Genomic DNA, 72,089 nt, shown 5'->3' on the forward strand with positions numbered 1-72,089 from the left:
GATGCGATTCAAAAGATGGAAGACGATAAAATATTGGATGGGGCACTTGTCTCTAACCCGCTGGTTTGTGACAAGTTGGTGACATGTTTTGATTCAAGCTAGTCCCATCAATTTTGCCAATTTTTTAGTCATGTGTTTTTTATTGTGTATATACAGTTTTGTATTCATGATTGCTCTATATTAATTAGGGTATATCTAATACATGCTCTTATTGTATTGTATGTACCTTTTTGGGTTGTTCTCATTTTCCTAGTGACAGGTGTAACATATATTTTATATAGGACAATTCTGCTACATGTATATTGTTTTTACTTACATTGGCGTTTGTAATAAATGCTCCTTTTCAATTCAAAGTATGTTGATATTATCTATTGGCCAAAAAAAAAAAAAAAACAGAGCAGAGTAGACTCTGGTAGAAAGATTTGAAGGAAAAACAGTCTATGGTATAAAACATAGACCATGGTATAGGTTGTTATTGTATCTATGTTTAATGCTATAAGTTAGCCCTGCATGTGACACATCCGTAGGAAGTTCTACGATATCTCACAAGGTCGCAGTACCTTTTCATATCATGTATATGACCGATATGCGATTTATAGCTCAGAATTTTATTTAATTTTCGAGGCACAAGGTGTTGTATTTTGATGCATGTTTTAGTTTTGTTAAAAATTGTGAAAAACATCTTTACGCCCTGCTTAAATTCTGTATTTGTTTGCATTATTGCAAACTGCAAAATACCGGTTTTTTTCTATTATTACAGTTAAGCATGTTCAACTTTTGAGATGTAGACCGAATGTTTCGTGTAAACAATAACCGATCATAGACTTCTCATAGAGCTTATTTCTGTTAAAGTTACGAGGAAGTATAATAAACCATTAACTACATTGCATATTTTAGTATTGTTTTATTTTAGTATATCATATGCACTCGAATCATAGTCATCAAAATAAGGAAACTTAGCACTGCACTAGTTGAGGGGGTTGATTTCTTCCATATTGAGATCAATCATAAGCGATCTCCGCAAGTTTCTGTACGATGTTATGCCTTCTCCTACATCCACGGGATATTGCCACCCATTTTCTTCCATGTAAATGCAACATAGTTCACTTATCTGCTCGTCACATGTAACATCTTTGCGAAACGAACATTCTTCAGCACATACATTAATCTTTTGCTCAGATGTTAATTGAAGATAGTTGCTTGTGTTGAAGAGAGATGGAACGTTGTACATCACCATTGGTCGTCCATGAGGGCAGTTTTGATTTCTGGTGGGTCTAGTGTGATGTGAATTCCATGACTTGGAAAATTCATCAAGGTCAGCCTGAAAAATCAATGATGTTCATACATTCAGTTCAGAGCCGTTATTTGAAGATGAAATTAAAACATAGTCCCAGTGTGCACACTTCGGTGCGAAAAGTATATGAAACGCCGTTGTAACATAAATTCAATTATTTGAAGACATCTTGAATTCAACTATGAATTATTATATCTTTAAATACGTTTCAGCATTTAAAGATATCTTTAATTAATTAAATGCATCTTCCAATATTTCATATCTTCAAATAATTGAATTTATGTTAAAACGGCGTTCTATAAAAGTGTTAGCTGCAGAACTGTAGCTCTCTGAAAAAATATTTTGACAAAATATTTTTTCAGAGAGCTACAGTTCTGCAGCTATAAAAGTGTTTGGATATAACAACGGGGAATCATAGAACTATGTGCACCTATCAATGTAAAGAACACTAACAGAACAAGGGATTAATAAATTGAAAGTAGAGATAATAAATGAAGGGTGATAGTGTGAACAGATCACGAAAAGACATCATGACGTTTTTATTCCTTCAACAATTGTCAATTGAAACATTTCCAATCGATACGATTGCTACTATCCTCAAAATGCATCAGAATCCACCAAATGCGTTAAAAAATCAGACATTTTTTGTTTAGGAACACCCACTCAGACCTCCGTTTATTACAAAATGTTTCATCCTCACGCACAATTCATGGTCTTTTAAGGCATATCCATGCAAATTGTCGATGACTTTCTTACCCCCCCCCCCCCAACTCCTCCACTACCCGTTTTCAAAGTTTCCCCGTATCCGCCCCTGATGCACACACATGCATACATACATACATGTACGTATATACAAACATAAACTATTTTGGGTGTCATAGTGACATGAATAAGTATGCAACACGTACTGTACTGGTTAACCGAGTCATGGTATTTAGCATTTTTATGGAAATATATAATGTAATCACTGATGAAACATTTAAACACAGTTTGCAAATGATTATATTCCCCTTTGTTATTTAGCCATCACCTCTGTGTGTCAATGTCATTAATTCGTAAATCAGTAAAAAAGACTATGATATGCTACCGCAAAACGAGATTTATAAAATATTGTTTGTCATGCAGTGCATTTTGCAATATCTACACTTTTAATATAACATGAATATATATATATATATATATATATATATATATATATATATATATATATATATATAATAATAATAATAATAGTGTTTTGATGCTTGGATGCAATACCTGATATCTCTCCGATACATGGAACTAGGAATGTCCCTGACGTAACTCTCCGAAACAATGCGTGTATTCAACTGTAGAACTATTAAAATATCGTTTATTCGACAAAGCTATGTCGTTTATTCGACATATTAAGTCGTTTATTCGACAAAGTTATGTCGTTTATTCGACATAGTTATGTCGTTTATTCGACATATTAAGTCGTTTATTCGACAAAGTTATGTCGTTTATTCGACACATTAAGTCGTTTATTCGACATAGTTATGTCGTTTATTCGACATATAATTTTCATTAATTTGACCCTTATAGGCTTCCGTATCTTTCAAAAGCTGTCAGATAATAACCATTATAATCGTGTACAGAGCAATGTTGCAGTTGTTTCAACTTTGATTATGTGCAATTTTTAGAAGAGACAATGGAAACGTTCTGCCTATCGATGCACAATTCTTCGATTTAGCTTTGAGTTAAATCTTGTTCATTTAAGGAAAAGGAAACTTTAAAAAAAAAGTTTATAATCTTAATTAATATCTATTCATTTTCTATGTATGGTCTATGGTATTTTGTGTTCTAGGAAGATTTCTGCAGAACAACACGGACTTCAGAGTGAAATAAGTCATCTGTAGTTTATGGCAATACAGAGCAGTGGCGGATTTAAAGGGGGCGCAACCCCCCCCCCCCTTTAAAAGGTAAATCGTGGTATCTTGTTTAGAAAAATGTACTAGACGATAAAACAAGCAATAATTTCTTCCACTCCCGGAGAAATAAATGACAAAATCTTTTGATTCCTTGAATTACCTTATTGGGAGAACTTAATTTTTTTTCCAAAAACCCTTAAAATTTGCGTCACTTTATAGTCTGGCGCATGCCTGACCCAATTTCCGCTACGCTACATAATGTAGCGTAGCGGAAATTGGGTCAGGCATGCGCCAGACTAGTCACTTAATTAATTTCACCTTATTAAAAATGATAGAAAATAGTACAAATGACTAAATAGCAGACATATTTCAAGCCCTATTAATTCGGTAAAATCCAGGAGCTTCCGGGAGCTCCGCCCCTTGGATCCCCACCAGGGCTTAGCCCTGGACCCACTGGGGGCCTCAAGGCGGCCTCCAGACCCCTTGCCTCATAAAGTGCCCCCCACCCCCGTAACCGCAATTCCTGGATCCGCCCCTGCAGAGTAATAGTCGGTTATAGTTTAATAGTTTATAGTTTATTCACCAATCAAGGGCCCTCGGGAGGCATGTACATGTTAACAGGCAATTAATTATAAGAATCAGAGACTTATTTTCTCCCTCAGTGCCTTCGTCCGAAAATAAATATTTTCTTGACTATTTGATAATAAAACAAAACAGAAAAGGTGAATAGGTTGGTTGCGTTCGTTACAAGATCGCTTTTTTAAAATAAGTAAACATCAAATCGACAACGCTGAAAAATCAACAATGAAAACAGATGAATTCAAAACTGAAAATGGACTGCGTGGGAGGGAAGGCTAAGGCACAGAAATACAAAAGCGACCTTTGTTGCTTGAAACGAACCTCGCACTGCCCGAACACTGACCAGTAGTAGTATATATACTAAGCGCAAAAGCGCTCGTGCATGAGCTCAAAAACCCGCGAAATGTATTTACGGAAAATAACGAAAAATGACGAAATGTAAAACGTAAAGAAATGAATATATATAACACTTTTATCACACATTTACCTTTTTATCTAGTGGATATCAATCATCAATCTCTACCCAGAGTTGTCGTTCCTTATATGAGTGTAAGGAACGATAACTCTGGGTAGAGATTGATCACTCATAAGATCTATCTCACAGTATATGTATTCCTACGCCGCGTGAAGCAATGTGCATTGGAACTGAGTGACAAAATTCCCTAAAAATTGTAAAAATTGATGGAAGTGGCACAGGTTTTGTTCAATTCTTATGCAATTAGACCAATACAAGCTGTACATAACTGGCGGTATTTTTTCAACTATCCAATTACGCATCAATGAACTTCTGAACTTCTATCGGTATAACTAATATAACTCCCAAGATCTGGAAAAAAAATCAGCAAAATAAACAAGGGAATATTGTTTGAGAGTATACAGTGTAACCGCCGTTGCGCCGTATATCCACAGACATGGTCCCAACGATGATTGCCGAACATAATCGGGTTGCTGAGACTGAGATCATATTCAAAGATGGAAACTAACGCGAGTAACTACACGTTCCGTTTATTTAAAATATTACATCGTTTCATCAATGACAAGAAGTACTATACGTATAAGAAAGTAATATTTGCGCAATTTTGCGCAATATTTTCTCACGTCAGTTTCCATCTTTGTATAAATTTGCGCAATTATTACTTTCTTATACGTATAGTACTTCTTGTTACTCACGTCAGTTTCCATCTTTATATATGATGTGCCACTCAAATGAAATTTTGATAGTGAATTTTCTATAAAATTGGCATGTTAAATTGTTTACAAATCTGACATGTGCTCATGATCAGTGCCTCTCTTTCGCTCTTTCCCGAACTGGTGACCTCCGACGTCAGTGCAAATCGGAGATGACGAGCAGGAATTACTGACAGGATGACAATGATTCATGAATCGACATTTTCTGTTGATTTGACAGGTTTATTGCTTCAGATTCACTCTGATATTAAATTATATGTATTCAATCACAAATATGTTATATATTTGTTCATTTATTTTTCAATTTATTTACCGTCATTTACAGCTTGTATTGTGATCGGGAAACAGGCCTGTCATTTTCATTATCTAGCCTAGTTAATTAATGTAAGAAATCGGACGATTTTCTGATCTTAGTTTAAAAGTATGTTATTTCTAACAAAGACAGATCTAAAAATAAAAAAAAAATAAAAAAAGTACGGAGAAGATAGGATAGCATATCATCTCAGCATTTGACAATTCTAGGTTCTAGGGTACCTGTAAAGTGCGAAACGAAATCTACTGAAACGAAACGAAACCCACCGAAACGAAACGAAACAGTTTGTATAACCGAACTCTTTTAATCCTAATGATTAAAAATGGTATCTTGGGCCCTGTGAAAGTTACCACATAAAAGATAAAATTCGCCTCCCCTTTGATGTAGGCTTTCGACTTGACTGATACAAAGTTTTGAAAGTTGGAGGGGGGGGGGGGGGGTAAGCACAAAGTACATATCCGAAGTTCATTAAATACCATGTGCAATTAGTTTCGGATACACAAATTTCAGGACCATTAGTCTTCCGCAATACATCCCTCACATATGAAACTGCTAAATAACGCTCTCTAGGGAGTACCAGGACATAGGCATCCGCAATACACCAAGTGATCGCAGGCAAGCGTACGGCAAGTATTCCAGAATCAAAATATATGGAACCAAATATACAGTTTTTGTTCTGACCGTGAATGAATATATCTCGAGTGTCTCTAAACAAAAGCAAGTCTTTTACATGAACCTTATAATAAAAAAAGATCTTGATCGAACAGCATGGGCAAATAACCCGACAAAAGGCCAGTTTGGTATGATCAGTGTACTTTGCATTTTAGTCAATCTAATTAAAATCAGACTTCTTAGATCCGCGCCGTATACTCTGCGTAAGCGATTGTGAGCGTATTCTGGGAACTTATTTTAATTGGATTGCATTCTAGGAAATGTTTTACGGTAGATACTATCAAATGAACGGGAGGAACCAACCTGTCATTTTCACATACCCAACCTTTTGTAAAACAATCCACTGATTCCATGTTGAATTGTCTAACAAGTTTACGATTGTTAGAATTAGCAAATATATCAACGTAGAAAGGGCCAAACATAGAATTTACAAATTCCAAAAATTCTATAGTAATCTCCCAATCACCATGAATAAATTTGCTAATATAATCTGCTTTATCATTTTTCGTTCAAAGAAACCATCCCATTGAACATCATAAGAAATTTTGTCTTTGACACACATTCTGAAAATACTGTATGCCAAAACTTTTAAGTCATGTTTCATGCTACCGAATGTACTATCTTTGTGCAAATTTGATTGTCTGTATGTAAACCACTTCACTGTCATATTTTGCTATTCTTTCTGAAAAGAAGCTAATGTCAACTCTATGACCTTCAATTCTCTCCAAGTCGAACTCCTATTTTTCTCACGTTCTTTCCACATCTACAGGAACACCTTAGAATTATACTTCAACCGTGTATATCCACGTGACGCAAGATATGGTGGCCCGTTGGAGTCAGACCTCAGATGTGACGGTACCAGTATGGTGATATCCGGGAGCACGGCACCATGTCTGACACTTTACCGGTTCTACTGTGTGTGCCATCTGTTTGTGAACGTCAACCCCATGCTGGGTGTTGTCATGTAATGTTCATTCTTATTCAATGTCGTCCAAGTTCATGTTCGTGGGATCTAGAGATGGACTGATTCCCACGTAAAGATGGCAGAAAACTGAACACTTTGTATTGTAAACTGTTCAATTTCCTAATATAAATATGCTTGAATCAATTATAAATATATGACATTGAATTGTGTATTACTGTCTTTATTCCTTCAGAAGTGACATGTATCATATAGTTCACACGTCTCACATTTATATGTGTTCCGATAGCTAAATTATTCCTCTACAAGTTTGGAGCAATCGCAAGGCTTTTTCAATATCTTGTTCAAAGTTTAAAACATGTACTATTTTTAGGTCAAGACTGCTATGGTAGATTCGTTTTAACTTTACGAGGACTGTTCGATATGTAAAGTGTATTGTGCCAAAGCGCGATAACACCTTGCACGATTTCGTGGATGATGGTACTTTTGAATAGCTCTATTCAATACCTTTCCAACGTTATAAACACGAGCCTTCAGCTCCACATAGTTTTAAACTTATAGTCATTTCAGTAGAGCCAGTCGTTGACCACTGTTGTAAAAATGGTTGGGAAACGGGTTGAGAATATTGAAGAAATTAGAGCTTATATAAAAGTTCGCACAAAACTCGGTCATTCGGTAATGCAGGTTTTTACTGAAATGGGGGAAGTTTATGGGTCTGATAAGGTATTTTATGAGAAAGTTCGTAGGCGGATAAAGAAATTTCTGACTGGCACAGAGTCCGTCAAAGATGCAGCAAAATCTGGCCGACCTGTGACTGTAAATGGCAAGGCAAATGTCTCAAAAGTCAGGGAAATAATTGAAATTGATGGCAGATACATGATTCATGATATTGCCAAAGCTGTTGGCATATCGCTATCGCGGGTGCATTTCATTTTGAAGCGTATTTTGAAAGTACGAAAGATTTCTGCCAGATGGATACCTCATATATTGACATATGACCAAAAACGGATACGAGTATAAACCGCTAAGCAATTGCTCAAAATGTTTCCCAAATTCAATCAAAGACAATTTGCAAACATTGTTACTGATGATGAAACATGGTTTCACCATTTCGAACCAGTAAGAAAAACTGGAAACAAAATATGGCTAACTAAACACGGTAGAAGGCCTGTAGTTGCCGATTGATCACTGTTCGTTATCTTCACCTTACATAAGCACAAAGAAGGTTCTTTATCGCATATTCTTCTCATGTGATGGTATAACCGTACAAATTCCTGTGCCGAAGGGCAAAGGTGTTACAGGTCGGTATTACCCAAATGTTATACCAAAACAGCTCAAGAAACATTATCATAAACGACGCTCTGTGTCAGGATTTAGGCATGCTCGTCTACTTCATGATAATGCTACATCACATACATCTGAGCTTGTGAAACAATTTTTGAAGTCAGAGAAGGTTACTGTCTTGCCACACCTACCATACTCTCCAGATCTAGCGCCATGCGACTTTTTCCTTTTTCCAAAACTTAAACAGTTCTTATCTGGTCGTCGTTACAATTCTTGACAAGCCCTTGGCTCTGCGATCAGTCAGTGCCTCAGAGGTCTACCTAAATCACCGTACCGTGACGCATTTCAGAAATGGATTCAGAGATTGAAATTATGTATTTCAAACCGCGGAGAATACTTTGAAGGGATGTAATGTTCATTTCACTATTTGAGTCGAATGCTTTTGAGATATCGTACAATACACATTACATATCAAACAGTCCTCTCCCCCCACCCTTAATTTCGATATTCACCCGTTAATGTATTTTACTACGCCCACTTTATATTTCAGCCAATAACTTTAATGACAGTTTCTATTGTCCAAGTTACTATCTATATAGACCTAGTTCGATCATCAACAATAGTAATTAGAGTCGAACCAAAGTACGTTTGAAGTACCTTTGATCGAAACTGGAGGGGATCTCACTGCGCATGACCGGTCTACACACAGCAACGTATGCTTACAGAATGGTTGAACTTTAGTAACCAGACATGCCTACTGAAGGTCCGGAAGCAAGCTAGGCATGCGCAATGAAGTTTCGGAAGTCAACTACTATGCTTGATGATCGAACTAGGCCACAATTCGCAGAAACAAGATCAAATCTTCCTACACTGGAATCACGTCTTGTTCGTCCGTTTTGTCATTAAACTTTGCCCCTTTTATTTTACAAAATTATGATATTACCTTTGCGTTGGGAAAATTTCTTGATAGTTTATAAATAGGCTAGGTTCTAGGCTTTAAGAGTGTGCATTTGTATGGAGCGCCAAATTAACATAAACTCAAATAATTGAAGATATCTTCAATTATTTGAAGATATCATCAATTCATTTGATGCGCGCAACAATTGAATTAAAGATCTCTTCAAATAATTAATGATATCTTCAATTCTGAATTATTGCGCGCATTAATTGAATTGATGATAGCATTAATTCTTCAGCTGAATTGATGCGGCTTTAATGATCTCTTCAAATGAATTAATGATATCAACAATTGAATTGATTCGCGCTACAATTCAATTGAAGAGAGCAATAATTGATATAATGCGCGCATTAAATCAATTTATGAGAGCAATAATTGAATTGATGCGCGCATTAATTCATTTGATGAAAGCAATAATTGATTTAATGCGCGCATTAATTCAATCATTGCTCTCTTCAATTGAATTAATGATATCTTTAATTCATTTGAAGAGAGCAACAATTCTTTTAGAGAGAGCAACTATATAATTAAAGATATCTTCAATTCAACATATTCCCAAATTGATGATCTCTTTAATTGAATTGTTGCTCTCTTTAAAAGAATTGATGCGCGCATTAATTCCTTATACAAAGCATAGTGAATAATTAAAGATATCTTCAATTGAATTAAAGAGATCATCAAATTATGTATACAGAGCTCTAAATTAATTATTGCGAGCAATATTTCTACTAAATTGATGCTCTCATCAATTGAATTGGAGAGAGAAATAATTGAATTAATGCGCGCATTAAATCAATTATTGCTCCCATTAATTAAATTGATGCGCACATTAATTAAATTGATGATAGCAATAATTGAATTGAAGCGCGCATTAATTCATTTGATGAGAGCAATAATTGATTTAATGCGCACATTAATTCAATTAAAGAGAGCAATAATTGAATTGATGACATCTTCAAATATTTGAGTTTAAGTTATTTGGCGCTCCGTACATTTGTCACATTCATACTGGTAATACGTAGTGTTTTAAATCTTACTTTTATTTATTATTCAGTTTATTTTTAAGTTTCTACCGGTAATCATAGTGTAGTTGTGTCGTTTCAAAGTTGCCACTATAAAATAAAATAAACACAACGCGAAGTACAGTCTATACGAACGCAAGTCATTGTTACGTAAAGGAACTATATTTGTTTACGATATCATTGAGTGTTGTATTCATACGCACACAAGGCAGAGCATGTTTAGCCCACATCCACGAGACATTGTAATATTTACTTTCTCGGTTTTTTATATTTTTTTTATATATATATTTGTTACCTATATGCAATTATTTGTACTTATCTAACATTCCTTTCGCGCTTGTATGGTAGCCTGTACGGGCTGTAGTGGTGTGGGAGCTACCGTTATACGGCTTATTTTGATTAACTTTAGTCATTTGATCTAGAACCAAAGGTTTTATAAGTAAGCTTGCTACGATACTTGGGCAGATTTCTACAAGTTTTACAGCGGTAAAATTCGAATATAGAAAAGACGAAGACCTGTGAATCTTTCAATGTCCCACTGCACACAAGTTCAAAGTATAGACATCTGAACATGGCAGGTCTTGTTGTCACCATTGGATACCAGAAGTGGGATCAGGTGCCTAGGAGGAGTAAACATCCCCTGTCGACCGATCACACCCGCCGTGAGCCCTATATCCTGATTAGGTAAACGGAGTTATCCGTAGTCAAAATCAGTGTGCCAAGAACGCCCTAACAATCGGTATGAAACATGTCAGACAGCATTTGACCCAATGATAGGTTGTATTGGCATATTAGATCTTATAACGACAATAGAATTTGCGAAATGCTGATTTTAAACGAGACTGTTGGAACCCCTGCACCATCAACTTATTTGTCAGTAGCCTGCTTCAGTTTAAAAACTGACCATAAGAAGAACAAGCTCTTGCGTATCCAATCAGTTGAGAAATGTAAACACCATATACAGGTGATAATGGAATATTGCTACATAAATATGGGAAGTTGACGATGGAGAATGTATAACCATCTGAACATGGTGGAAGGTCTTGTGTTGCCTTTGGATACCAGAATGGTTCTCATTCAATATATACCATAAGTCTCCAAAAACAGACGAAAATATACACAATATAACAGACATTTTAATTGCTCAGTCATGGTAATGAACTGTCAACAAAAATAAAAACCTGGTGAACAAGAAGAGTGCTCCTCTAAAAAGCAAAGGCAGGTCTGAACAACTAATATAACATAATAGTATAGTCATATACACCAAATTCAACATGCTTAAAGAAGAAATAATGTTCAAATCTGCCCTATGCGTTGAATAAATACAAAATTTAAACATGTATTTAAAATCAAATAGGCGCAATGCTTCTTAAACAATGTAAAAACAGGTTAATGAAATCAAATCTATAAAATTTAATTGACATGTTTTTCTTGTACATATTTTGTACTTTAAAGATAATAAGTAAAAATTTCCAAACTAGTGCCAGAATTTTTTTTTTTAGAAGAGAAACAAATACAAGATCATCCTTGTATTGTTTTGCCATTCATCATTTTACACCGGGTAACAAAAACTACTAACAGTGAATTCTTTTAAATAATAAAAAACCCTTTTGAAAAATCCTTATGATCAGTCTTTACACAACAGATTTGAACAAGGTAAATTATTAAGTGCACATCTTTTTTTTTTTACACTAATTCTGCAAAACAGCAAAGCAGACATTTTTTACTCCACAACTGCAGATCCAAATATATTACAGCAAATACAGTGTTTTACTATAATAATGAAATAGTAACATAAGAACATAACTCTAACGCGATGACTGTTGTGTTTGATCCGAATCTGTGTTGTGTTGAAACAAAATATGACAGGAATCACAACCTTGCACTCGGTCAGTGAACGACAGATGGAAATGAATTAATATCCTTTCAGAATTCTGAGATATTTCATGAATGAAGTTGAATTTAATTTTATAACAACAGAGAAATGATCTGGAAACAATATATACATCCAATGAGGTATGCTGTAATACATGTATAGAAAATGCCCAAATTTTGATATGATAGTTCAAACATATTTTACATGCACAATGATACATGAAAAAAAAAAATCCAACAAAGTATTTCTACTGTATAACCAAAGCAAGTGTACACAGCCTTACATGTTACAAAAATTATGTTTCTCCATTTCTCTAACAACTGAACATATCATATACATTTATTTTGTTCATACAGTACACTGGCCATTTATAGAGTGGAAATAACAGAAGAGTAAAACAGAAGAATATAAAGTGACTGAATTCTCCCAGGAAAGTGGGAGTGTCTGACTTCTGAACAAAACAGTGATCACTACCTACTGAATAAATGAAACGGAAACGGAAACAAGAAAGAAGAAGGAAAAAACCCCACACATATACACAAACTATGTAACACATGTAAGATAAAATCACAATTACAGACACTTACTAGGGGGGGGGGGGGTCTAAAGCTGTATTATTTCTACTTAAGAAAAGTTCTCAAAGAAGTCATAAGGTAGCAGTAGATACCACACTCACATGACAACAGACAGATAACAACTTGTACATCCTTAATGTGGACAACACTGAAAATTTATTAGCCTGTAAAATTTTCAAACTAAATACTTAATTCTATCATACAAGATCAACCAAAATTTCAAAAATATATTAATTTTGTACCAAGAGTGTATACTTATCTTTATTTAAAGTGAATTTCAGTATACTGGCCAGAGAAGATTCTTCACAATACGTAATGGTATATACTAACATTTAATATGTAATCAAGATGTACAGTGATACAATACAGTGTCTAAATGTACATAAAGTCAATCTGAACTCTAAAAATGTAAACTATTAAATAGTCTATGGAATTATTTTGAAAAAGTCTAATGAAGAGATGAACAAACTGACCACAATGAAAAATATATATCACAAGAGTTTTTGCCCTTAGTGTAGTACAGGCCTCTGTCTAACTGTAGGAGAACTGTAGTTACTCCTCATAGTTAGATTGCACTTAAATGAGCACCTTTTAATGATAAATGTCCCAGTTTATAATCAGCTCTACACTCCATCCATCATTTCACTAGAAATAATATCTGAAATAGCCTACATCATAAAGTGGAGCATTTATCAAAGATGTATTTTTTCCTCCAATATATATACAAAAAATCTGAACAATAAATGCAGCTCTTCCCGTGTATATTTCTTGATCTCTGATTTTACAGCAGATAATATATGCTGCCTCTGTTGGAAAGAGCCATTAATTTGCTTCAGTTGCTGCTGCCAAAAGGGAGTTAACTCCTGTACTTCCTCTTATAATTCATTACACAGTAAAATAATGGACATCAATGAATGTGAATGCAGACATGTAACAAAAATGAATTTCTGAATGCATAAACACAGATATACATATATATCTTCAGATAGTTTGAATTAAATGTGAATAATTAAATGATAATATTTTGATTTACGAGGGTGGAAGACAACACAGCCAGACCTAATGGAATTGTACAGGGTCACAAAGTGTATTCAAAATCTGTCCAATGACAACATTGCTTACATCTCTGAAACATATCACCGGTACCTGACAATCTTTGACCACTGATCTACCAATAGATCTCAAATGCGTTGCACAAAAATTGAAATATATTTATGACTGTACAGTCATTACCCGCCTGAAATGAATACTTTAAAATAAACCCTGCTCCTCTTCAGCCCTAAAGATTTTCATGTCTTTAATGTGTATTGGAAATGTTTTTGAATACTCTAATGAAATGTGTAGTTGAATGATAGCACCACAAAAAAAGCTTGACAACTACAAAGATATAGGGGACCCGTAATGTACAAACACAATAGATTTACAATAGTCAGCTCAATAAAATAGAGGTCTTCAATTGCCATTTGTCTTTTTTCGTTTTTATACCATAATAAAATCAAGTTTCACATTTTCCCTTCATTTTGAAAATACAGCCTTGAGCTCTGTCACTCCTGAATCATTTACAAAAAATGTAAATTAGTCAATGAAATACATTACATCAATAATATATGGAAAAAGATTTTCAAGGAAGGGAAAACTTGGAAACATGTACTTGAGTGCATGCAAATTCTGAAAAATGTCAATTATCTAATCATAAATACATTACTGTAACACACATATGGTATGACACTTTTAAGAAATTATGTTAATCCCCTTTCTGAAGGAGGTAAACTATAAAAGATTGAAATCTTTTTATCTTTTCACTATACAAAGCATGTTTAATACATAATATGCAAGTATAAATGTAGCAGTTTATCAGGGATCTTGTATATAGTTTTGCCAAAGCACCAGTTTGCCACTATTTTAATACATTTACAAATATTTCACGACACTGGATGGTAAGCCTGTATTTTGGCAATTTTCTTGAGAAAATTTAACATTTTTTCCTTCAGAGTATACAATAATCCACTGGAAAATATATAAATCCATCCCTCATCAGTGAACATACTGCTTTGTCATTGACAAGTGTCCTTGACATCAAGTGTCCTTGGCCTTGGCATCCATTGTCCTTGGCCTAACCGAAACGGATCCCTCTTTATAAACAATACTGATACAGTTATCATGATGACATTTTCACAGCACTATAATCACAGTTGTCTATTCCTGCCCAGAGTTAAAACAACTTCCTTTGACATTACTGAAAAAATCATCATTTATAAATATAGCACTTCAACAAGACTTTAGAAATGAAATAAACTATTCCTAAAAGCACTAAAATCAGCTTGAACACTGCATGACAAAAAATAAACTTCCCATCTTGCTCCATCCTATCTTAAAAAAATAATAAAGATTTCAATTATCCATAGTAACAACAAATTACACACTAATGGAAAATATGCACCAAAGTCCCATAAGGAGAAACTTCAATCATGCACATTATCAAACCCTGCGGATTATAAGACATTTTGCTTTATAAATAAAGAAATAATGAAGTATATGGCCATGAATTACAAGGAAAAAAATACTGGATGATTCATATAATGCAATTGTGGGAAGAAAGATGCCTTAAGGAAGAACCATCCCAGAAAAATCAATTAAAAATACAGATTATGTAATGTGAAATTCTCCAAACACCCACAAAGATACGGGGAACCTTGCTGTCTTTACCACACTGAGTGGCGACAGTTAATCGAATTTGATTTCATTTCAGGTTTGGCAATGAGCATGGCAACTGCAAGATATCTAATCTATAATCAAATTAAAAATGGAGACTTCCAAGTAGAAACAATTATAGCTTTAAAAACGCCAGTTTCTCTTCGTATGATTCTTTTTTAATGAAATTTGGACCCTGTGTTCCAAATCGATATCTGTGCAAAACAATTCCTCACTGTGAGAGTAAGAAATCTATTGTCAAGTATTTGTAGTATGTTTTTCCTTAAGAAGTTGCTTTAATTCTGGCAGCACTCAATTTTAAATTCAAATGAAACACTACAAGTAATCTGCTACGTGTCTCTTTCCTTTTTTACCCTAACTGTCGTCCCCTCAGGGGACAAAGAGTTCCGCTGGGAGGGTGAGTGCTGGGGTGCAACCTTTGAAAGGGGTGCTAACTGTTCTGTGAACTTTTTGGCCATAACATCAGGAATGATGATACTGTTTCTTTTGAGCTCCTCTTGGAAGAACAAACAATCGTAGTACAGCTGTTCATATGCCACCTCGTACTGCCTGAGACGTGTTTGAAGTTCTCGATTTACCATCAGGTACTTGGCTGCCTACAACAGACAAGTTCCACTATTAGTGTTTGGATGATACCAGGTTTGCATCAAGTACAAAAAGCATTCTTCAGATTAAGTCATGTGCATCAAATTGCAGATAAAATGTGTTTATCAAGGAACATGCTTATTACTTTTTATCTCCTGCATGCTTTGATACATTGAACAACTGAAAATGTACACATTCAGACCACCCACTGATAATGATTAACTTCTGGTAAACAATATCATTACAAAACAGTCACTTTGTAAAGATGATGTGAAGGTACTGCCTATACAAATCATATTCCTCTTTTTCTTTTAATATATACTGACACACAAACAAAACACAACCCCAATGAAATATCAATATTTTTTTTATATCAATTATTTATTGATCATACACATTTCAAAGAAATTTTGGGTTTACTGAACTTGATCACCTATATGTTCTCTTTTGTCCATGAGGCATCAATACATACCTCAGATTTATAGCACATATAAGGACACACGCAACAATATTTCATGCATCCCAGACCTCTTTGTTATCCTTTAGATATTTGGTTAGAAGAGTCTGATATTGAAATTTGTTTCTCATAGTGTAAAGGATGTCTAGGCTACCTAATAATGCACGCAACAAGGCAGTGTAGTTACTATTCGTTGGAAACCTCCAGAACACTGTGACAATGAATGCTCACAAAAAGCGCAATATCTCGTCTCTATAACTGTCTTAGACTGACAGAAACAACTGCCAACCACCCTCTAAATGACCAATCAAAGGTTGTGATGCCTCATCAGGATCATTTCATTTAGAACTGCACAAAAACTGAAGATGAGACATCAGGTACACATAATACAAGAATAAGCCAAGATACTATGCAGAGGCATCTCCGCTCCTATGGCATTAAGCCATGTTGCATTGCAGTGGGAACATCCTTTAATCGTCATTGACATGACGTCAGACTCAAATCGTTGCAACGACACTGTCCAATTGTGTTTCCTGTGCAAAGATGGCACCATGAACTCTTTTCTGATGAGTCCAAGATTCACCCTTTACTGATTTCTCACCAATAGTGTATATGTGTGGGACATTTTTAATTATCCCATTCGAATGCGCCCAAATCCACTTGAGGCTCTGCCCGCTTTGCATTAGGCACTTATGAAAGTGGCAGAACATCCCTATATATGGTACAAATAAACCGTGTAATGAACTTCATGCATCATAGAATTTGTGCAGCAACAAATACTAACAGGGGAGGTAATATTCAATATTGAGGTGGGAACTATCAATGGCTACCCCCACCTCTTCAGCCACAACAATTTTTGCCAAAGTGTTGTTGCTTCACAGTGTTACACAACAGAATAGATGCACATCTTCTACATGTACTTGTTTGTAAAAATGAAAGAAATTATTTGAAAGAAATGATAAAAATATTACCAAACATTTGAGGTTGTGTTTCTTGGATTGTCAGTATATACATATAAAACAAAAATTATAACAACAATGCATATTAATAACATTTTCAAATATTACAAAAAATAAAATAATGTACCATATTTCGGTCTCTTAACAAAGCTAATACCTTCACATACAAAATACCACAAAATCTAATGATATGATTGGTTCAGATATGCTAGTACACATTCCTTGAACATCATTTTCTGTCATCTTCAAGCCCCCCCCCCCCCCCCCTTTTCCCCCATGTTATCAAAGAAGTGTATAGTTTTTAACCATGCTGTCATTTCCCTCCTAGAAATAGCAAACAGCTTTCAATGGATTCCTATACCAATGAAAATTGTAATGTTCTAGTTAGCAACAGGAAATAAAATATCTACAAAATTTCGAGGAGCCACAGTATACAGACTGAACGTCAGAAAAATCGGAAGAGAACAGGAAGATAAACAGGTAAGTTGAAGACCTCTGCCTGCCAATCAAGGTCCTTGCATCATTCCCTCTAATCCACAAGAATGCAGATAACGACCTCTACACAACAGACGATCTGTTTGTATGTATATACAGTTCATGGACTGGCCAGACCGCCCTTGACGCCTACTACTTCATTTCTCTTCCTGTTCATGAACTTTCTTGTATACATCCAGAGTATACACTGCTAAACTACTAAACAACTGTTTATAACCATCTCTCCCTAACTTACCTCTGCTATATATAACCCCTTTATCTTACAAGAATACTAAGTTCAAATTAATCTCATGCTTTACTATACCAGTATATGCTTTACACAACAATACAATTATTGTTGTGTGTATGAAGACAGTGACTGAGAGATCACTCAGTGGCGGCCATCAGCACTTGCCAAGTTTGTGTGTAGGTAGAACACAGGAATATAGTGACAATGACATTGATTGCTGGATGTATCTATTCTATTAATAAATGCTTAGGTACACAATCAGTGCATTTCCAACAAAAGTACACAGGACTCTGGTACTAGAGTGCCTTAGGTCCTTAAAATCTGTAAGATCTTTTGATTAAAAGAATATTGTAAAAAAATTTTTATCATAAATTCATTAAAGTCAGTACATGAGACTTTCCTAGACAATATAATGTAGTACATGTACTTTAACACACACATAATAATCATGAATATTTGAACATACACATCGAAGTTTGAATATGAGGGAAGCACTTCTAAGGCAAAGGCAGAGTTATCATGGCAAAAAAAATTCAGAATTTGATAAAATATCCATACTCCTACCTGAAAAATGACCTTTTGTTATATTATCACAATTTGTATATATATACTAATAAATTTATTCCTTGGGTGTTTGTATTTAGATGCTCATAAATATTCTTTTCTGTAACCTTGGCAGTTGGCATAAAGCATTCTCACGATTTGATGCTATTTATATCCTGCTAGGATAATTGCCAGTTAGTTAATTAGAAGATATTCTCCAACTGTTATCTTGTGTGTGTATAATTTTGAAAACACACATATGCTCCAGTTGCAATAATGCAAAAAGGAAATGTTTCAGATCACACTGATCATCCCACACAGGTCTCGTCGTGTTCGAAAGCAGGCACTACTTTTCATTAAAGACTTTATAAAAGCAGAGAACTGCTGTTTTCTGGTAAAATTCAATATCCTCTGCAAAAACTGAGAAGAAATTGTATGCTGGCTCTGGTAATAATGCATGTAATTACAAAGTGAAAGACTAAATGTTTTGGGCTTTGAACTTGGTGGCTGGAAGTATCAGACAAAGAGTCGCCCTGGAACATCACTTCCAGTCACCACTGCACAACGGAGATAGTCATCTTCTTCTCTACGGTGTTCAGAAGCTGTAGTTCAATGCACTAAACCCATGTACAAGTGTACCCATCTATAGCAAAATTAGTCAAACAAGACCTTTTACTTTCTCCCTATGATTTTTGGTGTGATAAAAGAGAGTGATTTTCATTTTATTTCACTAAAAACTTCCCCCAATACATCCAATAATTCTAACTCTCTCTACATGTAATGTGGAATCAATGGTGAATTTTTATAAAGGACAATTTTTGTTTGTCTTATACAGAATGTCATCAATTAGCTAAAGCAGTCTAGACTATTTTTCATTCCTTAGAGACAACCTTTTCAATATGATATGAATTGGTTAAAGTGTGTAAGACACCAGTTAGCACAGAAACATTTACTATGGCAAATTACAGACCTTGAAATTATCACATGTCTAGACAATCTGCTACTGGAAAACATTTCATCCACAAATCTTGAATATAAATATTGAAAACCATTTAAGAAAATGGGTTATTTTTACCATAATTATGTTTACCTAATGAGCTTCCTTATGCATGAAATATTCTTTATGATGAGAATCATTCTGATTATTATTTCATTTGAACCCTCTAAACAACAGATATTTGGACGAGATGAACCTGTCCCATTCAACTTCAAATTCTGAGCCTACAGACCCATTAAACTTCAAATTCTGAACCTACACACAAAACATTTTATCAAAAAGCACACCCAATTTAAATATAGCTTAGACTGGTAATCAAGAGATGAAGGGATTTGCAGTACAATAATTGGTACTTTAGTATTTGAAAAGAACCATTGCAAGACACTTCCACCTCATGTGGGATCAAACACAGTAATAAAATCTTGTAATATAAATAAAATATGCCAAGTCCATTCTGACATCAAAATTATACACATGTACAAAATGAACTTCCACACCATATGTGGAAACAATGCCTTTTCTATTTAGTTGCATAATCCTAGAAAAACAATTTGTAACAAGGAAGAAATAAAAAGCATTTTCAAGACATAAATTTCTCTGGGAAAAAAAATCATTTTAATGGTGAGCAAGCTCTCAAGAATTTATTGTACATTCAATGTCTTAAATCGTTTCTCTGGAAAGGCATTTGGTAAAATGAGTATTGATTTTGTTGGTGAATTAGAACATGCCTACAACATACTGGCGATTTTTCCATCTGGGAGTCAATAAGCCCTAGTTACAAGCTTATAGCTAGTAATTCATGCTGGGTCAGGCCAAAATGACATTCTCTAGTGTAATGAATGAATGCTAAAAAGGGGCAGACAATGTAAGATTATTACCTGCTCAGCATTTCCTTAAAAAATGTAACACAGATCCCAACTCTTTACTTTTTTAGTTCCGGAAATTTACTTTTTAATTGTGAAAACAAAATTGTCAGTTTAGTACAAATTCACTTTAATTGCAATTACAAAACAGGAATTTCCCATCTGGAGCCCCCCTTAGGCTAGTGACCATATAATGTTAAAGTTCTGTCTACACACCCTGGCTGGACATTACTGAGTAAATAAAACCAACAAATACAGACTTGGCAACTGCCCAGACTGACTAGACTCTTACCTATCATGGATATGAGAGATACCTGGTCCGTCTGATCTGAATAAGATCTCAATAAATTCAACCCCTTTTTTAAAAAAAAATCAGCTTTAAGAACAACAGACCCATAGGCTGCATCAATCACAAATGCATTCCCCCCTATAAAAGATTTGAATCAACATTGCATGAGGACTTTGCAATTAAGTTGACATAGTTCATCATGTGGTTCTTAAGAAGAGATTCTAAAATTTTCTACATGTAATTATTTCCATGTAAAACACTGGTCTGAATCCAGGCATCATGATGTGAATAAATATAAATTATTCTACACTTTACGAGGATGCTTGCATAATGTATCAATAAGACAATAAAGAATTTCTCAAAAATCTAAATAACTCTGTGTAAAAACATTGAACCCTTCTCAGTGCCCCTTGTCCTGGTCCTTTGGGCCATGGTGTAGACAAATTTGCATACTTATCTCAAAAACGTTTCAAAAGTATTTTTTCTTCGACCCCCCCCCCCCCCCCCCCCCCAAAAAAAACACCAAAACTCAAAGAGCGGATGACAAATGATTGTTAGAACTAAAATGATATAAAATATACAAACAAAAACAAAATAGAAATAATTTTTTTTTTAAATTACCCCCCCCCCTCCCCCCAAACAAGATGATGAAAGTAGAAGGACTTCGTACTTTATCTTTTCCATAAAGATAACCATCACCTTAGCTTTGTTAGGAGATTCATCATGTTGGAAAATGCAGTTTTTCCATTTCTTCAGGTTGGAACCATTTCCTTACTGTCCTTTAATTTGAACCTTTTTCTTACCCTGTCCAGACTTTTGTCTTGAATCAGTGTCATTGGAATAAAACTAAATTCATAACAGAGGCTTTAATTTTTACCTAAGGTCAAGATGTCCTCAAGCTATTTAACCAATTCTTATGTATAAAAAAAAGACAGGATTGGTCATTAAATTCTCATACCACAAGATTACTGTTGTGAATGAATGCACATACAGCTAAATGGTCAAGCTAAGATTAACACAGAAATAACTGACGCCAAACTTTGTTCTTTTTACCACCAAGTATTTAAAGTTATGTACCAAACAGTTCTGTGGCTGCATTGACCTTGATTTGCTGCAGAACTGACACTAATGCAAGATCTCCTAGAAAGTGACATTTTTGGCAGTGAATCAAGCAACAAACATTCCAATGGGAAATTATACTTTTTTTCCTCTCTCAAGAATTCTTTTAAATTGGCTTGCAAATTCATCTTCATCATCCAAAAATTTGGCAGCTATTTAAGAAGAAAAACAGTGACAATTTGTATTGATTGACTCCTACTAAACAATTCATTTCAAATTCTCTTTTCATTGTTTTTATGGTAATTTATAGATATATATCGAAGAATTTTTTCCACTGTAGAGATCGTTCTTTAATCTTTAGTACTCTTTTTTAAGGATTAAAATCAAGCTACTGAATGACTCAAGATTAAATGAATAGTGTTGGTTTGAAGTTGCTTGATCAGCACTGTTACTTAAACGATTTATCTTCCCCTACTAGTCATTTGTTCTTATATAACTTATTTTATTGTTATTTAAATAGCGTTTAGAGCAATATGGATTTTACGCTTTACAAAATAAATTTATTATTATTATTATCTATGATTGATCAATTAATTTTAACTGGATTCAAAAGAGGAAAACATATTCATGAAAAAAATATCTGTTCCATCTTCTCAATGAATTTGTACATATTCATTGATCTTAATTAATTTAACTTATCATCTATTCACCATAATTGTAAACAAACTATATTGTATTAGGTATGAATTACAAAGCTTGATTCTGACTGGATAGTTGAACATTGATCACTAGATTTACTGATAGGTTTTCCAGGGTAAGTGATAAGAAATGGATGAAAATGAATAATTGTAACAGCACTGCAAATGACTACCAATATGTACATGTGACATCACACCATCAGACAACATTACTGTGCATTTACCTCAGCCTCTTCCTGGTCTTGTAGGCGTTTGATTTCCTTGCGAAGTGTGTCCTTTTCCTCCTGGGCTTCTTCCAGTCGGCACTCTGACTCAATCCGCACACGCTCCATGTCTTTCTCTAGACTAACATTTAGCTCAGTCAATTTCTGTATCTTTTCTTTACTGGAGACTTTGTATGATGCAAGTTCCTGTCATTGCAATAAAATGTGTTATAAGTTTAATTCCTTTCATCAGTTATAAATGTTACCTATACCTTTTGACATTATTAAAGTTTCCTTTGAATAACATGAATGCACACACCTGTTTAAGTCTTCTTTTTTCCTGTTGGGCTGTATTAAGCTGTTCCTGACTGGTAACTCTGAGTTTTGAAAACTCATGCAAAAAAGCATCCTTTTCCTCCTTTGATGAACCTGCTTTTCCATCCAGTGCTTTGTGAATCAGCTCGATCTCCTTCTCCAAGGTGCTGCACACTTCATGCGATTTGCTCTCTTCACCTATGTATAGAAACATTCAAATTTATATAGAAAAAGAAAACAAGAAAAGTAAAATTTTATTTTTTTTATCCCCCCCCCCCACCTTCAAATGATAATGTTTCATCAAGATCAAGAAAACTAAAATCTGAACTAAACCCACTTATATCGTGTCATGATTGTAAAACAACAGCAGAAATGGACCAGGTTCAGGGTGTGAATATGTTGCCAATAGCAATATTAGAGGTGTAACAATACAGCAATATATTGATCACAAGTCTGTATGATACATGTGTCACATCATTAGTATCATGATACAGTTGTTATATTTTTGTCATTAATTTTGAATAATTCTGAGTGTGGCAAAAGTTTAAAAGTGTTCTTAACCCTCCTTGTTTTAGCAATTTTCATTTGTTATGTCTATACAAATATCACATGTTCATACCATAATGCATATCATATTGTGAGGTAGCTTAACAGATATACATATCACTTTATGAGACTCATTAAACAAACAACACTACTTCCCTCCCAAGCAAAAAACACAAAATCAGTTATATTTTCATTTTTTTTAAATTTACAGTTTACTCCATATTGAAAATCAGGGCACCAACCTGAGATGTTCATTACATCCAAAGTTCAATATAATCAATGTTGAACTATAAAAATAATATTACTGTGGATTTATCTTTACTTCAATATAACAGAAAGTTCACTGTAAGCAATTTCAAACTAAGTGGAGTACACAGTACAATGTTTTCAAACAAACTACTTTGTATTTATTGTTTCCCTTCACATAAAATCTTACATCAGACAGTATATACATGTCCAACTTGAACAAGGCATTCACAAAATCTATTAACGTTCAGATAGCCTACCGTCAGAAGTTTGAGATGAGTCATCTGATTCACTGGGTAGGTCCCATTCCTTGTACTCGGGCTTACTACAGGTGGCTACTGGAGAAATTGGTACAGTGTCCCCTTCATCGTCACTGACATCGTCCACATTAATTTTGGGTTGATGAGGTGCTAAGGACACATTAGGGGCAAAACCTCTCTCATACCTATTAATGTAAAAAGTCAGAACTATCGAGATGTTATACATGATAAAGGTGTGGATTTGTTCAATATGACAGACACATTATGATACACAGATCATGATTAATTTTCTTATCTTAATAAAAATAAATTACTGTACCAAGAAGAATTTACATGTAGTTCAATGAGTAAATAAAGGGCAGAAATGAATTCATTTCATTATGTGATATCGCTGATGTAAAATAGCTCCATATGTTAGTAGCATGAATGAATGTGTCTTATCAATCCTTCTCCACAACATTAGTGTGGATCTAAAATATGTTTCAGAGGTTATTGTCCTCTCTGCAACAACTAGCTATGAGTGCATTAAACATTTTTTTTCAAACGGCAATACTAGTCAGTCCCAGCCTGTAATTGCAAGTCTCTTCCCTTAAAATATTGCCAAAAAGGTTTAAAGATAAAAATTTCTATTTTTTGTTCCAGATGAAAGACTGCTGCATTTTTTAATATGCATGCCTATTCCAACTGCTCTATGGCGCCACATAAATGATTTGTATAAGTACATCAGAATATGTCAACATACGACAACAACCTTTATGTACCAGCTCGGCATTAAATGGCACAGAGGAATGCATATTGTGTCTTGAAACCACATACTGTGTATTAAAATAGGAACTTTTATTCTTTACGAATAATTCAGTATCAAAGAAAAATCTTTCGATTAAGAAGCCTGGCAGACAAATCATATTTATGTAACAACAGACATGGGTCTGCTGCTATTTATCTATTTAATCAGGGGTCTATTAACAATGGAATCTCCCGGATCTGGTAGGTTTCTGTATTTACTAGTTACACAAACTCTGGTAAAACAGGGTCCTGACCTTGAACGTCTGACATGACGTGAAGCTATCTCCCTGTAATCTAGTACTCCTTCGAACAACTGACTAGGGTTAGGGGTCAGGCCTTATCGCGTTTGGAACACAAAACTGCTTTGTGACACAATACATGCATTCACTGACCCTGCTTTTAGAACACAACTGTCTTCTATTATAATAAAGAAAATCGGGATTATCTGCTTGTGTGTCTGTCTTAAAAAATACTGTTCATTACTGTTTTTGCCATTGAGTTTATGATTAGGGGTGTGATATTTGATCTACTCAGTATACGCTACAGGACCTTATCCATTGTGAAACGTGAAATGGTATACTTTCACCCCCTAGACATACCAACTTAGACATTCCATTTCATGGGTTCAAGATCAGAGAGAGCAATGCCATTGTCAGGAAAAATTATGCTTACGACTGACAGCAATTAAAAAAATTAGTAAATTGGGTGGAACAGTTAATAGTAAGGTGATATCTCACACACAACAGTTAACAAATGTCTCAAAACAGTCCTCCTTCATGCTCTGTCTGCATCAGTTCAAACTGATCTGTTCTAGACAGAATTGGTGTAGATATATTTCAAATTTCCCTGTCAGTTGTGTTTATTTACATACTTAAAAAAACCTGCTAAATCATCAATCAATATATAGATACAATATTGCATATTCATACTCCTTCATGACCCATGCCAGACAATGTAGTCAGACTTTCATTTAACAAAAGTTCACCTCAACATGCAAATTACCATGAACTGAGGTCTTCTAAAACTGACTTCTGTATAGAATGCATTTTTTTAAATTTTACTTTTTACAAAATAAAAGTATTCTTACGATTTGGTATCTGCATCTGTGACAACTCTCTCTGGATTTAACAATACTGGAGGTCCCCTGTGTAAGTAAGCAGGTGTATTCTCATTAGACCTATAAAGACAATAAATATAGGATAATCACTACAAATACATAAGTTTACATTACATGTTAATACTAGTCATGATGCAATTTATAGCTCTAACAATTTTAAAGACCCTGTTCAAGATAAATCACCTTGAATATATCAATTGCAAATAATGATATACAACCCAATCAGACTTCATACTTTGAACCATGTGTATGGTAATTCTTAACTATAAAGTTGTTGTTAATGTAATCTGAAATATACAAGTGCTAAAGAGTCAGATCATTTACATAGAGGAACTGATGCAAGACCACAAAAAGTGATCTGACAGTTTATAGCACCCAACTTTAAAAGCAGTGACTGGCTTATACTGAAAGTCAATTACTTCTTGGCTCCCCAATATTAAAAAAATCATTCCTTTAGCTCTGGAAGTCTTGAGCAGACCTGGGACTTTGACCTCTTGTTCATGGCAGTGTACTTTATATAATTCACAGGTGTTGCAATATGCTTTATCAAGAGTGTTTATGCATGGACAAAAGAAGTTGGGAACGCTTTTCATGTGTATTAAACAGAGCTTCTGATAAACAAAATAATTTCTCTTTTCTGCTCCCAATGATCAATCTACCTCTATCCATTTTCTTACAGTAGCACGCCACCAAGGCCACATCTGCCAACAGTACCAAAGTAAAATATTTTTTTTAATTAGTTAGTAAATTTATTCCCTGCTAATGTTTTGTGTGAAGCAAGATATCATAAAGATTCTATAAAGAAAACTAGACATCTTTCTGATGAATTTTGCAAATACTTGGACACAGTCAACGGCAGCAGCATGCATGGATGCTGATTTCTGTGATAAACATTAATGCTGCACCACTATAAAAAATAACATTCTTCTATTGTATATCCCCTCCCCTCTCCAGTTCCTGTCAATGTACATTTTTCATGGAGGAGAGCCCAAGTAAAAGATTTGATTGATTGGTTGCTGGTAGGAGTTCTAACATTACAGTGATTTTTTGGGGGCCAAAATGCCATGTTTTCCCTCACTAAAATTAGCCATTTTTTCCCAATTATATATATGTTTTTCCCAATTTCAAATCTAGGGAAATTAGGCCATTTAAAAAAAAGGTTACCGTATATTGCTGACAAAGAGTAAATACGTTTTTTCTTCAGTTTTATTCTCCAAACCACTGCACATGCAAAATGTTTTGTAAAGAATATGTAAAACAGTAGAGGCATCCATATAAGCAGATATGCAGTGAAGTATATAGTTTCCAGGTACACATTAAGCCATATTGTTGACAATTTATTTTGACCGCCATTATATGTAGGGTCAGGATAATAACAGGAAGTGGCCAACAGTATAAGGATTTACTAAAATCCGAAAAATACAAACAGGAGAGACATTCTGGAAACTTGATTATTAATATAATATTTACAAGAGTATGGGTACAAATGCTGGTGAATTAATAATTTATTATTTTCTTTATGAAATTAGACAATAAATATTTCTTAGAAAAAGAAAATAATATCTATACAAGGTGTTACTTCAAATACATATTTAATGTTAAATAATGATTTATTTTATGATTTTAAATCAGATCTGAAATAAGCCTCAAATAAAAAAATGTTATTTGATTATTTTATGCATCTTTACCATTTTAATTTACTATGAATGATTTTTCCCAATTTGAGGAAAATGTCGCTAGTTTTTCCCAATTCAAAAAACAAACAAAAATCACTGCATTATCACTAATACTGGTTCAGTGAATAATATATAAAATATCCCAATACGGCGAGACACCTACACTTCTCTCATGATTGGGGGTGGCTCTGGGAGGCCTTTGCTGTCCTTCATGGCACTGATCATTCCTGGAGACCATGGTCTGAATGCTGATCCCCCTCCCTGTCCTGAGGCCTCGCTCCAGGAGACATAATCTCCATCATCACTCTTTGACCGCTTCGGTTCACTCAAAGAGTCGGTAACCTACAAGACAAAGATTGCAATCTAGCTCAACCGATGTAATAATGCTGTGGATTAACTCTGCACAGAGTCTGTGATGGAACTAATCCCTCTGTGTCATCTTATTCCAATTGTCAAAGATTTTCAGACCAGATACTTTTGAGAATGAATTAAAAGACATCTTAACTTCAAAAGAGTTTTAACTATTGTTCAGATCTGATCACTGCTGTTTGATCATTGTAACAGTACTAATTTGCCCTATGTTATCAATGTTTCCCAATTTTAATTTGAATCACGAAATCTTGTAACGAAATAATGAGGAGCCCTTTTAAAACTTAGAATACAAAGCATTACACACAGTGACACTTATGAATTGATTGTACTTAGAAACTAAAGCATTCTTTCGAGGAAAACAAAAATTTTGAGAATCTTTTGAAAGCATGCTCATAAACATCTTAAGACCGAAATATGCATTAGGATCAAAAAGTAACATCACAATTTTTACACCAAGATTGGACACTGGAAAAAAACCTGCCTGAAGTGGCTCCACAATAGAGGTTACAAGGCTGCACTTATTCATCAAGGATCTATCTGTGCCAAGAATTACTTTAAAGCAATAATATAGCTCATATCAACCTATATTTGCAACTGCCAAAATCGAATAATTTTGTCTCCCACACCTTAAAATAAATGTGTAATGCTTACAAGTTAAAGCACAAACTTTATATTTATATTGTCCAATTCTAAAAACAAATTATTCAAAAACAATTTATATTCAGCCTCATAATTTAACTTCCCCCATTGATTCCAGAGATTGTTGAAGATTAATTGCTAAGTGATATGGACTCCAGTGCAGTTGATGTATGTACATGTTACATGTTTTCCTTCAATTAATAATAGCTATAGTTTAAGAATGAATAATATAGTGTTTAATTATTTGTACACTTGCCGCATCCAGCATCATCAGTCACAATAACTTAACAGTATGCCCATGCAGACAAATTTCGATCAGGAAAGCTCACTTGGGGAGCTTTCAACCCAGATGAGTTAAAAAGGATGCTTATCATTGCTTTCATAAATTTAACCTATAGACTTATATATATGTATAGCTAGTACTAAAAATAGACTGCTTTGGAAGTTAAATAATGATGAGAATCCTTTCCCTGTGATCCAAGATACTGATTTCTTCATAGTGCCCTCCCTTAGCTTTTACTTTCTGATAAAATTTTACTCCAGCCATTGGCTCAATTCTTATTAGTTAATTATTATTTTTTTTGTATTCTGTTTACTGGTGAAACTTGAGAAATAAATTCAAATCCCAAGAACCATGTTAAAAAATGGGGCATCTTATCAAAAAGAAGGAGAAAGATTTTAGAGGAGTTTTACGACCATTTTGTAACCTAATGTATGTCTCTCAAGAAATCAATAGAACTTCTAAACGTCATGACACGCATTCTTGTTGTACAAAAGATAAGATCCAATTTCAAGTATGTTGGAAGTGCCAGGCTTTGTAAACATGTTCAAGGTTGCTGGGTACAGGGAGGAACACTCCAGTGAAATCTCAGCATGCCCCCTAAATATTTCACACTAGTGACAAGACTCTCAACTTATAGTTTCAGATTACAATCCATAGACTTTAGGACAGGAAGTGTTATAAAAAGTGGACTTTCTGAAATATACTTGTCTATGTAAGAGAAATACATAATAGATTGTAAACTTCCTCTGTTTTGAACCTGTCTCTAGGAAGATGAACTTCTAAATGCACATTGCCCCATTCATTCGGTACACAATAATTATATTATGTAACAGTCATGCTGTTATCATTTTCCCCCCCTTATTGGTTTATGATCACCAGTTGTGTATTGTACCATGTATAACCTTGCACATGACCCACATTTGATGCTATTAAATTATCACATAACATTTATATCAAGCTAATATGCCATGTTTTTGCCTGAGGGTGCATGACCTTTAGTGAACTTTAAGGTGAAGAGTTCAATTACATAATGACCGATTACCTTAGTTGGACAGATAGTCCTAAATGAACTATATCTTTATTGCAGTATAATTGTACATCCATTATGTAAATACATATATGCTATGGTTCTCTAATTTTAAGGTCCACACATTGTGAATTTATTGTTTACATCATGAAGATTGTGCCCTAATAATTTGTTTTCCACATTTTACAATTTTCTGACAAATGTGACATTAGTAGAACATAGGTGTAATAAGGAAGTCGGTTAAAATAATTTTTTTTTAATAGCAATCCAATTGTTTATCTGAATGATAAAGAAGAGGGTATAAATAGGATTACATTGTACTCCAATCCTATTCATTTACTGATTAAATATTGTTCAAACAAATTATTTGAATGATTACATACTGTATACCTGATCTCAAATCTGACTACTGAATACTGACAAGGGTGTTGTACTAGCTCATAATATACACACTAAAGGCAAAAGCACAAAACATTTTTGGAAGAAAAAAATCCATGTAACGAATGAAGCTAGCATAGATGTACACATGTAATACTTTCACTATTGTGGATGGTGTACACAAGCTGTATGAAGGTCTGATGGTGTACACAAGCTGTATGAAGGTTTAAGTTTGATATAGCAATATAAAATCATATCATCAAATGTACTAGATTTAGTATTGTCATGTAACTTTACCTAGGTTCTGTGAGAAGACATGTATTTACTTGTATTAAAAAGCAACCAAATGCATCGAAATGTACATCATAACCAGTACTCAGCACAACAGACAGGGTATTGCAAATTATACTAAACAAATTCTGTCTCTAAGTCCACATAATCAGTTATTTTCCCGTTCTTAATAAGGATTTTATTCAGCTTAACGATTAAACTTTTAGAAATTGTACAAAACCCAGAAGTATTGTGACCCCCTAGTCAATGCAATCTTTAAAAGTCCAAAAGACTATATAAAGTCTTTTTCATTATATCCCAAGCAACTCCACTACTCAGGTACAACCTACTATTGATTTGGCTGGGTGCCAATGTAATCTGGCTGACCGACTTTTGTGCATTTTTACCTGAGGCTCCTACCACACACATAATAGCTGGCAGACAGTAATTCTTCTCTAACACCTTGTCCATATTACATAATTAGACCAAGATATTCTGACCAGAGACCAGTTTAAGATCAATGACCTCATCTCCCAGCCAGTCAATCTAATATCCTGCTGTATGGTCAGTAACTATGCCTAAGCTCTGATGATGCTAAAATTGTATTCTGTAACTGAAATTAATATCATTTTTCACACACCCATACGAAGAAAACCCACATGTACATGTAGATAACATTCAAATATCTGTTAAAACCTGTCTGATGAGTTCCATGCTTGAAAGCCTAGGACAGGTGTGCATTTTAATAGCATACAGCTGTGTGGTTTTGAATTCCAAATTTATGCACAACATTATGACAAGATTGTGTTTTCTTACTGGCCTTAGTTATTTATAGTTCATAGACATTGTGGAGCTTCTCTTGCTAAGCATGCAGTTTATATGTCTATTTTGTTTCCAAGTTGCAATGACCAAAATCAATTTCGTGAAAAACATGATTTAAAATGTACAATTTCATAATAACAAAACTAGTGTTCAATTCAAAACAAAATATAATAGGAATATTCAATCTCAGACACAAGTGCACATATCTTACAGTTGTTATTCTCTATAATACATGATACAGACTCTGAAGCGTACTACTACACCAGTGGAATGGTGAACGAATGCTGAATGGTTTGAATGGAACAGGTCCCAGCGAGAACTTGACTGTGTCATAAATAGAAATTAAGCGCAACAAGTTTTCAACTACCTTGGCCAAGCGCTGTGTTGACCTACAATTACTGACTGACGCGCGAGTTCCGAATGACCAAGCGGGAACAAACGGTTTGAAGGAATGATTGGTTATAGATGAGAACTTAACCCTTTGGTTTGGGAATGGAACACTTTGGTCTGGGAACGGAATGCTGAACGGTTTGATGTGGGAATGGAACGGTTCTTATCAAGAACAGAATGGTAACAGAAGGGTTCGAATTGTGTACTAGTAGTACGCTTCAGGGTCTGTACATAGCAATAAAACAGAGAGCTACGTATACAGTCAATTCCCAATTTTCTGCTTAAAATGTGTGGGTGTGCAAGTACGTCTATTTTTCATTGCTTTCTCAAGATCATGATAATATCAAAGAATCTTCAACATATTTTTTCCAGATGAATGTGACAAAAGCGCAATATGACGTCATAGGATAAGCTAACACCCTGACAGTTACGGGCAGCACTAAAAACCCGGGAACGACTTTTTATCGTTAATGTAGCAGAACGAGTGAAAACGAGTGGATACAAGATTAAATAATCTGAGAATAGATAGAATCATGAACGAGCAGCAAATCAATATACGTTTCCCTTTGATAAATCTCAATATATATTTGGAGCAATATGGTCTAGCTATGTTTAATTGTTGACTAAGTTCCCATAAGTAAACTCACTACAATTCTGCCATTCAAAAAAACCCCAAAAAACTAGCTTTTCATCTCCATATTATGAAGAGTATTTATGTATGATTTCCAAAACAGACTTAAACTTTATGTTGTAATGATATCACTGTATCTTGTAAATATATAGGCTAGGTTAACTCTCTCAGTGGTTAGATTGTATATTGTTTAAAGTCCCTCTTGAGAATATTTCATTCAAATGGAGATGTCACCTTTGCCGGTGAAGGGCTGCAAAATTTAGGCCTGTGCTCGGTGATTACCGCTTTAAGCAGGGAGGGATCTTTATCGTGCCACACCTGCTGTGACACGGGGCCTCGGTTTTTGCGGTCTCATCCAAATGACCACCCCATTTAGTCGCCTCATACGACAAGCAAGGGGTAATGAGGACCTAGTAGTTATTCCAGATCCCATGGCACAGGAAATTAGTGCATTGTTAGATCGACGAACTAGTAATGCAATGGTCCTAGGGTTAATTTTTTTTCCTAAACATTCACTGGTCCAAGGACTACTATGGACTAGCAGGGGCAGATCCAGGAATGGCAGGGGTGGGGTGTTGGGGGGTGTTGGAGGGGCAACTTTATGAGACAGGGAGTCTAGGGGCTGCCTTGAGACCTCCAGTGGCTTTGGTGGGGGTCAAGGGGGCTAAATTGCCTCCGGAAACTCCTGGATTTTACAGATTTTATAGGGATTGAAATACATCTCCTATGTAGTAATTTTCCTTATATTCTGTCATTTTTAATAAGGCCAATTCAACTTAATTGATAGATTATCATCCCCGCCCGCCCCTCAAAAATTGGCCCGTCCAGAATTTTTTTATTTTACTGAACTTGCGAATTCCGGAAAATTTTCCATGTCCAACTCCAGTATTTACACGTCTTGTTTACATTGATTCATGAATCAGTGGGATAAGACATTTTTTAAAACGTGGATAAATTAGTGTTCTGTGATAATGACACGTGTATATAAGCTTCCTGAAACATAAAAAAAAAAATGTATGAAGAGACACCATAGATCGGAGAGAAATGTTTATTCGGAGTTCGAGTTTTCTCCACTGTTTACATATAGGTTATAGTGCAATATCCTTGACCCTATGACCACAGAGCACCCTGCCATGCCGTCAGATCCGTCATGAAAACGCTTGTATGTGGATTCAAATATCATTAATGTTCACTTTAAGGCTTTAAGCCTAAGCGTTTTGAAGACGTTTCTTAAGAATGAGAAAAAAATATTCTGATAAAATCAGATTGTTACACAGAAATAATAGGAATTTTAATCGGATAAAAACGGACAGTAAAAAATCTTTAGGATCGGCACATTTTAATAGGTTAGGTCGGGTTACCCGAAACACACATTTTTTTAAAGGCCTAAATAAACTAAGGTCCCTAAAAGCTGAGTTTTACTATTTTCACAATCAGTTGATTGAAGAAGGTCGCATTGTGACATCACTGCACTACATGACTACCTAACTAACGAGACTTTATGAATTGGGGGTTAGATTAAAATCAGTATTGTGACTAATTATCGCAATATTTCAGCGAACAATTAGTATTAAGAAAGACAAAATGCATATAATTTTGTATACTTTGAAAACATATGATGTGTCCTTTAAGAAATTAAGTCACTTATGACCTTAAGGAGGTATGCTACTCCTGAGAAATTGACATGGATAAAAAGTGGAGGCTTTGTACAACATTTTGAAATTGAAAACCTTCAAATTTACTTTATGAAATATTTAGCCCAAAAATGCAGTTTTTTAAGAAAGCAATCTAAAAAAAATATTTCAAACCCCTACTGGACTTGAACCCACGATCTACAGTTCAGTAGTCGACCTGCTAACCTACTCAGCTAGGCAATGATTTTTTAAATAAAATAGACAAATATTGCTGATATTTATATTTTCATCCATGTTTTAAAAGGATTGATTGATTGGTGTTTTCTGCTACACTCAACAATTTTTCAGTTATTTGGTGGCGCCCAGTTTTTATTTGTGGAAGAGAGAACCCAGATACAACAGTCTATGTGAAAGTTTTTTGGACCACACAGGACATTCGGTCCTATGTAATCAATGAACACACCGGACCGAACCAAATTTTGTCAGACCGAAAAACCTAATGTAAAAAAGTGAAACACGTGAAAATGCAAAACCAAGGAAATCTTATTTATTATACTTGGGATCCCTCCCGTATAATACTTTAGATGGTCCATGCGGTTTTAATCACATTCATTTACATATTTGGATTTGTGTGCTATTTTTTCTTATAACAAATATTTAAATGACTCCGCATCAAAATAGTAAAGTTCAAAACCGGACACTGAGACATCGGACATTTCGGTCCGCTGTAAAAAATGATGCATCGGACCTCAGGCACTGTACATCGGTCAGGTCCGACGGTCCGATGTCTTTCGCATAGACTGGATACAATGTACCTGGAAAGAGACTATCGACCTTCCGAAAGTAAACTGGGAAACTCTCACTTACCAGCGCGAGCAGGATTCAAACCCGCGCCGACCAGAGTTGAGAGGCTGTGTGGTATTGAGCGTGATACTCTTACCACTTGGCCACGGAGGCCCCTGTTTTAAAAGGAAGTCAGCCATTATGACAATGTAGAGTATACCTCTTTAAAAGTCTTTGCAGAAATATTTTGGATGAAATAACTCCAGTTTGGTTTTAAGAAATTGTTACAGTTGTATATATTGTACATAATAATACAGTTCTCAATACACCATCAGCGGTTTCCCCCCTTATATAATTGGTACCGATAAACAGTACCATTCCCAATTCCAAAAAATGCTAATTTTCCCAATTTTTAGACTAAAAATTCCCAATTCACTTGCCGAAAAAGAGACCACTGACACTGTAATTTACTTAGTCTGAAATGTTGTACGAGTAAACTAAAATGTTCACTTTCGACATCAAATCAAAAGTACATATCATGGCAGTGCGTGTGTTGTAGAGCTACGACAATTCTAGAACAAGCCTAGTACGATGATTCCTGATGTCTCACAACAGCACAGCAAATATTACCATAAAAAATTGTTTTGTTCTCTTTTTCTTTCTTTTAGTTGAAATCATTTGTCGATACATTGGTAGAAAATTCCCAATTTGTTTGATTTTGACACTATTTTCCCCAATTGAATGGGTATCAGTACCAGTGGGTAGAAAGGAAAACAAGAGGCCCATGGGCCACATCGCTCACCTGAGTCACCTTGGTCCATATCAGAAGACTTTCCATATATATTTGCATGTAAAACCGTGATCCCTATTATGGCCCCAAACCTACCCCTGGAGGCCATGGTTTTTGCAAACTTGAATCTACACTATGTCAGAAAGCTTTCATGTAAATGTGAACTTCTTTGGCCCAATGGTTCTTGAGAAGAAGATTTTTAAAGATTATCCCTATATATTTGTATGTAAAACTCTGATCCCCTATTGTGGCCCCATCCTACCCCAGGGGGCCATGATTTTAACAATTTAGAATCTGCACTATATCAGGAAGCTGTCATATAAATCCCAGCTTTTCTGGCTCAGTGGTTCTTGAGAAGAAGATTTTTAAAGATTTTTCCTATATATTTGTATGTAAAACTTTGATCCCCTATTGTGGCCCCATCCGACCCCCGGGGGCTATGATTTTAACAATTTAGAATCTGCACTACATCAGGAAGCTTTCATATAAATCTCAGCTTTTCTGGCTCAGTGCTTCTTGAGAAGAAGATTTTTAAAGATGTTTCCTATATATTTGTATGTAAAACTTTGATCCCCTATTGTGGCCCCATCCAACCCCCGGGGGCCATGACTTTAACAATTTAGAATCTGCACTACCTAATAAAGCTTATCTATAAATTTCATCTTTTCTGGCCCAGTGGTTCTTGAGAAGATTTTTTAATGACCCTACCCTATTTTTACCTTTTCTTGATTATCTCCCCTTGGAAGGTTGCTTGGCCCTTTATTTTAACAATTTAGAATTCCCTTTACCTAAGGGTGTTTTGTGCCAACTTTGGCTGAAATTGGCCCAGTGGTTTTTGAGAAGTCAAAAATGTTAAAAGTTTACAGACGGAGAGATGGACAGACAGACAGACAGATGGACGCCGGAATACGGGTGATCAAAATAGCTCACCTGAGCTTTTAGCTCAGGTGAGCTAAAAAACGCTGACCATAATTAACTTTCAAGCATGACCTTACTTTATCCCTTTACATTTTTCTTTCAATTAATCTGCATGCATGCTAAAAATAATATCATAATGGACCAAACACTGTCCTACTGGAATTCACATAAACAAATACAATAATCAATGGGGTTCAAATCGACTAGCAAAGTTCTGCTAACCCAACATGGCTTTAGCAAACAGGCAAAGTGTATTGAAGCTGGAGTTTTTTTAAAGATAAAATGAGGCTTGACAGAAGACAATACTTTTTCAAGTCCAAGAACATTGTATGGGAAGATTATATGTATCAAATTGTAGATAATCTAACCCAATCGAATTCAAATATTTTCACACCCAGAGTAAGACAGGGCTTGAAGCTAACTTTTTGTGTCACCAGTCCAGCCGGACTGATGGGGTATAATTTCAACCAGTCCGCAGAAAAATTTACCAGTCCAACAGTGTTCCAGAAATAATTAAACATATTTCGTTAATGTTATTAAAATGAAATTTAATTCAATATGCCTCAGACAATATTGTAACACTTAAATGTGGGATTTATATTTACAAATCAGATTCGTCTGATATCTACATATCGAAGCATGACAAATATGTGTATAAAATTTCATAAGTATAATTTCCAAAATTATGCTTTAGAAAATTAACCAGTCCCATGGACTGACTAAAACAAACGTCAGTCAGTCCGCCAGACTTTTAACCAGTCATAGACTGACGGGCATATGTTAATTTCGAGCCCTGTAAGAGGTTGTGTTATAACTGTAAATACAAAAACTTATTCAAAGAATTATAGATCCTTGACCTGTCAACCCTGCTAAATGGAACCCTGGATTTCGATCTCTCCTTTAAATGTTATCATTCACATGGGGGGGGGGGGGGGGGTTGTAAATGAATGACATCAAATTTTTATTTAAGAGGATACAGTAAAAAAAAAACAAAAAAAAAAAACAAACATGCAAAAAAAAAACAACCAACAACGAAATGGACCCATAGCTAACAAAATAGCAATTTCTAAATGACAGCAACTTTTCTATTTTCTAAATTATGTACTGCAAAAACAACAACTGTATAATGTGAAAATTCCTGGTACAAACACTTAAAAATTGGAGGTTTACATACTAAGGAGACACAATTTCTGCCTTGTTTTGTGTTCAGGTGATACCTCACCACAGGGCAGAGTGTACTACCTGGCCACTTTCAGTGCAATGGTTTTAAGAAAAGATAAATCCTGGTCAGATGCAATGTAGCAAAGGAATTTTTAATGAGCACTAGCATGAGAATGTTATTTAAGCATGGTGTAGCTCACATACTAAGCAGTATTTTACTCCGACCTCTTTTTTCTCAATGTCAACGAATCAGTATACACATTTTACTACAAGTACATAGTTATTAAACTCAGCTGATAATATATGTGGTCAACACAATCTTACTTTTCAATGCATATTGGATAATTCTTTTAAAAACTCACACTTTTTAGAGTTATTACCATTTTAACAAATATTTACTTCGTAATCTTATCATAATTTACATTGTACTTTACTGCTTTAAAATTATGAAAAAACGAAGACTATATCATATGACTATTACTACATTTTACACATACATGCAAAATATGCCAATTACTATATTATTCATACAATCTAACTTTTTACCTGTTGTCTTTTGCGATTAGCATCAAATTTCGCTTTCATTTTCTCCAAATCCCTTTGCAGCTTGTCTTTGCCCTCCTGATCTTTTGCGAGGAGCAGATAGGCCCTCCATTTGGAGGAATCAAATCCCCAGTGACATGTATTATTTTCTTGTGCCTTATGCGAGTGCCCCACAAACTTTTGTGGACTGAAAATTCCCATGCAGTCACAACACTGAATGCATCTGTCACTGGCAGAAGTGTAGTTTTCCGGATGAAAAATACCTTTACATTTTCCGAAGCATTCATGATACACTTTAAAACTCGCCCTTGAGGGTGGTTTGGAGTATCTTTCTGACGACCTGTGAAGTAACGAGTTACACAGGCGCTCAGCATCAGTCTTTGTAATCAAACCACAACTGGGTGCACTAAGTGGTAAAATACCAGTCACTTTCAATATTTCTAGTTGCTCTTGGTTGCATCTGGAACAATAGATATGCAATTCGTCACACACGGCATTTATCTGTTGCAAACTAAACTCACGTAAAACAGTGTTCAGTATCTGGGGCAAGCACAAACGTTTCTCCCCTCCAACACTGAAGCATGCGATTGTTTCGTCCTCCAAATAAGTGTCTAATTTCTCGCTTTTACTAGAATCCATAGGTGTAAAAACCGGTCCGAAATGCTGAATGGGAAACGGTGGAGGGGCGCGTAAAGATCCGAATTCCATTTTGTCTACTGTCGGCAGTTTTTTAACCAGTGCCTTTCTGTATCGTTCCAACTCGGCCATATCAGAGAGTAGCGTAGGAAATACAGTAGGCCCAGGCCCTTGTAAACTTCTCATAGCAGCAGTCTGGTAACTTTTCAAGACCCTTTGCAAATGAGGGTTACCCCCCTGTCCACTAAGATGTTCCATGAAAACAGAATCTCTCTCGGCTCCCGTGGTCCCAACATTCACGTGTTTTCGCTCCGTTGTGTATCGCGTCTAACAGCATACTGTTAAAGCAAAATACTTCGCTGTTCCACCAATTGACCTGAAATGATAACACCATGTCAAACATTGTTTTGCAAGAAATCATATTTATCGATCAAAAAAATCTTAATACTATATTACTTACATCATCATATCTGTTTTAGAAGAGGTTTTGAAGGTTTACATATAAAAATACGAAAATTACCGGAGCCCCCTGTCTAGACCAATCCATGTATATTTGGGTTTCATGTCGCCAATGTGTGAACCTCCCCCGTAATTGTCTGCATTAACTATAAATAGTTGTAATCAAACGAAGAACATGGAAACAGTTTCTTTTTCATGTTCTTTCCTTTTCAACATTTTCATATTAGTATTATTTAGTATTGACTCTAGCACACACCTCTCTGGTGTATATAATGATATATATTTATAATACTTCGATGACTTCCCTAAAAGCTTGCTCTTGATAACATTGTCGAGACGACTGGTGATGTCACGCATACGTCACAGTGTCTATATCATTAATGTACAGTCTATTTCAATATTGTATATGTATTCATTTTATGGTGAAAGAATATTTTCTTGATTTTACTATTGTACAGTTCTTCAAAGTTTGTATTATAATTTAACCATCAGCTCAATATGTTTGTGTTTTGTTTTGTAAACTTTTATATTTGTAGTCCTAAAAATGTAAATCATACTACGACATCAATCGTATTTACTTTAGTAGTGTTTATTCTATTATTCGTCGCTTCCACAAATTTATAAATGAAGAGAGAGAGAGAGAGAGAGAGAGAGAGAGAGAGAGAGAGTTTGAGAGAGAGTTTATATATTATATAAATAACCTACATACTATACATTTTGGGCATTGTCTGCATGTTGGACATATTCTGGATCCTTTTTCGTTACATTATTGGTTTGTATTGTACACAGTGCCGACTTTAAATAAACTTTACTTACTTATTACAACTGAGACAGCAAAAAAAAAAAAAAAAAAAAAACAACAAAAAAAAACCAAACAAACAAACAAACAAAAAACAACTTTATGGGTGTAATTTCAGAGTTGAAAAGAGCATGTAAATCTCACAGTATAAAATATTTCCATGCTTGCGAATTTTTTCTCTATCAAATTTTTTTTTCTTTTTCTTTGATTTTTGTAAGTTTGTGACTTTTGTAGTCCAGCTGTAAAATTTATTCTATATCATGTATATATGTATGTATATACACTCCTATAGATTTTAAACTGTGTACTATGTATATGATATCAAATCAATTATAATTTAGAATAAATCATGCATCTCATGTGCTTCTTATTTTGCAAGAACATAACGTACAGCTATTAATTTTTTTTTTTTAACTTTAAAGATTTAAACTATTACACTGTAGCTGTTCTATGTCCTTCCTCATTCTCAAACCAATTTATATAATTTACATGTAACGTCGTCAGTACTTCCAAGGACCTTTGGGAAAATCCCAGGAGCTTTTGCAGGGACGGATCCAGAAAATTTTTAAGTGGGAGGGGTTACGATTCAAGTTTATACCTTTTTCGCCAGGAAAAGAGGGTTTGAAAGGTCCAAAATGGCAATAATAATAATAATAATAATACATATAATAACATTAAAAAAAAAAGAAGAAAAAAGAAGAAGACGATTTTGATATTTTAAAAAAGTTCAATCCCAGCCCGAAAACCCCCTGCACATTAATACATAGATGCACAACAGAACCATACTTTCCTATATAAGGAGATAGAGAATTTCAGAAAACACACAAGTATTAACAAATAAGTAATAATAATTACATGTTTCAGGGCTTTTGGTTTTAGATTTATAAAACTTATAAAGAGTAAAAATTGCATGGCGTCGAACTATCCCCAATGTAGAGACCACAATAAGGGTTAGGAACGGTGTTCTTCAAACTTAAACTTTACTACAACATTCCAGTGACTGACAAACTGCTGAATCCTCAAAGTTGAATGATGGATACAGTTCGTTGAATATCCTTATGTGGCCATGTCATGTAGTGGTGGATTTGCAAGTTTTGTGGGGATTTTTTATTTTTTATTTTTGACAATATATGAGGGTGTGAACTGCGACGCTACATGAATGCTTGCAGTTGTGAACAATGTCCACACAAATCTTTATAAACATATATGTAGTACGTTTACTTCAACGGCTTGGGAATCCGACATGCAGCAGACAGAAATGAAAGTAGAGTATATTATATAATAAAAAATATGATACATTTATCAAAAAAGAAAAAGAAAAAAAGAAATGAATAAAAACATTTTGAGTTAATCTACTTCAATTTTGGTTATTTCGAGAGAGAGAGAGAGAGAGAGAGAGAGAGAGAGAGAGAGAGAATCATTTCGGGGTAACCTTGCTCGATGCGAGCCAGTATAGGATTTAATTGAATTGCTGATAAAATACTATATGTGTATGGTGTGCCAGTGTCACTATAGTAAGCAAATTCAGAAGTAATCTTTCAAGGAAAAAAATGCATTGTTGACCAAATCAAACGAGATGTTAGATATTGTGACTGATTTCACTGCCGTCCATTTCAGTAATCCACTGGTTCGGAGCGATTACAGTGCATGATCTCGTAATGATTCTAAAATTCATCCACCAACTTTAAACGAAAATGTACTATAATCAACATGAATATAAAAATGAATATACATATTACACAACACATGAAACAATTCAGAAAGTATGGGTAAAGCAATACATGCTCATATCAGTTAAAAACAAAAATTATATAAATGAATAAAAAGTAGTAGCTTTTGTAAGTGAAGATTAGACATATATACACAGCAAGCTTCACAACCATGACCAGTGTGAAATGAAATTATAATTGATATACAGTATTCATTTGGAAGTATTGGGAAAGTGTTGGCTTATATGATACAGACTATAACGATAGCCCCACTGCCTGTCGCGTCACGATCAGATAGTTAGTAGTCAAACTCGGAGAATGGAATTCAACCACAGCGAACTCGCTTAATTATCATTTTTCGATTATGCTCACTCCTTAACTCAAGGGTCACGGAGTGCAAAGTATTGTATATAATTATAAATTACAATGCTCCTGTATTTTGAGTGCAAGGTTTCACAACATAATGTTGAATTAATAAATTAACATGGATCAAATAGGCCTAATATATATATATCGTCGACTGCCCTATTTCGGTGACTAAACAGAAGCGGTGACCTTTTGTTTTCGCGTTGTTGTTTCCGGGTGTAGATTGCGTCATCAATTTCGCCGTAGTGTTTGCAAACATATGTAGAGTACGTCTTCACCCCCCACCCCCACCCCGAAAATGAACCACTAGAAGGAGAGTATGCAAACAATCAACACGAGCACCCCAAAAATAAGCCCATTTACTTATTACTTTTTCAAGCAAACCTTCAAATTGATATAAAGTATACCAAAAGTCTAGAACTCTATACTATGTTATGTTGTTCATTGACGTTCAGTTGCACATTCCTCCTGTGTATACGTTTTTTAGAACAGTTACAAACTTTTGGCAAACTTGTATTAACAATGGTCACCGAAATAGGTGTCGTCACGGTTTTAGGACCACAAAGTGATATGTTTTTTATTACGAAAATATTTTCAATTAACGTACCAATGAAATTGGAATTTTTGGATGATAATTCCATTCATTCATAAATTGATAGCATTGATGCTTTAAAAAAAAAAAAATGGGTATTCAAAGTAATTATTTTTTCTTAAATATTGCTTCCATTTTTAAATGAAATGTTTCATATTACAATTTCCGTGTGTTTCTTTGGAAGTGGTTTAGAAAATAAAAAAAATTTAGCGGCCGATTAGATGCTTTGCAATAAAATCATCTTGTTACTTTTTTTCTATGTCCTAGATATACTAATATTACAACCTTCAACTGTACTTGGATTACTACTGTTCGAAAGTCCAGATCATGGACTTTAATTCAACGAAAAAACACATATAATGCAAATGCATTTCATTCAAAGTCATCATACCAGGTACTAGTATTTTACATTCAAGTCTACAAACAGGTATATGTATTTTTTCTCCTTCAATTTTAGATGAGTTTTCTATTTGCATGATTATTTTTCTTCTTCTTTCATTTCCACTTGCAGTGTGATACACTGTTTATCATAAGTAATAGAATGTATGAAACCATTACTACATATACAGATATCCTGCACCTTAAGGAGAAGACTCATATAGGCATTAATGTCTGCAGCTATATGTATTGAATATATAAAGTATGTCCAAGGTTAAGGTTGCGCCTTTGAAGATGAAAAATACACTTAAAATGGAACTTTCCAGAGAGAAAGGAACATCTCTTCCAACTTCTCAGGACAATTACTAATTACTAATTGCTAATTACGTCTAATTTTAACCTAATTTCTCATATACTGCGATTTTATTTGTGTGTGTGTTTTTTTGTTTTTTTTTAAATTTTTTCCTTTCGTTTACTCATTCTATATGTGTGTATGTGTGCATATGTATGTGTGCATATATCGACACTTTTCTTAGTCTATCTATTTCTATATATGTGCACATTCATGCGCTTGTTCTCTGGTGTATATGTTATTTATTTGTATAGGTGTGTGCCTTGTATTTCCATTTCACACTTGACCTTGTTGTAGGGAGAGGGCTTAAACAGGCTATGCCTGCTGCCCGATCCCATCCGCTTTGTGAATGAAATATAGTTTAAATAAATATACTGCTATTTGCTCGATTTATTTACATCTATGACGAATAAAATTTAACGAATACATAAAATACTAATTTTTTCAGGATTTTCTACATTTTCGTATTGGTTTTTGCACTTTGATTTGTAAACGTTACACTTTAATCTGTAAAATTTACACTTTAATCTCTAAAAGTTGCATTTTAATTTGTACAATTCATACCTTAATCAGTTAAATGTACATTTTAATCCGTAAAATTTACACCCCATGCCAATTTGCAAAATTTACACATTAATCTCTGTAAATTTTACATTTTAATCATAAGAAAGTTACTATCCTTCAATTTTTTAAAGATTAATTATAGAAAATTTTAACTTTCACTGAACCAAATTATTTCATTTTACACCTCTCGAGAAAACATTCTTCCATTTGTTTCTTTCTATTGAGCATGGAATTTTAATTTTAAGAATTGCGAACATTTTTGACATCACATGAGGGTAAAAATACCTTAAATATTTCTTAGAATTTAGATGAATGCAGTGAAAAGTATGAAGCGCCAATCAGTATTTATTAAATAATTCAAGATTCAATAATAGAATTGATGGAGTCAGCCAATAATTTGTACAAGATATATTAATGCTATCGTCAATTCATTTAATTAACATGCCTACAACAATTCAGTTATTGAAAGCAATATTTTTTTGTAATTAATGCGTGCAACAATTTAATTAATATTTCAAAATTCAGTTATTAGTCACGTCACCCTGAACGAAGTCTTGGGGACATATTATTTTTGTTTGAATAGTTCATATATATTCTTTTAAAAAATGTACAAAGGGTAATAACTCTTATTTATGATTATTACGTAAAAAAAAAAAAAAAAAAAAAAAAGTGTAAAAAAGGCATTGTAGCACCAATACGCTTCCGTATGGAGCAGAAGTAGACCACCCATTCTCTCACCAGAGGGCGCGTTATGCAAGCTGCCATACACTTCTGTCAACTCTTGGAATCACGTGACAATATAATCACATGATATAAACAATCATTCTCGGTTTCATTTCCCTTTCAAAGTTCAGGCAACAGGTGATACATCAGGCTCTTTTCATAGCCCACTGACACTTAATAAGTACATATTTACCATTTAGCAGTTTGTCTCTTATTTTACAATTTTTATCTTATTTTTATAGCCATTCTTACTTTTGATTCCATGTTTACATTTAAATCTCCACCACGTGTGTGTCCTACACTCATACGTATATTACGAAGTAGTTCCAAATTTATGATCAGAAAACGGCGATTTTAAACAATTTACAGTGAACATCAATTTAACTGCACCAAAACATATTATAATATGACTAAATATTTAGTCCAAAACATAAATGTTGGATAATAGAAACTTTTACAAGATTTCTGTAAAAAGCCGTTGACAGAGGTGTAGTGTGAGGAGCGCACGGAACTCTGGGTAGAGAATGGTAGACCACCATGGATATCTTACCGAGTGTGAAAGAATTGATTGTGTTCATGTTTTCATGAACGAATGTGACTTGCACACTTTTGGTTTGTAGTTGACAAGTATTGAGCACATAATTTACAGGATTCTATGATTGATATGGATATTATTTAACGTCCCTCTCGAGAATTTTTCACTCAAATGGAAACGTCATCATTGCCGGTGAAGGGGTGCAAAATTTAGGTCTATGCTCGGCGCTTATGACCATTGAGCAGGGAGGGATCTTTATTGTGCCACACCAACTGTGACGAGGCCGCCCCATTTAGTTGCCTTTTACGACAAGCAAGGGGTACTGAGGACCTATTTTAACCCGGATCCCATAGTATTTATGGGATTTTGGTTGATAATGATATCTACGAAAGCCCATTGAGCTCATTTTTGTAGCTAAATTTTTGTTCGCGTAATAACGCATAATTTTCGCGAATAGACGCGTAAATTTTGCGTTAGAACGCGAAACTTTGGCGATTATACGCGTAATTTTCGTGTTAAAACGCGAAAATTCCGCGAATTAACGCGTAGCTTCAGCACGAAAATACTATTTCGTTTTGTATAACCTCTACGAGGGATTTCATCCTTAATTCGTCTTATACAACCCTGTTATTTATCAGACATGGGTAGTATTGCATTTCGAGCATCTTTACAGGGTCCAAGATGGCGTCTTTTCCGCTTACACTAAAGATAGCGGCCCTTCCACCCAATATTGCGGTCAATCAAGATGGCGGCATTTTCTTTTCCGCCCAAGATTACGCCCCTTCCGCCAAGATGATGACCAACTAAGATGGCAACACTTTCACCCAAAATGTTTGCATTTCCGTCAACATAGCAGGACTTCCACATGAGATGGCAGCCTTTTCGATTCCGCAATGATGGCGGCCAACGATGATATAGAAATATATGAAAAATATATCAGAACTGAAAGCAATTTCATTCACTTTATTTGTCCTTGTGTAGGTCACTATCCTAAAATAAACTACATGTATGTCAAGAATCCGAAACGACTGAATCAGGACACGAAAGTGCTCCGAGCAACATGGGCTTGATCGAACGGAGTGGTGAGTCAGTTTTATAAATAAACATTAGAATAAAACTATATCGTTTGATTGAGAACATTCAATTGCTTTTGATGTTTCACCGTGTCTCAAGCCAGCTGTTGTCACTTCTTTCCCTGCAGTACACTCATGCACAAATGTTTCCCATGTGTTTGGGACAATTTTGCATACTCTCATGTCGCGTGTGTAGACATCTTTGAAGCGTAAATGAGGGCGTCCAACGCTTCGCTTCGCACCGACAAGCTCTCCGTTGAGTAAATCCTTGGATATTCTCCCGTCCTCCATTCTGTGTACATGACCTAACCAGCGTAGCCGTCTTTGACGAGGGAGTGTATATATAGGTGGGATACCGGCTCTTGTGAGAACTTTGTTGTTTGTAACCTTGTATTGCCAGGTAAAACCAAGCATTCGTCGGAGGCATGTCATTTGGAAAATATGAAGTTTCCGCTCTTGTGATGAATAGATGGTCCATGATTCACTGCCATGCAGAAGAGTGGTGATGACACACGCTTTGTATACGTTCATTTTTGTTGGAGTATTGGCATGTTTGTTTTCCCCACACTTTCTTAGCAAGTTTGGAAAAGGTTTTTGAGGCTTTGCCTATGCGTTTGTTGATCTCTAAATCTAGTGAGTGAATGTCGGTAGTTGTTGAGCCCAAGTACTGGCATTGATGGACTACTTCTAGCTTCTCTCCACTGAGTGTGATTCAGGGAGGGACTACTGTGTTCTGACTCATAATCTGAGTTTTCTTTTGATTGATGCTGAGACTATAGAGATGGCAGGCATTTGAAAATTTGTCAATCAGTCTTTGAAGCCCTTGCTCTGCGTGGGATGCTATAGCAGCATCATAAGCAAACAGAAGGACTCGGATGGTTACTGAACGTATCTTGCTTGTAGAGTGTAGTCGTGCAGCATTGAAGAGGCGCCCGTCTGGTCTAGTGTGTAGGCAGATGTCGCCGGTTGAAGACTTGAAAGCATGCTCCAGGTGTAAGGCAATTAAGATGCCGAAGAGTGAATGGGCCAGAACGCAGCCTTGCTTGACACCGCTCTTCACTCCGAATTTCTCTGACATATTGCCGTCAAATTGTGCTCATCATACCGTCATGAAAGGATTATACTAACCTGAGGAAATTTGGTGGGCAACCGATCAAAGGCAACATCTTGAAGAGACCGTCTTTGCTGAACACCTTGGTCGGATCAACGAATGCCAGGTAGAGTGGTTGATTCTGTTCTGTACACTTCTCTTGTAGTTGGCGGAGAGAGAATATCATGTCGACAGTGGATCGTTTCGAACAAAAGTCACACTGGGATTCTAGGTACACCCTGTCAGCGAGCAATTGTATTTTCTGCAACAAGATGCGTGCAAACAGTTTCCCAATTATGATTAGCAGTGAGCAGTGAGATGCCATGCTAATTGTTGCAGTCGCTGCTATCTCCTTTATTCTTGTAAAGGGTGATGCTTGCATCCCTCAAGTCTTGTGGCATGGAGCTTTCTTCCCAGCATTGAGGCAAGAGCTTGTAAAATGGGTTCAGCAGACTAGACTTTCCACTCTTTATGATCTCTGCTGGAATACAGTCCTTTTCAAGTGCTTTCCCTGATGGTAATCTGTCTATCATCTTCGATAATTCCTCTAGAGTCGGAGGTTGGTCTAGCTACGGCATGGTAGGGAGACGTTCAATGGAATCCAAGGTAGCATCGCTTACAACATTTTCCGTGGAATACAGCTCGGTGTAATGCTCCACCCACCTCTCAAGTGCTTTGGACTTGTCAGAGATTGTTTCAACCGATTTGGACTTTATATGGGCCGTCGTGTTGATGCTTGGTCCAATTGCTTTCTTAATCCCGTCGTACGTTTGCCTTGATGTTTCCGGTGTCAGAAGCTTGCTGGATGGACTTGTTCAAGTACTCATTATACACTATCTGACTGCCTTCTTGACTTTGTTTCTTGCTGATCTGAGTTTGTCTAACGAAGCCTGTGATGGATTGTCTTTGTGAGTTAGAAGAGCGGCTCGTTTGACCTCTATCAAAGGGTTGAGCTTTTCGGTGTTTTGTTCAAACAAATCATTTAACTGATAGTACCAAAACAATTTAAAATATTAAGCAGAAAATATTTTCCTATGTCCAGAGTGGATTGACCCTTTGGTGTTTGACCATTTGACCTAAAATCAACAGGGGTCATCTACTCCTTAGGATGTACCAGTGTACCAAGTTTGGTGTCAATCAAGTCAATGATTCTTAAAATATGAGACAATATATTACTACGTCCAGTTTCACCATTGACCATGTGATTCCATGGGGGTCCGGGTTAGTATAAATCCTCAGTAACCCTTGCTTGTCGTAAGAGGCGACTAGATAGGCGGTCCTTCGGATGAGACCACAAAAAACCGAGGTTCTGTGTCACAGCAGATGTGGCACAGTAAATATCCCTTCCTGCTCAAAAGTCATAAGCGCCGAGCATAGGCCTACATTTTGCAGCCTTTCACCAGCAATGGTGACGTCTCCATATGAGTGAAAAATTCTCGAAAGGGACGTTAAACAATATACAATCAACAGTCAATTTGACCATGTCGATCCAAAATTAATAGGGGTCATTTACTCCTTATGATGTATCAGTGTACCAAGTTTAATGTCTGTCAAGCAAAGGGTTCTGAAGATATTGAGCGTATGTTATTTTCCTGTGCCCAGTTGGACCCTTGACCTTTAACCATGTGACCTGAGAATTAATAGACGTCATGTACTCCTTACGATGTACAAGTGTACCATGTTTGATTTCTCAGGATAATGAGTGGACTGTAACTTCCTATGTTCAGTTTGACCCTTGAACTTCGATCATGTGATATCAAAATCAATAGGGGTCATCTACTCCTTTGGATGTACCAGTGTACTAAGTTTGATGTCTGTCAAGCAAAGGGTTCTCAAAATATTTAGTGGAGAGCATATTCCTATGTTCAGTTTGACCCTTGACTTTTGATCATGTGACGTTAGAATTAATAGTGGTCATCTATTTCTTATAATGTACCAGTGTACCTAGTTTGATGACTGTCAATCAAAGGGTTCTCAAGATATTAAGCGGGCAGTATATTCCAATGTCCAGTTTGACCCTGACCTCAAAATTAATAAAGGTCATTTACTCCTTACAATGTACCAAGTTCGCTGTTTGTCAAGCAAAGAGTTTTTAAGATACTGAACGGACAGTACATTCCTATGTCCAGTTTAACCTTTGAACTTTAACCATGTGACATCACAATATATAGGGGCCATCTACTTCTTACGATGTACCAGTGTACCATGTTTTATTTCTCAAGATATTGAGCGACAGTATCTTCCTATGTCCAGTTTGACCTTTGATCTTAGACCATGTGACCTCAACATCAATAGGAGTAATCTACTCCTTCGGATGTACCAGTGTAACAAGTTTGATGTCTGTCACGCAAAGGGTTATCAAGATATTGAGCGGACAGTATCCTCCTATGTCCATAGTGGATTGACCCTTGACTTTTTCACCTGAAAATCGGTAGGGGTCCTTTTCTGCTCATAAACAAACCACATATGAATTATAATTATGGTGAAGTGAATGGTTTTCAAGATATTAAGCGGGCAACATGTGGTCTACCGATTGACCGACAGGTGCAAAGCCATATGCTCCTCTTCTTTGAAGGAGGGAGGAGGCATAAATACATATAATAAACTAGTCATTGCCATTGTTCCGAAGGGAAAAAAATGTAGAAATAAGAAGTGGGGATCACACCGCCTTTAGAGAAGTCCCTGGTACAGTCGTAAAGATTCATAAACCATTCGTGGAACACCTCTAAGTATACACTGGTTCATGGCGCAATTGTAAAGTATTAAGGGAGGTCCCCTACGTATCGATGATGGGGCTATGAATGCTGATCCGGTCAATACGAGAACTAGATTTGTCCGGCTGTTGTATGCCTAGGCGTGTGTCCACCTCTGACGCGCCCTTGACAGGGTCATAAGTGGCATCCACTCTTCTTGTCCCCCTTTTCAAAGTAGTAAACCCACCAAGGTGATAGCTACATTTGAAAACCGAACGGGACGGGAAAAAAAACACGAAAGAGTCGCCATTTTGTGTGAAAGTTTCGCCATTTTATCGGAAACGGAAGGACTACCATCTCAGCTGAAGGGATACCATCTTGTTTTGCTACCCTCGTGGGCGGAAACGTAAGGGCCGCCATCTTGGTATAATGGCGGCTATCTTCGTTGGCCGCCATTTTTGCGGAAGCAGAAGGGTCGCCATCTTGGGTGGAGGTGCCGCCATCTTAGTTGACCGCCATATTGAGCGGAGTGCCGCCATCTTGGGCGGATGCGGAAGGGCACCATCTTGGTTGACTTCCATCTTTAGTGGAAGTGAAAGGGTTTGTACCCGGTAAAAGGGGTTCAAAATGTCCCCACTATGCTACTGACATGTCGAAATTGTAACAGATATCATACAGGGAATATCTTTAAGATGGAAAATAGATGACCTCATGGTTACCATTAGGATGATATTCAATCTGTGGTACCGTAGGGATCCAGGTTAGAATAGGTCCTCACTTCCCCTTGTTTGTCGAAAGAGGTGACTATATGGGCCGGTCCTTCGAGACGAGACCGCAAAAACCGAGGTCCCGTGTCACAGCAGGTTTGGCACGATAAAGATCCTTCCCTGCTCAATGGCCTTAAGCGCCAAGAATAGGCCTAAATTTTACAGCCTTTCACAGACATTGGTGAAGTCTCCATACGAGTGATTCATTGATTTAGATATAAAGGTGAAGATTTGGAAATTGTCTTAACAAAAGCGTTTTCATGAATATATATTTGATGTAAAATTTGAATATTGATTAATGCTGTTAATTATTCAGCAGAGGCGATTATTAGATATTTCCATACCTTTTTAGTTCGTCTGTGTCACTCAGTTGATCTAATATTACGATCTACTTTTGTCCGGACTGACTTACCTATAAGAAAATATTCAGAAACTATGATAAAAAATATCGGAAAATAAGCTATATCTAATTTTCTGAACAAGAATTACATGTACCCGGATGGCCTAGCGATTAGATATTCCCCACGTTAGTAAATGGGTTATCAAAAGATAGTTTTTATTGCAATTAAATCGTTAAAAAAATCCACAGCAGAGCAGCATATCGTCATTTCAAACCTTTCTAAAATGATTTTTTGGCCAAAATTTCTTTTTGTACTCATTAAAAGGAAAACCAGATGCGAGATAAGACAATTAAGCCTCACTAGGGTTTAGAAAGAGATACACGGCTTAAATACATGTAAATCTTTTACATCAAAGAGAACCAATTTGTTGTGTTAGAATAAAAATATTTTCCAACAAATGACGTCAATTACAAAACTTTCAAAAAGACGACGGTACAAAAAATGAACAATTCTAATCGATTTCTAAAAGATCAAAACTATTACAGACATACTCACATTAGGATTTTCTTATTTCGTGGTCAGAGCAGTGGATGTGAACCCGACTTATCAAGAATATGCAAACCAAGGATATTTATATGTTATGATCAATTATCATCATTGAATATGATTTGTTCAGACAAATAATCACTATGACGTTTTAATGTTGGATGATATGTGATGTGCATGTATACCCCTAAATGGTAAACCGCCTGTCATTCAAACATTTAACAATAGATCTCAGGTGGAGTGACATCTGCAGAGACTGTGGTCTGGAGAGATCCCAGAGAGGTGTTTTGATAGCAATAACAGTCCATTACACTGTAGTACAGGCATTCTTTAGATCTTGAGAAAGCCCAGTATACCCGAGTTTTGATAGCATGGACCTGTCCACAACAGCTATTTTTTCGCAATTATTAACAATGCAATTTTAATATAATTGTATTCGTTTTTCCTCTATGCACATGTATTATAAATTACATAATCAGAAATCAAACAATACTTTGCATATTCATTTCTAAAACTTGTACCTTACTGAAATAATTTATATTATCATTTTATGATAGCTCTATATTTATAAAAGAAATTATTCATTCAGCCAATGAATGAGAGTAAGAGAGAGAGAAAATAGGGTGCTGGGTGTAGACTGGGCTCTACCGTTAGAGTAATCTCAGCGAGATTCGTCTAGGCTGGATATTTGGACTGACGCCTCTTCCGGAAGAGGCGTCAGTCCAAATATCCAGCCTCGACGAATCTCGCTGAGATTACCGTTAGAGATACAACCATTATACGAACACTATCACCACAGAAACTCTGCCGATGCCCCTGAGACATGTCCTGTGTATATGAAAAGTATACATAACACCCTGATCTTTTGGCCAGGTAAATTCCAGGCAAATAACAATGACCATAGATGAGCTCTGCACACATCCAGTGATCCGTGAAGAAACTGTACGGTATTATTTTTGGGTCTTTAAAGGTAGCTCCAACCTCATGTGACTTCTCAAAAGTATGTAAATTCATGGCGGATAATGGGGATTCGGACGAGAATAACTTCTCAGTACCCCTTGTTTGTCGTAACAGGCGATTAAATGGGGGCGGTCCCTCGGATGAGACCGCAAAAACCGAGGGCCCGTGTCAAAGCAGGTGTGGCACGAAAAAGATCCCCCCTGCTCAAAGGCCCTCAGCGCCGTGCCATAGGTCTACATTTTGCAGCCCTTTACCGACAAAGGTGACGTCTCCATATGAGTGAAAAATTCTCGAGGGTTACGTTAAACAATATAAAATCAGTAAAAAAAAAATCAAAGAAATCATTGTATAATAGATATACAATAGAAAAATATCAACATAAATGTTATTTGTAGAATAGAATATTCATGTCTGAAAAAATAATCCGGAATCATTTGTGAAAATAATAAGCAGGCATTAACATAGATATATTCTGCTTTAATTACACGATTTATAAAACAAACAATTGATACACCAAAAATATATGATAACAAACAGTAAACACGATACATTTAGATCAGAGACGAGATAAACAAATTTCATCGAAGTATAAACTCTTATGTAGCTACATTGTAGCTCATTAAGTTAACCAATCCAAAGCTCTGAGAAGGTCTGGCTATCAGATTGCCTAATAGAAATTGAAATTAACATGACATTTCAGTCTCGCCCACCAGGTTGGAAGTTGAGGGGGAAATTAACACATTGGAGCTTCGAAGGATGAATCACAGTAGGAAATATAAAGTTTCCGTGTGATTATACACACGTATTTGGAAACTAACGATATTTATTCCAACAAGGTGTGCAAATATTCTTCACTGTTTACAGATTATTCTATATACCAGTAGACATGCTTATGAAAGTATCTTAGAACTAAGATATATCTTAGGATGAACTTAGGACGTATTTTGTTCTTAAGTGAGGCCAACGAAGCTATCCTAATTTAGGAGATTTATGTTGAAAGACTTATCCTAAGACATATCGTAGTGAGTTGGGATGCCCTTAGTTGTATACAAATGTGGCGTATGTCCTGTGGTTCAACAAACAGAGAGGGCTTCAACGACGAGATAAAATATTCAGGTACAGGTACAACACTGGTTATGAAACTGATGACCTTGGTGCAAAGGTATAGACTTCTAAGACAACTGCTCGTCACAATAGATGGTACCCATATCAGAATACAATCTACTTCAGACGATGGAAATTTGTATGTATACATGTACACAGAAAACACTTTCATTCAATAAATAGTAACAGGGAGTATGTGATGCCAATTTGAAGTCTTAGAACAGTGTTGCTAAATGGCCTGGAAATGCCCACAGAAGTCCGTCTTGGGGCCCGAACTCTGTGGTACCATAAATATAGATTTATATATCTATATTCTATAACTATGTTATCACATATTTTTCGGTTCCAAAACGGGCTTAGATCCCCGAGGCAATACCTACAATTCATATACGTGTATATTGAACCATTGTGCTTTAAAGCGAATATATGAAAACGGTGCCTTTTCAGATGGCTGGATACAGGGATACAGCGTTTGGCCACTAGGACCATGGCTACTCACCCCCGTATTGAACCCAGACACCCTTCCTGAAAACCGGTAAAAGAATACCCATATTAGAACCCATAATACCGTAGAGCGTGTTTTCGATGTGTCGACTCAAGTGAGGAAACTCTGATTAAACACCATTGAAAACCTGTAAAATTGTAGTAGCCACTTGCGTTCTGCACATCACGTGTATAGACTTTAATCCCCCTTCCTGATGGATTCAACCCAGCGAACACTGGCCAAATACGTGAACAATATACAGGTCATCAATTGAGTGAGACTAGAATAGAGAATAAATGGACATGGGGTTTTCCCCAATAAATCTATTGTATTGAATTCATATACTTTTCCCCTCATTCTTTTGTGTTTATCAATGGGGATCCAATCAACACACTCGGTTAGGAATCTTGACCAAAAAGGGGCGCCCTGTAAATTTAGACTTGTGATTGAAAGTACGTAAACCTTCAGGGTTTAGGATTCAAACTTACTGACAGAATGCTCGTGTATAGTATGCAGATATGCAACAAGTTTTCCATGTGGAAAAAGTTTTCGGATGCTGCGATTGACATATATTTCGGATGAGTGACCATATAAGGCATTCATTAGTTTATTTCACATTTAACCAACCTCTATGTTTCTGTCTTTTGCAGAAATAAATGCTATAAGATATTAAGATATTATTTATTTCCTCCAATGTAATGGAGAGTTGTGAGTAATTGATAACTAGAACATTATACAACTGAATACGAATAAGACCATATGCAAACAAACATAATTATGTATGCACAAATTTACATTTTACGACAATCAAATATAAAGGGATTTTTCAAATTGAAAACATAATTTGAAACAATTTGAATTACCCCTTTCCATTCATCATGGGATAAATTCCCAAGGCTAGTACCATTGATGCATCCCAAAAGAGAAATATAATTGTGTTTCAATACTTTGGCTCTCAAAATTAACATATTCTTCATGGTGTAACAAATCTAATATATTTTCTAGTAGATGTTCCCTTTCTGATAAAACATTGAAGCAACTGAACATTAAATACATGTTATAATTTCAAACATTCTTACCACACAAAGAACATTCTTTTGAAACTATTTTCAGAAAAGGAAGTTGACAATTAATAGACAATCATTGACCAGGGTTTGGGTTTTCATTAAGGATACACCGGGTATGACTTGGTCTTAATTTACAAAGAATTTTCATAAAAACCGACATGTGTTGACATTGTGATGTTGAATTGTGCCATTTTCTTATTCTATTAGAAAAACAATTTTACAAACTAATTTTGAAAATGGTAGTTTATAAAAAAAACAATATCAGCATGGTCAGAAAATACGTTAGACATATCGTATTTTGCCAGAGTATCAGTAATAATTTTTGTCACAAGAATCTTTTCAGCAGCATAAACATTTGGGATAAATTTATATATTTACTGCATTCCGAGTAGACTTTTTATCTGCTCTATGCAGTCTACCGAAAAAATAATAAACGACATTCATCAATATATTCTTCCATAGTCCATAAACCTAGATTTGCAATGCACGAAGGAGATGGAGAATATTTTGAAAATCCTTGTATTATTCTCGAAAAATGTCTTTGGATATATTAAATTTTGTTCAGGTCTTCTTTAGATAATGCTGTCCATAATTCACAAGAATAGATTGATTGATTGAATATTGTTTAACGCAAATTTTAGACCTTACGGCTTTTAATCAGGGATGGATCTTTATCGTGTCACATCTGCTGTGACAAGGGGCCTCGGTTTTTACGGTCTTATCCGAAGACCCCCCCCCCCCCCCCCCCATTTAGTCGCCTCGTACAACAAGGAAAGGGTACTGAGGACCTATTCTAATTCGGATCCCCACGGAATCATAAGAATAATATACCGACGGTAACAGAATCCTTTTCCAAATTTTAGTTAAAACTGTTCATATCAGTTATATACAAGGAATGTATTTCAGTTCTTGCAGCCTTGCACGCTCGATCTGTCAATTTGTCACATTTCATGTTTTTATCATAACGAAATTTGCAATGTATAAAACAGATGATAGAATTCTGAAAGAGGGGAGAAGAGTAATGAATGGAGTAATGAATTGGCAAAATAATGTGGGACAAAAACAACAGTAAGATGCAGAACAAAAATGTCTGAACTTTTCACCGTGAGGTGAGGTGACAGGGAGATTATTAGTATGTGTGTTTATAGCTTGTTTACAAGATCATGAGGGTGAAATCGATTTTGGTCAGAGGAAACGTGTAACCAATCGGAGTGTAAGAAATCAGTCACCAGAGGTCAAGCATTTGTATATATTATTTACAAGAAAAATGAAATTAAAAATTATGCAAAACACAAGTGAAGTTGAGTATGCAACGCTAAATTATAGATTTTTCAAGGAAATAATTCTGTTGGCTTTGAGTTTGAATTAAAAGCCAATATCAATATTACAGATTATTAAGATATAACAAATATGGTAAGGAATTTTGGAGGATGTACGGGAGTATAAATGCGAGGAACAAAGACAGTTCTTCAGTAGCTGAACAGAACTTTGTCTTTGGGCTTTCATTTATACAGGTAAGATATTGAGTATACTTGCGCATTTCTGAAATAACTTCAATTTTTCAGATGGCTTCGTTCATTTTTGTGTGTGAACTTTTATATTAATGTTTGTAATAATTATTGTATATTGTATAATATGAATTATAATCAATAATTATAATGGTGAAATGTTTCTTTAATAAAAAAGAGTAGCTGAACAGAACTTTGTCTTTGGGCTTTCATTTATACAGGTTGAACGAAAAAGGGCTACTCCGTTCAGCCTGAGAACCCAAAGATCCCGAGGTTAACTGGTACTTAGCCAGTATTTGCATATCACGTTTTGCGCCATAGCTGACTTCAAAATACTTCTCCCCCAAAACTTGTATATGAGCTATTACGAAGTTCGAGTCAGTTATGGGGCGAAATAGGATATGATATTTGCTTGAAGCAGACAACCTCTATATATGATACTATCACAACATGGAATGAGATCATTAGATAATTTCATTTCATGTTTTACAAATGAAAGAGAAGACTTGATTTGAGAAAAGCTTTGCGATTTCAAATTTACTAAAAGTTCTTAATTTCTTTTTAGAATCCATATGTGATTTACACCATTCTGGCATATGTAGTGACACAGTACGTGTGAAGTTTCTTCTTCACAGCTGTTAATATTTTCGTGAGAAGCAAAGATACAAGGAACATAAAAGCACTAAGAACTCTTCCTTGGTAAACACCTTGTGAAACACTGTATGATGACGAATTCATCCCAGCAAGGGATACAAAACATTTATTGCCATTGCACCAGTTTTCAAGATTCTCCATATTCTACGATCTATTCCAAGAGTATGCAACTTGAATAAATGACCATTATGCCATGTTCTATCAAACGCCTTTTCGTTATCTAAAATAGAGTCACCTTGGCTCATATCTAAAAATTTTCTCTATATATATATCGGCTTATAAAACTTTGATCCCTATTGTGGCCACAACCTACTCCCGGGGACATGGTTTTACTAAACTTGAATCTGCACTATGTCAGGAAGCTTTCATGTAAATTTTTCTGGCCCAGTGATTCTTCAGAAGATTTTTAATGATTTTCCATGTATATTTGTATGTAAAAACTTTGATTCCCTACTGTGGCCCCATCTTACCCCCGAGGACCATGATTTTTAGAAACTTAAATCTGCACTATGTCAGGAAGCTTTCGTGCAAACGTAAACTTCTTTGACTCAATGGTTTTTAAGAAGAGGATTTAAAAACAAGAGGCCCATGGGCTACATCGCTCACCTGAATCACCTTGGCCCATATCTGAAGACTTTCCATATATATTTGCATGTATAACCTTAGTCCATACTATGGCCCCAACCTACCCCTGGAGGCCATGCTTTTTACAAACTGCACTATGTTAGAAAGCTTTCATGTAAATGTCAACTTCTTTGGCCCAATTGTTCGTGAGAAGATTTTTAAAGATTTTCCCTATATATTTGTATGTAAAACCTTCATCCCCTATTGTGACCCCAACCTACCCCGGGGGCCATACTTAAATCTGCACTATGTCAGGACTCAAGAGTCTTTCATGTAAATCTCAGCTTTTCTAGCTCATTGGTTTTTGAGAAGATTTTTCCTATTTATTTCTATGTAAAACTTTGATCCCTTATTGTGACCCCAACCTAACCCCAGGGGATATGATTTGAACAAACTTGAATCAGCACTGTGTCAGAAAGCTTTCATGTAAATCTCACCTCTTCTGGCTTAGTGGTTCTTGAGAAGATTTTAATAGATTTTCCCTATATATTTGTATGCAAAACTTTTATCCCCCCTTGTGGCCCCATCATACCCCCGGGGGCCATGCTTTGAACAAACTTGAATCTGCACTATGTCAGGAAGCTTTCATGTAACTCTCAGCTTTTCTGGCTTAGTGGTTCTTGAGAAGAAGATTTTTAAAGTTTTTCCCTATATATTTGTGTGTAAAACTTTGATCCCGCCCTTGGGGCCCCATCTTATCCCCGGGGGCCATGATTTGAACAAACTTGAATCTGCACTATGTCAGAAAGTTTTCATGTAAAAATCAGCTTTTCTGGCTTAGTGGTTCTTGAGAAGAAGCTTTTTAAAGATTTTCCCTATATATTTGTATGCAAAACTTTGAACTCCTCCTTGTGGCCCAATCCTACCCCCGGGGCCATGATTTGAACAAACTTGAATCTTCATTATATTAGGAAGCTTTTATGTAAATCTCAGCTTTTCTGGCTCAGTGGTTCTTGAGAAGAAATTTTTTAAAGATTTTTCCTATATATTTGTATGTAAAACTTTGATTCCCTATTGTGGCCCCATCCAATCCCCGGGGGCCATGATTTTAACAAAATTGAATCTGCACTATGTCAGGAAGCTTTCATGTAAATTTCAGCTTTTCTGGCCCAGTGGTTCTTAGGAAGATTTTAAAATGACCCCACCATTTTCGCATTTTTGTGATTATCTCCCCTTTGAAAGGGACATGGCCCTTCATTTGAACGAACTTGAAAGCCCATCACCCAAGAATGCTTTTGGCCAAGTTTGGTTTAAATTAGCCCAGTGGTTCTGGAGAAGAAGTCGAAAATGTAAAAAAAAAAAAAAAAAAAAAAAAGTTTACAGACGGACAGACGACGGACAACAGGAGATAAGAAAAGTTCACTTGAGCTTTCAGCTTAGTAGGGCTAAAAAGTACAGAAAATTGCATAACCCCTTAATAGCGAGCGAAGCTCGTGTCGCGAAGACCTCGCTCCAATTATTACATATATGAATCACATGATTTGCTCTTCATCAGCTGAAAAAAGATGAGTATTGCCCATAATGCTTCTGGAAAAATATCGCCGTCACTGCGGTATACTAGTACTTCATTGACAATCCTGTAATTAAAATAATTAGATTGTTTAGAAACTAAATTAAACGTTTTTAAATTCCAGACAAGCTTTCTCATAGCTTCAAACGTTTTCTTTTTGCTTGATTTGAGGGAAGAAAAAACATTGCAGTTAATATGTCGTCACAATGTAACTGTTTACATCCACCGCGTTATATTCCCCGCGTTAAAAGAAGAGTCTGATAAAATGTCTATAAGTCGTGTTGCAAGATTCTAATGGGCTTCGCTCGTCTCAACGGTCACACCGTACAACATATCATATAATAGCCAATGGCTTCTTTTAAGATCATAACAGGTTGGTATAGCACCATGATCATTTCTGAAACCAAATTTTAAAGGATGTGGAAATACAATTCGTTTTTCGGTAATTCATTTTCAAACCGATAGAATAATCTTCTCAAATAGGTTGCTTACTGTAGAATGCAAGGTGAAGATAACGAACAGTGATCAATCTCATAACTCCTACAAGCAATACAAAATAGATAGTTGGGCAAACACGGACCCCTGGACACACCAGAGGTGGGATCAGGTGCCTAGGAGGAGTAAGCATCCCCTGTTGACCGGTCACACCCGCCGTGAGCCCCATATCCTGATCAGGTAAACGGAGTTATCCGCAGTCAAATCAGTGTGCCAAGAACGGCTTAACAATCGGTATGAAACACGTCAGACAGCATTTGACCCAATGCGAGGTTGTATTGACGAACTAGATCGTTATAACGACCATAGAATTTGCGAAATGCTGAGTTCAATCGAGACTGTTGAAATCCCTGTACCATCAACTTGTTTGTCAGTAGCTTACCTCGATTTAAAAACTGACTATACCCAGAACAAGCTCTTGCATATCGAATCAGTTGAGATATATAAACACCATATGCAGGTGATAATGGAATATTGCTACATAAATGTGGGAAGTTGACGATGGAGAAGCTGAAATCATCCCGTTTGTCATACAGTTGAGTTGTCAGTTTGCCGTTAATGTCTACTTTCAATAAAATATCTAAGTATGAAGCAGAAGTGGACGACTCTGTGGTGTCCTTTATTTCGAGCTCACAGGGATATATCAAATCGACATATGAATGAAAGCTATCATTGTTAATAGACAAAGCGTCATCGATATATCTAAAAGTCGAATTGAAGGTCACAGCGAGAGATTTTTTCTTCTCACGTAGAAGTTTTTGAATAAATGTAATACCTTTGTAGTTTGTAGGGTTACATTTATCTTTATTTTTGTCTTTGTAGATAGAGATTAATTTACCAACCATTAATATTTCAGGAACATAATATGTGGATTACAATATGTGGTTCAAAAGAAGACATAAATGATCTATGAGTTTGTTTCCGTCGTATATCATGTGTTCATTTGTAACAAAGTCTGGACCAGCTGATTTCCCTTTTGATATTGCAGTAATATGTTGCGGTATTTCCTCAGTCGATATTGGATCATGTACAAGGATACATTGGGAGAAGCTTCTATGTTTGGAGTTGTGTTTTACCTCAGAATAATCGACGGGGGACGCTTAATCCTCCTAGGCACCTGATCCCACTTCTGGTGTGTCCAGGGAACCGTTTTCCCCAACTCTTAATTTGTATTCCTTATAGGAGTTATGATATTGATCACTGTTCGTTATGTTCACCTTTTCATCCAGTGCTACAAATGTGAAAATCTGGGTAACATCTTAATGTCGGCAGAAAACGAAAACCCGATCTACAGTTGGAACTGTCGTAGATCGTTCAGAAGGAGTTGATAATGAATGCCAGATACAGGAATGGGAAGCCAATGGTGAATGTAGTACTGTGCTGACAAGGCAACAAGCCGCCAAAGAAGGTAAGAAGACCAAACCTCTTTGTGTTCCTGAGATCATGGATTCTAATCGTGGTCCAGAAGACGTCAAGGTGGCCAAATACAAGACGATGTCAAAAATAAGATAATTGGTGGGAAAAGATGGTGACTTCCAGGTATCTTGTATGTGTAAAACAGAAAAATGTCAAAATATTAAACGTTTTACACAATTAGTTGTACTCATGAAATTGAGGACTAATGCACTTTCTCTTGCTCATGCTTCGTTTATGACAGGTTATCAAGGTAATTCCAGGACAGTCAAGAAAGTCTTAACAAAGTGTTATTGGCCAGGAGTCGAAGCTCATGTGTGGAGATCCTACAAATTATGCGACATTCGTCAACTGAACACTCCGAAGGGCAGAAAGAACATAGTTCCATTTGAGGAGATGCCCATTATTGAGTTACCATTTAAACGTGTATATGTCGGTTTAGTAGGACCAATTCAGTCGGTAACAAAGGTAATCGTCACACTTTGACTGTTGTTGATTTTGTTACCATAATATCCTGAGGCGATTTCGTTAAAGAGGATCGATACTAAACGAATCGCAGAGGCTCTTGTAGATGTGTTCTGTAGAGATGGAGTGCCTAAAGAGATGCTAACGGATATGGGTTCACAATTTACATCAAACCTAATGACAGAGGTCAGTTGTTTGCTGTCCATACGTCAATTAACCCCGATGACATATCATCCGATGTGCCTCGGGTTGGTAGAACGATTTAAAGGTACGTTGATTGATTGAATATTGTTTAACGTCCCTCTCGGGAATAGTCCACTCATATGGAAAGATCAACATAGCCGGCGAAATAGTCCACTCATATGGAAAGATCAACATAGCCGGCGAAATAGTCCACTCATATGGAAAGATCAACATAGCCGGCGAAGGGCTGCAACATTTAGGCCTATTCTCGGCGCTTACGGTCTTTGAGCAGGGAGGGATCTTTATCGTGCCACACCTGCTGTGACACGGGACCTCGGTTGTTGCGGTCTCACCCGAAGGACTGCCCCATTTAGTCACCTCTTACGATAAGCAAGGGGTACTGAGGACCTATTCTAACCCGGATCCCCACGGGAGTTAATGGAACGTAAATACAGATACTAAGACCGACTGGGATAAATATATGCCAGCTTCTACAAGAAATTCTAGGATTCTCGCCCTTTGAATTGGCATATGGATATGACGTTAGAGGATCTAGGAAAAATTTTAAGAGTTATGGACCAAGGAAGTAGCAGATACGGCGGTTAGAACCACGTATGCATATGTTGTAGATTTAAAACAACGACTGTAGTCGACGTACAAATGGGCTATAGAGAATCTACAGAGATCAGCGATGAAATACCGGAAACATTACGACAACGATGTCACAAGAGGAGAAAATTCTTGTTCTTTTGCCAGTTGCCAGCAATAAACTTCAAGGCAATGAAAAAGTCAATACACAATAGTCTAAAAGTTAGGGAACGTTCATTATAGGGTAGACATGAGTGGAAAGATCAAAACTGTTCGTGAAAATATTTTTGAAGTTTTACATTGAAAGAACGCGGCGACAGTGGTGGAACAGGTGTTTCAGACGTGGCTGTAGTAGGCCTGGGCGACTCAAGTGAAGCTGATGATGTGTTGGGTGAATCACCAGGCGAGACAAGAAAAGAATGACCAGAATATGTCAAAGTAAGTGATATTTCTGATATCAATGGTTTGCAGAATGGATTCTCTGATATTTTGTCAGATTTGAAAAATCTCAGAGTATCATACCAAGTTGACTAGCGTCTGTTCGTACCAAGAAAATTGCATTGCCATTCATTTCAAATGACACTGTATGCAATGAAGTGAGAAAGATGATAAACGCAGCAATGATCGAGCTGTCGACAATCCATATTGTACAATGGTGGTCATTGTTAAAAAGAAAGACGAATGCAACAGGTTTTGTATCGATTTTCGTGCCATCAACAAAATAACTGCTTTCGATGCAGACAGAAATTCAAATGCTGATGACATATATGTGTAACTCTCGGGATGTAAATATGTTTCAAAATTTGATCCATTCAAAGATTGGCAGCTGCCATTAGACGATTCGGTGAGGGAAATAACCACATTCCAGTCTCACGTGAGGATCCAGGTTAGAATAGGTCCTCAGTATCCCTGATAACTAGGCAACTAAATGGGATGGTGCTTTGGATGAGACTGCAAAAACGTAGGTCCTGTGTCACAGCAAGTGTGGCACAATAAAGATCCTATCCTGCTCAAAGTCCGTAAGCGCCGAGAATAGGCCTAAATTTTGCAGCCTTTCACCGACAATGGTGACGTCTCCATATGAGTGAAAAATTCTCGAGCGGTACGTTAAACAATATACAACCAACCAACAGACTCCGTTTCAATTCACAATTATACCGTTCGGGTTGATTTACATATTAGCAAATTTTTCAGCCGACCAATGAGAAAGCTTCTCGAAGGAATGCAATTTGTTGATACAATAATGACGATGTGATTCTATACATTCCTACATGTCTCCATATGAGTGAAATATTCTCGAGAGTAGAGCTGCAGATAATTTTTTACTACAAAGAATATTTACTCCCTGGTTTTCAAATCAATGAGTATTTTGCCTTTCAGAAAAAATCAAAAGTGCATTTTGTTAATTTACTGATTATCTTTGCTCTTTTGCACAGATGTCACCAGATAAACGATACTTCTTCCGTTAAACTTTAACTTAAAGTTTATACGAAAAGGCCGCTCCAGCTATTTACGGGGAAAGTCATTTGCAGTTCTTTTTATTAAATCTATTCATTGTCATTGGGAATTTGATATTTATCATTATGCATTAAATTTGAATATGTCAGACACTCAGTCACATGATTATGATCGATTTTTGTATATCATTCGTCGACGATTGATAATACAAGTTTTTTTTCCCGTGCTTTCAACCGCACACTAACTCTTTAAGAAAGAAAGTATAACAAGTAGGACTATATAATAGTGTTTTCAGTTAACTCTTCCAATTTTTATGCCCCCGAGATCGAAGATCAGGGGGCATATTGTTTTTGTCCTTTCTGTAATTCTGTCTGAAACTTTAACCTTGCTAATAACTTTTGAACAGTAAGTGATAGAGCTTTGATATTTCACATGAGTATTCCTTGTGACAAGACCTTTCCGTTGGTATTAAACCTTTTGACCTTGACATTTGACATACTTTTAATTTTTTTTTTACATTGGTCATAACTTCTAAATGGTAAATATTAGAGCTTTCATATTGTACATGAGCATTTCTTTTGACAAGATCTTTCTACTGGTACCAAGATATTTGCCCTTGTGACCTTGACCATCTTCGAAATTGGCCATTATCGGGGACATTTGTGTTTCACAAACGCATCTTGTTCAAAATTGTGATTGTCATCAAAACGTATTTCATAGCGCTAAATATCATGTATGATCAAGCCCTGGGCTAGCTTCAATTCATATGAATAGATAATTCATATTTATATCCTACTACATGTATCACAAATACGCGAACTAATACGCATTACTTTGGGAGTGTAAAGCGTATTTGCATTCGCTAATGCGTAATTGTACGCATTATTTTCAACTTAAATGTGTATTTGGTAAAATTTAATGAGTATTTACGCTGATACACACCTTATCTGGAGCTCTGAGAGGGACGTAAAACAATATTTAATCAATCAATTATTCAGAAGCACATTGACGTGATTCAGGACTGTTTACAGAGACTTCGTGCAGCTAATGAAAGGTGAAGATAACGAACAGTGATCATCTCATAACTCATACAAGCAATAGAAAATAGATAGTTTGGCAAACACGGACCCCTGAACACACCAGAGGTGGGATCAGGTGCCTAGGAGGAGTAAGCATTCCCTGTCGACCGGTCACACCCGCCGTGAGTCCTATATCCTGTTCAGGTAAACGGAGTTATCCGCAGTTTAACTTTGAAACCCCGCAAGTGTTTCATTGCATACCAAGTCCTTGAACGTCTTGGTCATAGTGCTGGAAATGAAAAAATCCTACCTCTTTCTGAACAACTTTCCACAATTCCGAATTTTTCACAACCTACCACAATCAAGAAACATGTACGTTCATTCTAATGATTGGAAGGATTTCATCATAAATTAATTTTAAAACATTCCGCTATTGCGTCACCTTTGACATATTACAAATTTTAAATATTACTCTATGGTCTGTTGTACCCTATTTTTATGTCAATATCAACCAATTTGCTAGCTAAATGACTCTCTCATATTGTTGTAGGTCAGATTAAACCCCATACCAGCAAAATTTAATAACAGAATTAGATATTTATTCAAGGAATGACCATAAAGCAGATTATAAAAAGTGTAAAACTGACATAAACCAGGTTATATTCGTGAAATATGCCCTAGAATTAAAGTAATTTCTTATAATTTAATGCGAAAGATACATGTACTAACCTTCGCTTATCGAAATGTACATAAATTCTGAGAAAGTCGACTGGGTCGCGCAATGGTTCACTTAGCAACCACGATGAAGTAGTCTGGCTGGAGACTGTGAAGACAGCCATCTTAGCTCTATCAAACTATTGTAAACGTTGAAGTTTGTCATAACAGAAAAAACCGCCGTAAAATGGCTGAAATATTGCCAAAACCGCGAAAAACTCCCATCAATCAATCAATGATGACAGAAAATTTGTGTAAGCCATGCATGGAATGCGTATTTATCTGCCCCTTAAAGATCGACTTTGAAATCGCTCTCAACTTCGACAGATTGAGAAATTACGGGAAATTGCATTGTTTAGGGCTACCCAAAATAAGTGTTCAAATATCACAAAATGTAATTATTTGCGACTTTTAATTTTATAAAACTTTCTACTACATGAAAACTTACGCTTGCATGTAACGTTGTCGCTAAAAATCCGACATAAGAAAATATGTATAAGCAAGTCACATATCGCACATGTCAATGTGACTGACGTCATATGATATTTAAAAATGTGACGTATGATTTTTTGTTTGCTTTGTTGAAAAGTGGATCAATCAATGAAGCAAGCATCCCTCTTCTCCCAGCGATAATGTATTTGAAAAGAACAGGGCAATGTTTACTTAGAAAATCATTAATTCGAATATGATATCTTAGTTTTAATATATTATTCGACCATCATGATCATGTACATACGCCATAAGTTGACCAAATTCGATTCTCCTACACGGTTTACAGTCCATCTACTTAAAATCAGATCTTCTCTAACCGTTATAATGGAGACAGATCTGACAGCATTGCATTTGAGGTCAGTTATTGACCCCAGTCTCATGAATAATTCATTACATATTCGACTAATAGCTTGACAAAGAATCAAGGACCAATCAGGAATCGTTTTACTGAAGCGTATTCGGATTGTAAGTTCACAAAAATGGCGTCGATATATCAGCGTTGATTGAAGAGCAAAGGAAGATCTTAGATATTATACATCCATTATCGTTAAAATATATTTTCTATGGCGTTCTAACATCGCTCAAGGCCGCCACCATCTTCTTTGATTATTCTCCCATACTTCTCGGTAGTTATTGATATGAGTATGATAAATACCAAGTATGTTCCGATATAACAGCAACATTTTCATGTTAGAGAAAGCCGTCATTTGATTGGTCAAGTGTAACAGGTGAAAATAACCACATCTTACGCCTCGATTCATGGATTGAATTCCCTCAATATAAAAAAGTAACATGGAATGATTTGTTCATTAAATTGAAGAAGAAGAATTCCACATATTTCACTTATTTACTTCTATGGATAATATTGCTGTGAAGTAGATGAGTGTTATTGTGTCATTTGATGATTGTATATGTTGTTTAATCTAAGGCAGCTCATCTTGTGAATTCAGGCATCAATGCCAGGTATGTTTAATCCGGAATTGTGTTCTGGACTTTAACAGGCATCATTCTAGATTTACTGCAGCATCACTTCCCTTTTCCATTCTGCAGCATTCGAGAAGATCGGTAAATTTTTAGAGCGGAGAAATTTAAAATAATCTTTGTTAACTAAGAAGATATTTTTGCTTAAGTTCTTTCAAGGTAAGAATTATTACGTTTGTATGATTTGTCGAAACAAAAGCATCGGAGGACGTCTGAGTTTTGTGATTTTTAAAGGATTCTGATTTAGTGTGGCTATACAAAAACTAGTCATTTGACCCCCCCCCTTCTAGGTTATATAAAGTATAACGCTCCCCCTTTTATATGTTCTATTAGATTGAAGTAAGTACTTCTTTACTAGTTTGGATAAAATTTAGAAATTCATTTCAAAATTAAGGATTATCTCCCTCATGCATAGCTCTGATCCTTGAACGAATTTGGCTCCTGTTGTGGCACTGGTTTTCCTTTTAGCTCTTACAAGTTTATTGTTATTTCAAATTTCCAAAATTTCGGCTTGATCATTAACTGAAGAGACATTATTTGTCGAAATGCGCATCTGGTGCTTCAAAATTGGTACCGTATAAGTTGTACATTGAATATTTTTTAATTTAAATTTGTGGGAGCATGCCGCCAGTTACGAGGGCGAGTCAATAAGTGAACAGCCTAACTTATTTCCGTTTGAGATCCACCTCTTCTTTTGCGATGTCACTGCCCTAAAGTGTGATACACTTAGACCAACGGTGCTCAAGTGTCATCAGCCCAGAACTGAAAAACTCGGATCCTTTCCATTGTTTCATTCCTCAACTGCCCTCACGACTTCTTCGTCAGACCAGAAATGACGTCCACGGATATCCTTTTTCATGTTTGGGAATAGGAAAAAGTCGCAAGGAGGTAGGTCAGGCGAATAGGCAGGATGTGGTATTAATTCATACCCGTTTCGCTCTACAGTATCTATTGCAACTTTGCAAGTGTGGACTGTTGCAGCAAAACACCTTTAGAGAGTGTACCTCGGCGTTTTTCTCGGATGGCGGTTTTCATATGGTTTAGCAAGTTTGCATAGTACACTCCAGTTATTGTACTTCTCTTGGGTAAAAAGTCCAACATGATAACGCCTTTTGCATCCCAAAATACTGTGACCATCACATTGCCAGCAGATTGTTATGTCTTGAACTTCTTTGGCCTCGGGGACCTAGGCCCTACCCACTAACGACTCTGAGCTTCATTCTCTGGCTCATAATAATGAACCATAGTCTCATCTCAATCACCAGACGGAAAATAAAATCATCTTTTGATCTTAAACGCTTCATCAAGGCGCTACATACTGATGCTTTGGTTACCATTTGCTCATCGCTAAAGTATTTGGGGACCCAACGGGCTGTTATCTTCCGCATAACTAAACGATCATGTTGAAACGCTACCATGTGAAATACCTAATGCCTGCGCTATTTCTTCCACATAAATTCGCCTATTAGAGTATACCAGATCCCGAACTTTCTTACACATTTCTTCGTCGGTGGTATCCAGTGGGCGTCCATACATGGCTTCATCTTCTAAAGAAGGAATAAGATGGTGCAAAAGACCCATAAACATCAGCTACTTCGCCGTGTATTTCCTTGCCTGTTTTACCTTTTATATGCACGTAAGGAATTATAGCACGGTACTAAACTTTAGATGAAAAGCATGCCTTTTCATCATCAGCCATGTTTGGCATTCAATATCTTATTAAAGAATTACTCGATACGCGTGCAATTTTGTATCCAGGTATAAAACATGTATTGAAACAAGGCATGGAAATCGTGACCGTCTCGGTCAATTCAATCGGAAATGGAATAGGTTGGTTACTTATTAACTTGCCCTTGTAGAACGATGAAGACGAATTAGAGGTCAGACCAGGGAAGACCGCACGAGGAGTCAGACAGAACCGCCTGCTTCCGAACAGGAACCGGTTGACGACAGTCCATGTATTTCGGGAGCAAACCCTGGTCATTTAAATGTAGAGACAGGTACTGCAAATTAATAGGCGCACGGGAGGAGAGTTACACCCATACCAGTTGATACCGTACAATGTGTATTAGATCATGATGATAATTGGTCCATCAGAAACAAAACTCTAGACCTGTCCTTGCTACTAATGAAAGGTAAAATACATGTATATGCATGATGTTACGGGCTGGGGATAGTAATTCTTCCGGAAGAAAACTTTACGACGAGCAGTTCCGACTCAACGTCCTAGCAGATCATAGTCGGTTGAACATACACACGGAATCATTGGTGATGTCAGGGAGTCAAGACATGTCAACTGGGTCTCGGTACAAAGTAGGGTAAAGTTCATATCAAAGTGCATTTGAATTACTTCCAAACAGTTGGTTGTATATGTTGTTTCTGACCCGTTCCTAACAATAAATTGTTAAACGTTTATATATTGCGCTTCATATCAAGAGTTCCTATAATTCTCAATATAAGTTTATGTTTCACAAAATATTTCACTCATTGAATGGATATAGATGGATTTCTACTTTCTGACGAACTGTCCGATTTTGTGGTTCAACCAACCATTGTTTACTCAATAACATAACTTCCGAGATATGGTGGTTAATAATGCACTAGTTCTTTAACCTTCTGTGACATGCGAAAGCTTGATTTCAATGGACGAAATTTTATATCCCCATATCAAAAACTGTTGTTAATAAAGCAACGCTAGTATTAATATAAATTACAAATATAAATTCTACTTTGCATTCAATAAAACTCTAATAGTGTAGCGGACAGTATAAGAGGGAACTTATACTGCATCGCTAGACAGCTAGCTTTTCTAGTGATGTGGTACAGTCTCTCTTGATCACGCATGTTAAGCAATGGTGAGCGTGATCAGATCTTGGCTGGGAGACCGCTACACGTTACAATAGCATATTTGCCAAACATTCTGGAATATGGGTGTGTAAAATGTAAGCGTTTTTGTATAGTTCTTTACGTCAAGGTTATTCATAAATGTATAACCACCAGTCTTCGTTCGATCATTGTACTAATCAGGAACGGGTTCCTGTTTTACATAACTATATTTATAAAGAATACTTCGCGCTACAACGCGAAAATGCGTTTATTCGGAAAATATTCCGAAATTTTCTTCTTCTTTCCATCCAAGTGCTGAAAACACTAAAGTATTTTTGCACTTTGCACAGCGTAAAAGTGCCAACAACATATTTACAGTAATGAGTAGTTAAGTTACAGTGGTGATTAAAACTAGATAAAAGAAAACTGCTGCTTAGTACTGGTAGGTGGACTGGGACAGTTAATCTTGAAGCTGTCCAGACTGACTGCTACCACCAGAGGTCTCGGCAGGCTGTTGCACAATCTGATAGTTTGCGGGAAGTTCGAATTCCGGTACACTGATGTTCTTGAATGTGGGACCAGGAACTTAATAGATTGGCCACGAGTACTGTATATATAGTGATGTCTGCTGTAGATAAGGACCAGGTGGTATGTCAACCAGGTCATACACTATCCGGTACATCTTGACCGCTCGGATGTTGTTTCGTCTGACTTCCAGTGGCGTCCAGTTTAACTGGTGCATCATCGCCGTAACACTGCTGGTTCGTTGGAAATCGCCTGTGGTGAAACGTGCTGCTCGGCGTTGGACTGCCTCAATCTGGTTGATGCTTCCTTTCTTGGCTGGGCTATAAACAGTTGATGTATATTCCAAGGATGGTCTCACAAGTGTGGAATAGCATTGGGCCTTGATGTTTGTTGGACATCGGCTGATGTTTCTGCCAAGTAAGGACAAGGTGTTGTGTGCCTTCTTAGTTACCTTGTTGGTGTGATCGTACCAGCTGAGGGTTTTATGGATGTTCAGTCCCAGGTACTTGGCGGAGTCAACGTTGTTCAGTACCTGCCCGTGGATGGTATACTTGGACTGTGGAGGAGTTCTCCTCGTTGTTATCTGTAGGACCTCACACTTGTCGGAATTGAACTGCATCAGCCCCTGATCATCCCACTTCTGTAATTCATCCATATCTTGTTGTAGGATGCGCCAGTCTTCATCTGACTTGATCCTCCGGTATAAAAGACTGTACTCAGCGAACAATCTGGCGGCCAATTCCACTGCTGCAGATAGGTCGTTGATATACAGTAAGAACAGCAGCAGGCCAAGTACAGTGCCTTGCAAGACTCCCAACGTGACTTTGCTGGGGGCTGAGGATTGTCCATCTAGCTAGCACCATCTGTTGAGCGCGTCTAATAAAGAAACTCGATATCCAATGAGGGAGTGTTATTCTGATGCCGTAGTGGTCAAGCTTCAGCAGAAGTCTGTTTTGTGGCACCTTATCGACCGCCTTACTGAAATCAAGAAGGATGCCGTCAACTTGTTCACTGGCGTCTACGCTCCTGGCCAGGTCATTGATGGTGAGAATGAAAGGTGAAGATAACGAACAGTGATCAATCTCATAACTCCTACAAGCAATACAAAATAGATAGTTGGGCAAACACGGACCCCTGGACACACCAGG

At 36.1% G+C, this 72,089-nt stretch overlaps 1 protein-coding gene across 3 annotated transcripts; it reads right to left on the bottom strand.

Moving 5' to 3' along the window:
• Positions 1–11,239: 11,239 nt before the first annotated feature.
• LOC125674898 (ski oncogene-like) lies at positions 11,240–39,563 on the bottom strand. 3 transcript variants are annotated; one of them, XM_048912266.2, is made up of 8 exons: positions 39,405–39,563; positions 38,252–39,260; positions 27,771–27,949; positions 25,902–25,991; positions 24,029–24,213; positions 22,981–23,174; positions 22,683–22,868; positions 11,240–15,880 (listed from the first exon to the last, which is right to left on the bottom strand). In XM_048912266.2, the coding sequence occupies exons 2-8, from the start codon at positions 39,140–39,142 to the stop codon at positions 15,614–15,616; spliced, it is 1,992 nt and encodes a 663-aa protein (XP_048768223.2). In that variant the 5' UTR covers positions 39,143–39,260; positions 39,405–39,563; the 3' UTR covers positions 11,240–15,613. The 3 variants fall into 3 exon arrangements, with proteins under 3 accessions (XP_048768223.2, XP_048768231.2, XP_048768217.2); XM_048912274.2 differs by having other exon boundaries at positions 25,902–25,958; positions 39,345–39,463; XM_048912260.2 differs by having other exon boundaries at positions 39,345–39,463.
• Positions 39,564–72,089: the final 32,526 nt, after the last annotated feature.

The sequence above is a fragment of the Ostrea edulis genome, chromosome 1, assembly GCF_947568905.1.
Source record: "Ostrea edulis chromosome 1, xbOstEdul1.1, whole genome shotgun sequence".
Classification (NCBI taxonomy): domain Eukaryota; kingdom Metazoa; phylum Mollusca; class Bivalvia; order Ostreida; family Ostreidae; genus Ostrea; species Ostrea edulis.

Excerpts from the sequence above, each read along its gene's own strand:
- LOC125674898 (XM_048912266.2), bottom strand. The coding sequence starts at position 39,142 with ATGGAACATCTTAGTGGACAGGGGGGTAACCCTCATTTGCAAAGGGTC. Across the intron at positions 25,992-27,770 it reads CCCCCAATCATGAGAGAAGT|GTCTAATGAGAATACACCTG; the intron begins GTAGGTGTCTCG and ends TTGTCTTTATAG. Across the intron at positions 22,869-22,980 it reads AAAAAAGAAGACTTAAACAG|GAACTTGCATCATACAAAGT; the intron begins GTGTGTGCATTC and ends TTGCAATGACAG.